Source organism: Squalius cephalus (assembly GCF_949319135.1).
Source record: "Squalius cephalus genome assembly, chromosome: 20".
Lineage (NCBI taxonomy): Eukaryota > Metazoa > Chordata > Actinopteri > Cypriniformes > Leuciscidae > Squalius > Squalius cephalus.
Genome location: NC_137141.1, coordinates 18,605,407 through 18,677,495, shown reverse-complemented (window position 1 = coordinate 18,677,495; position 72,089 = coordinate 18,605,407). Strand labels below are relative to the sequence as shown.

The 72,089-nt window shown below is 37.5% G+C and overlaps 1 protein-coding gene across 1 annotated transcript; it reads left to right on the top strand.

The window, feature by feature from the left end:
• The first annotated feature begins 40,074 nt into the window (after positions 1-40,074).
• gpr26 (G protein-coupled receptor 26) lies at positions 40,075-47,842 on the top strand. Its single transcript, XM_079853252.1, has 3 exons — positions 40,075-41,293; positions 44,434-44,547; positions 46,198-47,842. The coding sequence occupies exons 1-3, from the start codon at positions 40,623-40,625 to the stop codon at positions 46,460-46,462; spliced, it is 1,050 nt and encodes a 349-aa protein (XP_079709378.1). The 5' UTR covers positions 40,075-40,622; the 3' UTR covers positions 46,463-47,842.
• Positions 47,843-72,089: the final 24,247 nt, after the last annotated feature.

The window sequence follows — 72,089 nt, the reverse complement described above, 5'->3', positions numbered from 1 at the left end:
TATATATATATATATATATATATATATATATATATATATATATATATATATATATATATATATATATATATATATATATATATATAAAATGCAACGATGGAAGTAAAAGGGAACCATTTCTGGAAGATTTAATAGCAGAAACGTGAAGTGTAAAATGTTATAAAAGCACTTAAATTAAATATGTTAAAATATATATATATTTTTTAGATATAAAGCTGTTTAAATAATTGTTTTTAATAGTAATTTTAGGGTTTATGGCATTGCAAAATTGCTTATTTTGCAACTTTACCCTGAAAAGTAGGCATTTTTTTGCACACTACAATAGTGTCAACACACATATTGCTAACTTCTTGTGACTAAACTTTTGAAACACTTTCCTTGTAAGGGCCTCACCGCAACCCAGATTTTTGCTGGAGGAATAAGTCAAAATACATTTCTGTGGTAATCAAAATTAAACAAGTGCAGTCTATTGAGCTTAACGTACAGATTTTATTTAAATAAAAAATAAGTTATCTGAAATCTTCGATATAACTTCACTGTAAAAATGATTTTTCAGTTATAAATACCGGAGTACATTTTACAAGAAAGTACTATTTCAGTTTCGGTACATAAAAATGTAATTTAATTCCAAGTTGTTTCTTTGTAATTGTTAGTGAAATTTACTAGCACTTTCCAATTGTTTTTCAATGTACATGCAAGCCCTGTGAAGCATACATTACAAAACCACGAGACGCGCTACAGTTGCTTTATGTAAAACACGCAACCCAAGAGGGTGAACAACATCATAGCGACAGCGATCGCCAGGATTCAGTATTTTGACTGCATGTGATAACCAAGATGGAGTGCGACGGCTGTGCTTTGAGTGGGCCATCCTCCACCTCTGTCTTTCCACGAGGACTACGTCTGCAATAATAGGACAAACCCATTGAAGTTCTACAGGAGGCCATTTTGCAGATAGCACTCATTAGATCCGTTCATTCTCTGTGCCAAAGTGTTGATCCCACCAATCAGATCTCTCAAACTCTAGAAGCTTATATAACCTTGGTCACCATCCAGCTCTCTCTCCATCTGGCTGCATTAGACCGCTCCACTTTACAACGCACTCGTTTTCTCATAGAGTGCATTCGCTTTGTCTGTCACGGCAGCGCTAAGATCTCTCTAGTTCTCTCCCTCCCCCTTCCCACCTCCTCTCTTAACTCATTTTTTTAATCTCTGTGAAAATGCCGAGCTCCTGCTCGTTATTACTGGGGCGGGTGTGGGCCGACAGACAGCTGTGTTTGGGCCACTTGTTCCTCAGCTGTGGCTGATTGCAGGCCTCATGCTCAAGTGTGTGTGTGTAGAGGCCTGATCATGCGGCTGACTTGCTGCCACTCGCCCTTCTGATGTACGGTTCAAACACCGGCAAATTGACGTTAATCAAATAACGCGGAGGCCCAGAATCAAGCTTGTAAAGTCCCATTTTAGAGCCATGAGAGAGTGAGAGTGAGAGAGAGAGAGAGAGAGAGAGAGAGGGGGGGGGGGGGTCTTTTTATTTTGCCTGCTAGGGGTACAGATTTTGAGGCTTGATTTAATTTCCTTATGCGGGAGAGACCAGCACCCGCCGTTGTTCTGCACTTAGATTGAATAAGGCAGTTAGCCAGCACTAGAGTGAGAAGTACTACTCAACTCCATGGCAGGCCTGATTGCTTCGAGATACATCTATATCAAGCAAATACCTCAGAAGTACAGCAGTTTATTGACTAATGCAGCTCTCGGAGGACGAAATTAGGTGCTGTTCATTATGAATGAGTCCGTTTTCGAGCAATTGACATTCATGAACTCCTCAAGAAGATGCGCTATTACTGGCTCAGAGGATGATCTCTTTTTTAAAACTTGAATTATGATTGTGTATTCAAAAAAAAAAAGTTTGTAGGTACAGGGGCAAAATCCTTGTTGGGCTATTGTGAAAACTCTCTCAGCTGTGTCTGATTTTCTTGTTAGAATACCTTAAAACTAACCCTAACTAACTAATAATGCATTGGGGGAATATTTGTGGGTCCTGATAATGCCAAATGTCTCATGTTACAGTAAAAAGGGGCCCGCCTTATTTTAAATATACCTAGTCAGTGAAAGAGTGCAAGCATATTCATCTAAAATAATTCTGTTTTCAGCTTCAGAATCATGAATCTTTTTATTCTGGTGTCACTAATGTCCTGTGCATTGGGTTACTAGCACCAAGTCCAAGCCTATTCATTTCCGCACTCAATGTAATAATTAAGCATTTTAATCAACAGTTTATTTTTTGTTAACCTTTTACCATATGTCTTGGAGTATCGCAAAAATATCATATCGTGAGTTCAGTATCGTGACATGTATCGAATCGTGACATGAGGGTATCATTACACCCCTAAGTATACATATATATACACAAATCTTTTTCATTTTTTTGCAGTGCAGGGAGAATAAACAAACATAACTTAAGGTGTAGGTGTATTCAGACAGACATGAAGACACACAAACTTCTAAAATGCCAGCTATATAAAAAGCACTGAGTAGTTTTAGATGTACTGTGCGATTTCCATAGTGTCTGAATTCCTCAGAAAGCCACAAAAATCCCATCAAATAAACATGAAGTGCTCAGCAAACAATGCCCAATAGTCTTATTCCTCTTAAATAAAACTACTTCCACTGGCTGTACAGAGGCTTTAATATTGCCTTAAATATTAAACGAAAGAACTCTGGGCTCATCTATTTTTCATTTATTGGGTACAAATGTAAGACATCATCAATCTTACATAAATTACTGACATTTTCATCTCAAATAAAAAAGGGTACACTTTATTCTGAGGGAGAAAGAATTGGCCGCCGCCACCTTCAGGAGCATTATACGCGTCTAGGGTGTATGAGAAGGCAGCGGATTTTTATTTCAAAACAGCTCCCTGATTTTAACCATTTAAAGCTGAGCAACACTGGAAATGGCCTTTAGCATAATAACCTGCCACACTCTGACTTTATGATAAGCGTGGAAATTTCAGTAACCACATAAGAGTTTTGGGACAAGATGTTTTCGCGTCTGTATCGGAGAGTTAGAGGCTACGAGGTAAAAAAATCGAGACCTTTAAGAGGTAAACCCTCCCTTATTTCATATCGGCTTCTGAAGAATAAATTTTCAAAGAATTACGTCTGAAATATTTACAAATGATAGCTGCGGAGGGAACTTAGCAGCATGTGAATTCATTAGTCATTTAATACAGCCATAATTATATTGTGTTTGAATCGTATATTTCTGAAAGGTGAGATCGGTCAATGTAGGCCTGAGGGCAGGCGCGGTGTAATTACAACCTGATATACAAATGGGGCCCATAATGGGGGAACAGTCACAGCCGCCTAGCCTGTGGTGACCCCACCAGAGGATTACCATACAGAAGGGGTGAGCCTGTCTCTCAAAAAATGAAGGATAAAAAAAAATTGAGGTCTCTCAATCCAAGGGCCTGGGGTTCACACATCTACCCCCCCTACATCTACCCACTAGTGAACTTGGCGCGGGGCGGTGACATTAATCTGAACAGCGCGTTAATCCGTCATCGCACAGGTATACAGAATGTTGGGAAAACGGGTACAAAACCAGGCTGTGGGATTTATAACGAAAGCTGCGACGTGCTCAGTTAATTCACCTCGACGGTGCTGACAGGCTACTGCCATATGCATAATTCACACGCTAAAGATGGAGAGAGCAAGAGAAAGTGACACGCGCACACGCACGCACACACACACACACACACACACACACACACACACACACACACACACACACACACACACACTCTCACTCACTCACAAACCTGGCATTATAACCAGGCCCAAATCTCTGTCTAGCCTTCTTTCCTCTAATTTCCTCAGCAGGATGGATGAATATTTGTTTATCATTCTCTCTCCCTCTCTACGGCCCTCGCGACTCATTTGCATAGGTAGATTGAGATACAGTGTGAATAACGAGATGTGGGGTGAAAGGGAACATGGGGTTTGTGGTTGATGAATCATTCTCTCTGGCTGGAGCTGTACTTCTGTAAATGTTTGATTAGTTGTAAATGGATTACTGTTAGATTTTGAGGTTGGTAGGTTTTAATGTGGCTTTTGCATTCAGTGCCAGGCAACGGACTTCCCCAATGGGTACCAAACCTGTGTGTGTTTTCTCTCTAGATGTTACAAAATAAACAAATAAATAAGAAATAAAATCACGTAATCAGTATTTTATTTTGAATGTCAATAAAGGTTTTAAAGTATAAAAATCAAGAAAATTTGAAATGCAATAAACATTTTGAGAAGTAAAACTGCATTCAATATGAAGAGAATATAAAGAAAAACTGCATCTGATATGTATTTAGAGAATATATCTTTATATTATATATCAAGATCATCCATTACCATTTTTCTGTATATAAAACAAATCTAACAATATGTAGTGAGGTTAATGGTTAAATCAAAATGCAACTATTGCCAATTGAGTAAGACAAATAAACTTAATTCAAGATATATTTTTGAAAAATAATATTATATTACTCTTTTTTTTTTTTAAGGGGGAAAAAGCTGATTAAGAAAAATCCCCTAACGTGTCCTACAGTTCATAAATACATGAAAAATGTTACACTTTTTCCAACATTCCAAAATATTAGAACACAGAAATATCAGGAGTGCTGCAATGAGCCGTTCATCTGTCCAGGAATCTCATTTAATCTCTCACCTGCCGTTACCTCCTTGAGGAGACAAGTAATTAGAGGAGTTGAAAGATATTTTTCATTAACTGAAGTTTTGACACCTTTGACCGTTAATCTAATTTTTACACCTTTAATTTAATTTCTGCCACATTCATCTCATTTCTAACACACACTCTCTCTTCTTACCAGCCTTGTCAGATTGCACTTTTCCATCTATTCCTCTTAATTCTCTCTATGATACATTTCTCCTTTTCTGGGAAAATTATAATGCTGTTGTTGACCTAGTCAGCTTGAAAGGTTTATTCTAGAATAGCCAAAGAAATGTTTGTTCATGCACATACTGCACGTGTGTATGTGTGTTGGCACCAGGTCACAGACTCTTTGCACCCCCACTTCCCATGCCCCGCTATCCTGCTGTGTTTCCCCCAATCTGTTTGCCTTCCAGTGGTGACCTTTCTTCGAGTGAGATGTATTAGGCTGGTAGCTCATGCAGGAACAGTGCATTAGCCAGCCTCGGCCGCGGCCCGTTGACAGCCGCAGGAACTGTGGGCTAATGGCTACAGGCTTGTAGAAAGTTCCCTCATGAATCAGTACCGCTAGTTCTAATGCGGCGAGGTTGTTGACGCTGGGACATCAATGTCGTTCTATCCCCCCCCCCAGCTCACATTTTTAACTTCCCATCTCTTCATTACCTCATCCACTTCTTTTACTACCTTCTTCCAGTCACTCATTCCCACTTCAGTTGTCCGTTATCGGCAAGCTCCTCTTTTCTTTTTCCATTAACTTCTTGTCCTTTTCATTTCATTTTTACTAACCTCTTAACTCAATAGCCAATGCACTCCTCCCTCATTCTTGTCTTTTCGTGCTTTTCCTTTAGAGGGAGGGAATTAGATATGGAGGAAAAGGGAGAGAGAGTTAAGCAGCTCATTACTTTGCGCTCTGATTGGGTGGAGTGAGTGAGCTGGGCGATAATAAAGCCTGAATTTTTCAATACGGTTAAAAATGGGTTCGCGACAGCCGAGCTAGAGAGCAAAGGGCCGCCTTAGACAGCGCACAGAGGGCCACCGAATTAGCAATACCATACATCATAAAATCTAATTAAACCCGGCTGCACGGCCAAATGAGCTCCCTCACTCTCCCGCCATTCTATTAAACGAGCTGGAGAGGGCTGACTGAATTATTCACAGTGAAGGATTTTGCATTTATACAAAAATTGTGCACTTAATTGTCCATGCTATATTACAGATTTGGCCTTATGTTAACAATGAGCCTTAAGCACACTTAGTGGGCCGTATCCAGAGTGTGACAGAGCTTATGTGGCCGCCGTGGTTTAACCACGATGAGCACTACACTACGATTAGAGATGATGCTCAAGCATGGGAATGTTATCATAGGGCTAAACCAACCAATAAATCTACATATTTACAACATTTAATCAAAGGGATAGATCATGTAAAAATTACATTTCTGTCATGTCGTTCCAAACATGAGATATTGATAAAACTATATAACACAGTAATAAAGTACTTACAAATCATTTGCGAACTATTACTTTACAGTTAATTCATAGTTTATATATTGTAGTCTCTACATGTTTAATATATTAATAGGCTATGCAAATAGTGAGTTCTTAATTTATTGTCACTGTAATTAACAAAATTAATTTTGATTAATTGGTTAACATGTAAAGAGTTAGAAAAAAATTATGCTTTGTCAACAACTTACTGGATTAACCATGTGTGATATATGCATTATTAAACATATGTGATCATAAGTGATGAACAGTATTTTCAACCCGTGCTAAAGGAGTTGTTAATGATTTTTAGGAGTAAATAGTTTCACTTTAGATTAGGTCACTGAAAATCTGAAAACGTCATTAATTAATCAACCTTTATTGGACATTAATTGCATTCATTTTGTGTTCCTAAAATATTTACAAATACATTAAGCACACACACACGCGCACACATGCTGGGTTTCCATGTTTTAAGGGGACTTTCCTTAGAAATAATGATTTTATACTGTAAAAACTGTATATTCTATCCCCTAACCCTAACTGATGCATTTTAACATGATCTCATGAGCATTTGTACAGTTGTGGCCAGAATGATTGGCACCCCTGGTAAATATGATCAAAGATGGCTGTAAAAATAAATCTGCATTGTTTATCCATTTTATCCTTCATTCCAAAAATGTACAAATATCTAATTTTTCATTGAAGTAAAAGAATAGAAAGTGGGAGGAAAATTACATGATGTTTATAACTACATCATGTTTTTCTCCAAAACACGTCGGCCACAATTATTGGCACCCCTAGAATTTTTTATGAGTAAAATATCTCTAAAGCATATTGCGATAACACAATGCAGGTTTATTTTTTTACAGCAATCTTTGATCATATTTATTCTGAACACAACTGTATGCATTTTTTCTACCACACATACATTTGCATAGACACAAAAACATACAGTACTAACATATTGATAGCATTATGTTATTTATTTATTTAGTTATTTATTTATGTTAAAGTGGTTATGTTTAGCTTTGGGGATAAGGTTAAGAGGATTAAGAGATCATATATATTAACCTTATCCCCAAAACTAAACACTTCAAAAGGGAACCACTATTAGGCTATATACTGTATGCTCAGTGTATCTTAGTGTAAATATTTTAAGGAACACTTAATACCAATGCAATTAATGCCAAAGGTTAGTTTAAAGCACTTAAGGGTTTGCTTTAAAGCACTTAATGCAATTTTCCGATTTTCTGTGACCTAATCTAAACTACTTAAGGTGTTAATAGAAGGTTAATAAGGTGTTAAAGCATAAAAACATTATCTAACTCTTTACATATTTTGTTTATTACAGTGACAATGAATGAAGAACTCACTATTTGTATATAGCCTATTATATATTATCCATTAATAATGTAGAGACTACAGTATATAAACTATGAATTAATTAAAAGCTAATGCAAATGATTTGTAAGTACTTTATTGCTGTATACTTATTATAAAGTGTTACTGACATATTTTCTTATGTGGAACTCAAAAAGATATTTTAATAATGTTTTGACTGTATTTGTCCATATAATTTAAGTCTATGGGGTCCAAAACACCCAATCTTTTGTGTTCTGCAGAAGAAAGTCAGTCATACAGGTTTGGAATGACATGGGAGTGAGTAAACGAACCAGTTTTCCATTCTGGGTGAACTATGACATTAATAAAACTACACATGATATTGACAATAACCAATGTATAATTCAGCCAACAAATGTGACAAAAAACAGACGTGACAACAAAAGCCAATGATAATTATGATGCGGTGCGATAATCTGGTTGGTTTGAATTAGGACGGGTCCGAAACTGATAACTCAATACATGTGTACAGTTGTGAGTGAGAGGCAAAGTCATTTTCTGTATTATTGCTTGTGTATTTCAGGGCTGAGGCTAGGAATTAAAGACAGAAAGAGTCATCAATCACAACACTTTCACGTTTTTTTTTTTGTTGTTGTTTTTTTTCACCATAACATTTTTCAATCAATGAGCCATTTCACCATATTCCAGAGAAGGGACCTTTGTCATTATAGCTATTGCTTTTTTACCCCCTCTCAGGCTGTCTTTCTCCCTCGTTCCTGCCTTTCCCATCTTCCGAGCTTTCCAAAAACACAACTTTATTATAGTCGCTGTCAATACAGTAATAATAAAGAGTGTGTTGGTAGCTGAGGCCGCCGTAATACACTTTTAACAAGAGCGCCGCAGATGCGTGGCCAGTGAATATTGAGTTTTAAAACTCTTCAGCGCGTGATTTGTGGCCCTGTCAGGGTGAGTATTTGTCAGTGTCGGGGCGGTATGGGCTTGTGTTGACAGTTTGCTGGTAAGTTTGGAGTCTTGAAGGCTAAACTCGCTGATCAGCCATTACAGAGAGTCGGTCGCTGACAGTCAGGTGATGGATCTGTGTTTATCGTGGGCTGGGCTTTGCTGCCAGACATTATTATAAAATAAAAGGTAATTTTGTCAGGTTTCAATCAAGCCAGCCATCATTTGTCATACTATCGTGTTGGCAAGCACGTCCTCGCGGTGATGGATTGTTGTGGCGCGGTGTCTCGTGAAGCCGCCTGCTGTTGTTAAAGTCGGGAGGCGTTAGCTGTAAGAGCTGTTTGTTGTGTGTTATCTCTCTGCAACTGACCCCATGAGGTCTTAATCTCTTTTTAGCGATGGAGTGTAGTGCTTGCTTTAGATTGTATTCCTACATGCTGTGTGACATCTCCCCTCGCTCTGCTGGACGTATAAGCCTTTGTTTATCTGTTATACGCTCTTGCCCTTCTTGCCTATATTTCTATCTATATTTCTTTACAGAGTATTCCCTAGCTCAGTGGTTTGAATAATTCTCTCATTTATCTTTTCAAGACAAACACTCTTTTCAACAAAACTGTGGGGCATCTGATGAGCTTTAACAATCCTTGATCAAACTGATCAGGGCTAAATATAATGAAATCTCTAATTCTTCACAAATGAATTCTAACGGATGTACTAAATCTACTGACTTGTTCATGGGTGTAACCTTGGTTATTTATTTACAGGACGTAACTGTCACAGAAAATGTTTTCTCTCATTCAGAAGAAATCATAAATACAGTAAAATCAGTAATATTGTGAAATATTTTTCAATTTCAAATACATTTGGTGTTTATTCCTATAATAGCAAAGCTGAAACAGCCATTTATTTAGTCTTCAGTGTCATTTGGTCCTTCAGAAATCATTATTAATGTTGAAAACAGTTGTGCTGCTGAGAGAGAGAGAGAGAGAGAGAGAGAGAGAGAGAGAGAGAGAGAGAGAGAGAGAGAGAGAGAGAGAGAGAGAGAGAGAGAGAGAGAGAATACAAAATTATTTTATAATATATTTTGTTATAAAAGGCCCTTGCTGTCACTTTTATAAAAGTATTAATCCTTCAATAATAAAATAAAAATAACTGACCCCAATCTTTTGAATGTTGATGCGTCTCCTTCAAACTCCTGTTCTTTTTAAGTTTTATTATGCTTTAAAACAAGAACAGTCAATTTGACAAAAACTAATTAGACCTCTTACCTTGTTTTATCAATCTGATTTGGTATTTTACACCTGCATGTTTCAACATCACAACACAGCCTATAAAGACAAGATTTGATGAGATGCTGTTTTTTCTCAGGCTACAGCATATTCACCTCCTAATGATTGTGTTATTTATCTCTTGCCAGGTAAAGTTTCTGTCCTAAAGTCAAACTGAATAAACTCTCTGAACAGCAAACATACCATGCACATTAGCTTTAGCACATCATAGCCATTAGCACAACTAGGAACAATTTATGTACTATTTTAAACAAGACCATTTTCATAATGTGAGTCTATAAAACCTAGAGTTAAAGTCAGTATCGTATTCGCGTTTTCTGATTTGAAACATTTCAAACTGACCTTCAGAGTGGCTCAGTCCACAGACAGAGCAGTAGTTAGAGTTGTAATGGGCTTTTATCTGTGATTAGCCGCTAGCTGCTCTGTCACATTTAAGTCTGTAATGCTTTAAAAGTATTAACATTAATATTCATGCACACCTGCACAGGGAGCGCTGTGGTACCCCAGGACTTCAGGTTTGACTAAGAGCCACCATTACTGCCTGGCATTAAGTTCAGTCTGACGGCAGCGCTGCCCTCCGCTATGTCATGGTTCAAATTCTGCCTGAATTCACCATAGAGAAAAGAAAGCCTTTTAAATAAACAGCCATTTTCAGACATAGATTCTCTGTTCGAACACCATGCAAAATCATATAGAGATTTTACTGCAACAATTCCGGTTCTGTACGCTTCATGTTTTTCATTTATCGAAAACAAAAAGCATATTTCAATTGAAGTGGACATATCAGTAGAACCATCAACAACCTCAACCACAAGAAGCACATAAATGCTAAAAAGTAATAAACTAGAGAAATAATGATTGACAAATGTGTGAGTTTTGGTGTACTGTAACAGGTGTAGATATCATGGGTGTTTGTAAAATAATTATTTTATTAAAAATTATATGTTTTCTAATTATTTAAAATGTATCGTCTAGTAAATAATATTATATTAATTATTTATAAATGTATTTAATGTTATTCATTATTTACAAAAAAGAAATATTTATAGATTAAATAATAACAGTAATAATAAAAATTATAATATTAAAGGTATCAATTATAAAGGTTTCACATTCAGACAGGACTCTAAGCATGAAGGTTTGGTTAGTATGGTTGCTGTAGTATCACAACAGGCCAAGAATAAGCATAAAATCAATTAAATCAACCTCTAAATCTAGTGCTTGACTATTTTGCTAGTTCAAGACTTTCATTCAGCTGAAGCTAAGTCAGTCCCTTTGAACAGTCTTTGTACATGACCCATTTCCCATCAGAATAAATCTCAAATTATGCTGACTTTCCCCACTTACAGAAAAGTAATTTTACTGCGGCATTTATAGGTTAAAAACTACCCAATTTCATGTCAAATAAGCTCTCAGGCAGGAAGTGCTGCTAATATTATGTCTTCCATGATGGAGCGAGATGTATTCTTTTATCATCTGCTTCTGAAAAACTAGATTTGTATGACACCTCGCCATCAGGGCATCAGCTTCACGGTCAGGAGATAAAATGGCACTTAGGATAATGTGGTTGCCCTTAAGGTATATGGAGGTGAATTATATTCTGTGATTAATAATCTGGAAATTAAAGACTCACTCATTTTCTAATTTAATTCCATCTCCAATGGAAAAATGTTCACTCTGAGGTAAATTGGCGAATAATGTTGCTAATTCAAATGCAGATGAAATTTCAATTCGGGGTGGCATTGGGAAGTTTGATTGACGAGTCCCTGGTGGATCGTTACCGCCGCCATCCACCATTGCACCAATTCCCCGGCAGTTGTATTAATAACGGAAGCGTTGGACGAAATGAGAGGAGTAGCAGGCGTTCCCCTTGTCACCGACTCATTCACTCGGTCTCATCGCACAGTTCTCTAATCGTATTTCTGCCCTTCAACTCTCTCTCTCGCCACAAAAATAATGAACGACGCAGGGGAGGTCAGGAATCATGGGAAATTACAGTATTTGCTCTGCATTTCACAGCCCACTGTTTCTAATTATTAGCATGTATAATTACTGGCGTCTGTCTCAATGTGGAGAGTCAGGAAAAATAAAATGGCTGCTGTAGAGTTGATTTAATGAAGGGTAAATGTCAAGGTAATTACATGGTAGCACAGGTTAAAAGCAACGTTAAATTTCCCAGCAGTGAAGTGACATTCACCTGACAGAGAGTGTCTAGGAGAGAGAGAAAGAGTCAATATTCAGTATAAACGTTTTGAGCAATACATGTCCATTAATCTCATTTTGAACAATCTGCATGTATATACAATAATGGTCCATTCCAATGCAATTTTCTCTGTGTGACTTTTTCCTTTACTTTCCATCATACCTGTCTTAAAGATTTGTTAGACCTTTTACCCACAGGCTTCAGCAAAAAGAATGGCCCATTCTCATCCTGTTCAATTAAAACAATCAATGACAATGAAAGGCATTTGTTCCAACACATTTAACTCTGGAACCTCTAGTCTCATCACATTATAACCCCTACCACAGCAACACAAACACCATCTTGAACTCTCACACATGGTTGATGCCTGTCCTGTACTTTACAATTTACATTTAACTGCCTGTTTTTGTACAACCTTCATAGGCCTATTTGCATTTCCCCTACACACTGCATCTTCAAATGTAGAATTTGTTAAGACTGATTTATTCAGAGAAATTTTCCGTTTTTATATTATACCAAAAACAACCTCGCAGAAGCACAAAAATCAAGAAATTTTACACAAAATAAAGGCGTCTTTGGCACTGTTACAAACACCAATCACTTTTGGCATTTTCGAGAAAGCTGGCGAGTATGTAGCAGGTGTGGGCTGATGGCTTAGACTCTTTCACATTAGCCTGTGTTTAATGACAAACCCGTACGCTGACTGAAATCTACTGTATGCACCAATGGAGCGGTAAAAGTTTCGCCAGCTTTATATGGTTTAGTGAGTATTTAGTGATATGAGCAGAGGGTGTGAACTATGCAAAACTAGGCAAATGATTTAAGCTCTTTTTCATATCTGACTGAGCTTAACTAACCACATTGGTAAATTAATGAGACCTTGTGTTCTCCACTCTCTCTTTCAATGCATGAATTCCTCCACAAGAGCAGAGCAGGAGGAAATACATGCGAGCTGAGCTGCTGGCTATGTTCAGAATAGATTACAAACATAGTCTTTATTATTTCAACAGCAGTATACTGTGCAAAGTATGCAAATCGGTATTAATAAAGTTCCGCCAATCTAGCACTTTTGTACTATATGCAGTATACAACAGAGCATGCTATATCAATAGGCTATCCCACAAATCAATACAGTGTGCAAAACCATTTCAATCTTTAATTTATATTGTGTAAAGTGCAAACCCTTTTAAGTCTTTTTCTGGACTTATCAGAAAGTCAAAATTAAGACTTTTACACAAATCTGAATTAAAAATGCCAAATAACCATTTTTTTATTTCCAAGATGATGGTCATATGTGACTCAAATGCAATGTGATGGCATTATTGTGGAATAATGCCTGCTGTTTACTTACTATTTAAAGAAATAGAAAGAAGTACCCATACTAAGAATGCAAAACATATATTTGTTTTTGGCCAATATACTTTAAGATTAGTATGTGTCGAAATAGGTGGATATTGTTCATGATCACTTCACATTAGATTAACATTGCCATCATCTAATGCTCATTTAAATATAATTTTTATAACCAGTAATAATTTAATAACACCGCTAAATATAATAATTTTCAAATCTCTAAATAAATATCAATTTTCCATATGGTACATTATAATGTTAGGATGCCTAAATAAGACTGATTTTAGTTTTCAGCGTTTCAGTTTAAACAAAATAGTATTGAATTTTATAGTATACTATAATATAATTCTTATAATAATTTAAATATAATATTTATAATATTTTATTTTAAATTATTTAATGATTGGCCTAAATAATACATTACTAAAATACTGTATAAATTAAGTATGAAAATAATTAATAATAAAAACAATATCCATTTTTATATATGCCCATCCAGAGTGCATACTACACAACATTTAGTAAGTAGTAGCTATTCCATTTGGAACAATAAAACCTCTCTAGAAATCATCTAGGGATCATGACGGAAGGTGACATTCCAGACCTTTGCTCCCCGAGCCTCTCTTTCTCTCTCACCATGTAACAGGGTAGCACAATTCTCAAACATCCAATTCTGCCACAATGTCAGAGTCTATTCATTACATTTGGCATGGCAGGTTAGGTGTGCATGAATGAGTGAGGGTGTCAGAAGAGAGGACAGGAGGGGTCATACCTCCCCTAAAAATCTAATAATCCCTGTGGTCTAATGGTCCTCCACCTCCAGCTCTCTTCTTCACTCACACGGCCGGCACTTGAGCCAGCCTGGACTGAGAGGGAAATTTTCTCACCTTATTGTTCCTGTTCTTTTCTTTTCCTTTTCTTGCTCAGCTGAACCTCATAGATTGTGAGTGACAGAGTGCCACTAGAGCAGCAGCCGGTGCACAGAAAGATTAGGGCCATGCGAGGTTAAGCCAACAATATGTAGAAGCACTAAGGATTGTGTAGGTTTATACAGAGGTAGGCCTATATGACCGTGTATGTGTGTGTGTGTGTGTCTGTGCAGACGACAATTCCATCTTTGCAACGATCATTTAAAGCATGCCTTGCTGCAAAATCGGTTAGGATTGCATGGCAGATCTCTCTCTTTATTATGGCAGGGTGTGAAGTATTTCTCAATTAGAACTAAATTTGATAATCAGTCACGTAACTTCATAGCCTGCAATGGGTTGTAAACAATATTCTTATTTACAAAGAGAGCAGGTGTAAGATCGTGAACAAGACTCTCACGAAGCAATTCTCTCTTTTAAATACACGGAGAGAAAAAGAGAGAGGCACTTTGTTTTCAGCCTAACGACCCCATTTAGAACATGTCGGCAAAATTAATGCGGAACAAACTCGGCAGTAACCGGGCCGACTAATTTTTGCTCATTTCGCGTGAATTATTGATGACGGAGAAATATACCATATGCTCCCGCCAGAGTAACGCACATCCATTCTGCTGTGATATCAAGCCTGTTTGGTGAAAAGTAGAGGAAACTTATGGCAGTGCTTTGGCGCGAAAGGTAAGTTATAGCCGTGTGTTAATCATGCATAAATCAGGTGTGGTAATTAAACTCCCAGCTGCTGCCGGATGGGGGCGGACGATCTTTTTCTCTGATTCATTTTAATCCAGAGTTTTTCAACCAGAAGGCCAGAGTCGCGCCAAATCCTAACCCCATCAAAACTGTACCCAATTGGACCCCAAAGCCATTCCACTGGCTGACTGAACTTCTTTGAAATATACTACTAGGAGCCTGATTACAAAACCTAAAATAGCAATACATTAGTCAATGGAAACCAAAACTGTTTGGTCACCAAAATTCTTCTAAATAAAAAAAGTCATAGAGGTTTGGAATGGCAAGGGTGAGTAAATGACGACAAGGGCACCAAGGCCCACTAGGTGACCCTAGCAAAGGGAACTGTAAGATGCTGAAATAATATATAATCTTAATTGAATTAAAATGTTAAAAAAGGTAACACTTTACAATAAGTTTACATTTTTTTGTTAACATTAGTGTATGCATTAATGTAGTTCTAAAATGTAGTTCTCCAAGTTATCATTTACCAATACATTATTCAAATCAAAGACTGTATATTTCAATATTATTTAATAGACCTGAGCTGACATGAACTAACAATGAGCAGTTGTATTTTTTATTAACTAACATGAACAAAGATTAATGAATACTGTAACAAATACATTGCTTATTAGTTAATGTTTATAGATTAACATTAATGGCACCTTATTGTAAAGTGTTATAAAAAAATAAAAGATGAAAACCAGATGAAAAACATCTGCACAATATTCTGGTGGGTCCTGCTTCATTCACACAATCCTGCTTACTGCCAAGTCACTGCAAATAAATAAGAGCCGTTTTATATGTATTTTTCTTTTTCTTTTTTACATCACAATAAACATAGCAATAGTTTTACCTTCGTTATGTCTTTGAGTTTAAAGCAAATAAAGTGAATATAAAGCAGTCTGAAATGGTCTGATAAAGGTCCTAGGTTGATGCTACAAGAGTAGATTACTAATGCCTCATCAGCAGTCACTGCCAATAGACTACAGTACATAGGTGGAGTTCAGGCGGACGGTTACACAGGTCGTTCTTTGTTTGGCCTTAACGAGAAATTCATCTCATTAATGAATTCCCTTCTCTCACTTAAGACCCGTCTATCACGCAAGAATAGCTAAAGATCTAAAAGAAGAATTAGTAGATTGGTGCCATAACCGTCTGTGATATCATAATCTTATGACATACGATTGCACCGGAGGAGAAGGGGGGACACCTAGTGTTGGGTGTCTGGTATTTTCACAACCACTAGATGCACTAGTTTCCTTCACCGAACCTATCAGAAGTTTTAATGATGCCTTGACTTTCTTTTTTTTTTTTTTACATTTAAATAAAGTTGTAATAGAATATATTAAAAAGTGTCCTATAAATGTTCACTTTCTTTTATTGTGGATTACTGGATTATCAATTATTGTGGATTATTGTGCACAGAATTGTACAAAATTGAGTCGGATTCAATTCATGCAAAATGTATATCTCTCTCTCTTATTTCTTTAAAGGAAATATAAAAGGAACACGCTCTAGTTTGTTCCATACCTGAGTGACTTCAATAATAGTCAAATGGCTCTAAGGGGGAAATTTAGTCTAATTCAGTCTAAGTTTGAATCATTGTTAATTTCCTGGTGCAGGGAAAGGGGATTTTGTTTTGTATGTAGCACCAGTAACTTTGCATATATAAACTGCATTTGTATAGCAGGCCCCAGCAATGCAAAACTGCATCTAAAGCCGGACAATAACAACCAGCGGCTATTTAACTGAAACTTTATGTGATGTGAGCAGCCCTCTAACCCTTAATCCACAACTTTTACTGATATGCAAATGCAAGAACAAATTTGTTGGTATGATGATTTTTATCTTCTTTCTCTTGCTCTGATATGGTGACCATTGACAGCAAACGTGTCTGATAAGAGCGCTCTTCAGCTTGCCTCAGACTAGAGTGATGGCAGTTGCTGCAGAGTTCCAGGAATTGCCTGGATGACAGTACATGGATCAGTGTCGCAAGTCAAAGGCCAACAAAGATCGCAGTGAGCTGTTGGTCCTACACTTATAATCAAAGTACTGCATGTATGATGATACATAATATTTCACACTGCCAAGATATGGCTCCATTCAGTATGAAGTAATCATTTAAGATACACAATTTGCAAGATACACTAAACATTAAATACACTTTTTTTTTCTTGTAATAAAGGCATATTCTTAACTAATGTAGTAGGCCTACATAATATATACATGAACATATAATAAGATTTGAACAATCACTCATGGCACTGACACAAAACTTTCTTCAATATGGACATACCTGAAAATAATAATTTGCCGTTCAGTGGGTCAGACGTTGATTTAATAACTGTTCTGGCGGATTCAACTAGTTTTTTTGAAGTACTTAATTGGACAGGTTAATCTGTTGCAGAATCAGGCTAAACTGCTCAAGCTGTATGTTTTTGATTCACTAATAAGTATCAATTATTACTGGAATCTGATTACACTCGTCACATGGTAGATGCTGTTGATTCACTAAAAAGAACCAGCTGCTATTTGTTTAGTGCGTTTTTGATTCAATAAAAAGAACCGCCTAATCTGAGTAATTTCTTTGTGAATCGGGCTACACTGGCAGCATTATGTTTTTGATTCACTAAAAAGAACTGAATTTTGAATTCATTTCTTAGTGAACAAAATGGTCGTGTTCTATCCTTTTTTATGATTTTTCCTTTTATCGTAGTACACAGTATATTCATTGCATCATACTCGGTATAGAAAACAAACTTGCATTCATATGATTTATTTTGATGTGGTGCTGCAGTGAAGGAACGAGTGGATGAAACACTGTAATTCACCAAGAAAGCAGTTAGTAGCAGATTTGAGCGTTTCTCTCATTTTAATTTATGCATCAACTAATGGAAAGATACTCAATGTTTTTGTATGCGCACACACACAAACACGCAACATTTGAAACGGCTGAACTCCACGTTAATTGGAACATCAAACAAGTGGGTTTTAATTGGCAGGGAGGGAAGGGCGGTAATGACGGGATCTGTGGCAGTATCAGTGTCTTTGTGTACTTGAATAAAGAGGTCACAGCCCTTACTGTATCCCACCATTCATGGCTCCTTGCAGCAGAAAGCTCAGAGAGGAACACCTGCTGTTCCTAATCAGACCCTGTTAACCAAACGCTGGCAGCAGGGCGCTGCTCTCTGTTTATATTTTGTTTGAGGAGATTATTGAGAGGTTCAGGCGCTGCAAAGGAAAGGTCAGCGCATGCACACAAATGCATACAAAAGAGCATCTCTGGTGAAGACCACAGGCCGCCACATGGACAGAAGCATTTTAGGGTATAAAATTGTTTGTCCGTATCTACACATCACTCTGTGTTAATGCTAATTTATAATTGCAGAGTTGTGTCTAAACAAAGGCTGCATTCACACCCTCGGCTGGCCCGTCACAGCAGCAGAACCCAGCAGTCCTTAGTGGTGAAGATTTATGGAAAAAATGATAAAGTGGCTCAGATCTCTAAATAACATCTGCTTTTCAACAAGAGAGACGGAGCTGTCCTTTCTTTCTGCAAGAAGGAAGAGAAACGGCACTCGTATATCTGACGGTTGTTTTGTTGTACGGGCTGAGGATTTCTTTTATGTTGTTAAGGCTTTGCTTCTGTTTTATGTTCACCTTCTATTTAAATCACACAAATCAGATGGTATTTCTTTTGTTATTTTGGACCCAAGGCTTGGAGCAGTAAGTAATCACGGGCCGACGATGACACCTCATCCATCCCGAGCTCGCCGTTCTCAGACAGACTCCACATTTCCGCCCACTGTGGCCTTGTGCCGTTCACACAGCTGCTTTTAGTTATGGTGAGTGGTAATCACATTGCTAAAGTTTAATTGTTCAATTATTGGTGCGCTTTGTGAAGGGGAAACACAGACCTATCCCACACCCTCTTCTCCTCTCTGCTCTCTCTCTCTCTCCTCCTCTTCTCTCTCTCCACCAAATGGACCATATTTGTAATGGTTAGCAATTAGAGGAAGGGCCCTTTTGCTAAGTTGTGCCTGGTGCAGGCTGCTCAGCCCTAATGAAAAGCTTTTATTATAGAACCCGCTACTGCAGTTAGCAGCAAATTATGGGTCATTTCTGTCAGCCCAGGGCCCCGGCTGCCACGGCTACATTTAGATAAATGACTCGCATCAGGCAATGCCAAACAGCCAGCCGCGGGGACATCCGTCTTTTTTATTTAATACACAAACCCACAGACACTGGCTTTTATCTATCTATCATTGTTCTGGAGGATGGCGTGATGGAGGCAGGTAGACCAGATCAGATTTGTTTTTCCAGGGAGTGATTGAAGTCATTGGGGCCATAAAGCAACGCGCAGACGCACGGTGTCATTGTCATACACACCATTATGAGGGCTATGGGGGGCTTGTGTGTTTAAAACCTCCATCTAAGACCACTTTTTTTTTCTTAATGCTCTTTTGATTTGCATAAAATGGTAAGAAAAACTGTCATCCTACGTCATGAACACAGTTCTACAGTTAGTTTCTCCTAGGGCTGTCAATGTCTTTCACATCTAAACTGTTTACATTAGTTAGTGTGTCCTTTCCGGAAATATGCCAGAGATTAATTAATATTCTCAGACAATCGCATTATACTTGTGTTGCAAAACCAATTAGCCTACACCATGCTTAGCCTACCTTGCCATTAAGTCAACTGTCCAACAATATACATTTGCTTAAACCAGGGTAAAAAATAAATAAAAAATCTTAGCTGGTTTAAAAGGATCACAAAGCATGGCAAGCTTGTTTTCCAGCCTGACCAGCTGAGAAGTTCCCAAAACCTCTCTAAAACGAGCCAAGAGACCAACCTGACCATGAAAGGAGACCAGCAAAGTCAAAACAGTACAAGTCACACTCTTAAAAATAAAGCTTCCAAAAGAGTTTTTGCATCAAATGCCATGCAAGAAGCAAATAACTTGTGAACTATTTTTTCTAAGTGTGAAGAACCTATTTTTTATATGTAGGCTATGACTTTGTTCGATCGCACACCATCAGAAATGCCTGTAAATTCAGATTTACCTTTGATTATATATTAAAGAAATGAGTTTTGTTAGATTCTTATACATTTAAAGACACTTAAATTGTCAGTAATTATTCACAGAGCATTCCGACTCTAAGACACTCATTTGGTGGCTGGGGTCATTGAATCACTGCCCACTCTGTTCATCACCCAAATACATGTCTGTGTATTAATAATGGCCGAGTCTTTGGCGCCGCGCAAAAGAGACAGTTGCCGTGAAACCGCGCTCGCTATGCCGTCAACGTCACCTGCGTTGCCGGGTAAACATTACCGAATGATCCCCCTCTTCATTACACTCGCTCCCTGATCTCTCTCCAGCGCTAATGAAGAGGGGAGGACTGTCTTTCTCCAGCACTAGAGAACAATCGCTCTGCATTCTCTAGCTTTGTATCTGCCCGCGGTAATGAGTAACATATTCACGCAGACGCTCTTGAAGATGCCTCCGATCGCGCGCAGCACGGAAGCAGAATCCGACTCACAGCGCTCCTATTCAACACACACTGGCTGCTTCACGCAATTACTGCATTTCGCACATTTCTCCGCCTTTATGCGGGTGACTTTGTGACAAATTGTCCTTTTCCCCCTCTCTCATTCATTTTCTGCCTTCTCATGTCCCTTTATTTCTTCCACATGCCATTTCTTGTTTGACTTTATACTCTCACACACAGAATTGTGCTGTGTGTACCGTCATTTCCCTAATACTTATTGTGTGTCAGGTATCTTATCTGTTTACCAACTACTCTTTTATCGCAACATAAAACTAAAAGACATAAACCTTTACTGGGCTTGTGTATGTTTAGAGGAGTCTGTAACACCCATACAAATCAGGTAATTTACATGGTATCCATATCTTGCTTTATCTCTTCTCTATTTACATTTGTTTGTCTCATAAAAGTCATACTGAGAGGAAAGCATTTCTGAAAAAGAATTTAAAAAAATGAAATCTCCGAAATAAAATGCAAAATAAAAAGTAAATTTACACTCTACACATGTAATCCAACAGAATTGTAGTCCGATCAGAAGGTATAGTGAGGGCTTTTTAATCTCCCTATGGAGGCATTACACAGAAAATTAGGCACTGTCGCCATCTATAGGTGACATGGGGTACTGGTGGGTCACCTTCTACACATCATATTTTTGGTTCTGTATTTTGGTCTACACACTTTTTATGCAAGATTTATCATTATATTATGCATTACTATGTTCTAGTAAATTAACAATTCATGACATTTCTTGAATGAAGCAATTAATAATGCAGATGTAAAATCCAGGCATGCTTCCCCCTAAAACTACCGAGGCATATTGGTTTGGAAATGGGCTAATGAATAAACAGATAAAATGTAATAATGTTTAATATCCTCTTTCATTACGACCAGAGTGCAATACAACAGTCATTTGTATAACGGCAGCCAAGCTTATGGAGCATAAAATACTCATCAATAAAGCTGGCATTGTTTTTCAGAGGTTAGGCAAATCTCAGGCAAATCCTGGCTGTTTTTTCTTGACTATGATTCCTCATTTGAAGTTACCGTAATAGTCTCAAAATATGTTTTTTGCATGACTATCAGATTTTTTTGAAAAACAAGGTGTAAGAATTTAAATGATCTCATTACCATGCATTCTGTAAAGGCGCCGAACAGTTCTAAAGAACAGATGAATAACATTACAAACAACTCTAAACCAAAAGAGGACAAAAGAAAACATGTGATCTGTTTGCTCTGCAGGGCCTTATTTGCATTTAAAAAGTGAAGCACTAGAGGATCAGTTATTTGCCATGGCCTCTGCGATCGTGGACTATAACCGTCTCTCTGGAGCTTTTCTGTCCCCACATCTATGCAATACAAGGATATTTAAGGACACAACAGTCAAATCTAGCTGAGAACACAGTTATAGGCCACATCACATTGATTAAGGCACATCATATACTGTATATTATGGAAATGAAAAGCTGGCATTAATCTCAATTCATCAGCATTTACATGAAAACAAGGCCATGCTTATCGTGTGGAAATCCAGCATCTATATTAAAACCAAACAAAAATAGTCATCAATAGAAATTAGAAATTAAATAGAACGAGCACTGTTTACCTACTTGATAATGAATGTACATCTCTCATAAAGACATTACACAATCCCCTGGTTTCACGGACAAGGCTTAAGTTAGTCCCAGACTAAAATGCATGTTTGAGCTGTTTTAACTGAAAGCTACTTGCACTGGCATATCTTAAAATATGTCACAGTGTCATTGTATTGTCTTAAGATACACACCAGTAACATTTTTTTCTAGGCACATTTATAAAAGGTACTTAAATATCCTAATTGATTTAAGGCCTGTCCTGTCTTAATCTAAGGCCTGTCTGTGAAGCCAGGCCACCAAGTATGTATAACCCAGCAGTTTGAAGTTCACCAAAGCAATACTAGAGGCTAAATAATTGCTGCAAACTATAACTTAGAAGATCCAAGTTCAAATCCCAGAGGATCTTCCCTACTCTGACCACTAATGTTGTGTCCTTGAGTGAGGCACTTAACCCCTGACACTAGCCCAGAACAGTCCCACCCCCTCCACATTTACATCTTCCTTTGTATATATAAAATAAAATTGAATAAAATAAAAAAAATAATTCCACATATATTTTTTTTATTAAAATAATTCTAATAAATAAATAAAAAACAAATCCAATAAATAATTTTCCACTCCACCCCATATTTTGTTAATATTACTGTATTTTGGAAGGAAATTTAAAGTATCGCATGCATATGCACACACACACACACACACACACGCACACACGCACACACACACATACACACACACACAAACACACACACACACACACACACACTTTGCTGAACCTTGATCCATGTTGTTACCAAGAGACAGTGTTTCAGACAATAGAGATCTATGCAGGTCCCAGTGGGCCTTTTGAGCAGATATCTCTGTTAGCTGTCCATCGTGTGCCTGTCTCAAAGGCCCTGCTGACTCCAGGTCAGTGTGCTCATACACACATTTATCATGTAATTACCTTGTTTGGGCTGAGTCTCTGATCTTAGGACATCATTACCAGTAATTACAGAACATTTCACGCCTCTCCTCTCCCACAGATGGGGTTCCAGACTCCCCACACAAAAGGAGAGTGGAGAGAGGGTCATTTTTTTCATTCAATCTTTTTTCAACAACCCTTTTTTAATCCTTCATCCATCGCACCTCTTTAAAGGGGGCTCATTGGCAAATGAACTGAACCATGTGTGTTAATGTAGTGCCATAGAGTGGTAGATGGGGCAGGGGTTTCCAAAGATACATAATAGCATAATGATATAAACAATGTTTATATCAATATTGTTAATCATGTCATAGATATTTAATTAATGTTAATCTCAAGCCAAAAGTCAGATGTTTGTCTTAAGAATAGAAATCATTGTCTGTTGAACAGGGCAGGGGTTTCCTTTACAAATACTTGTAAGGAAATGCTGATGTGCTGTAAACAATTTATAATCAACATTGTTGATCAATAGATATCAACTAAAGTAAGGGCCAAATAAACACCAGTAAGGAGTTTGTCTAAAGTAACAACACAAATCATTGTCAGAAAAATCTATTTACATGCATTTCCATACAGGAAATATGTGCATGCAACCCAGACTGTGAAGAAAGGCTTCAAATAATATTTCTCACTTACATATTCTGAATTTTATTTTATTTTGCAATTTTTGGTTTATAATTATTTTTTAATTATATTACTTTTTATCTGTTGTGGTCATTCTTCACAATTCAACAGTCTTCTGTCACATTCTTGATCATATCTCTATGCAAATATGCAAAAGTCTTTTACACCTTCACCAAAGCTACAGACCATATTTCCGTGTTACCAGGTTCACACACACAGGTAAGAAATGGGGAATTCCATACATTTCAGCATAAATCAACATCACTGATCCATCCACATAAGGTTTTTGCCCTACATAGTCTGCATACACATTACTGTTCAAAAGTTTGAAGGCGGTATGATTTTTTTGTGAACCATTAAGGCCCATTCACACCAAGAACGATAACTATAAAGAAAACTATAATGATATCTATATTAGCACCCAAACCAGTGAACGATAACATTGTTTATTATATCCACGAGCTGCAGTTTTGATTCTGATTGGCTGTCAATGTTTTTATTGTGCATCAGCTGAAAAAATCATTCTGAAAGTAATTCCAACGATACAGTTTCTCTGTGCCATTATAGTTGTGGTGTGGACACTGACATTCTTTTATATTTAGAAAGATTTTTAGAACTATATATTTATCACTATAGCTATCGTACTTGCTGTAAAATGGGCCTTTATGCTCACTAGGGCTGCATTTATTTGATCAAAAACACAGTAAAAACAGTAATATTATTAGAATTAAAAATAATTATTTTATATATTTTAAAATGTAATTTATTCCTGTGATGGCAAAGCTGAATTTTACTTCAGCCTTCAGTGCCACATGATCCATCAGAAATCATTCTAATATGCTGATTTGAAGTTCAAGAAACATTTCTTATTATTATCAATGTTAAAAACAGCTGTGCTGCTTAATACAGTATTTGTGTGGAAACTGATAGATTTTTATCAGGATTTCAGGATATTTGTAACATTATAAATGTCTTTACTGTCACTTTTGACCAAAATAATGCATCCTTGTATTAATTTCTTAAAAAAGAAATTAAAAAAGCGTTTGCCATTAGATATTAAATAAATAACCATTCATTTATTTGGTGACGTCACAAGCTGTGCACTATATAGACTTGAATGAAATAACAACAGTGCGGTAAAAACAGATGCAAAGACGTCTATTTAAACCGTTATTAACTACTGCGCCTATCTGAACGCGCATTGAACTGTTCACCTCAGGCAAAATAACGGCAGATGTGGTCTGTGTTGAGACTGTGTAAGAGAGAGGGACAGAAAGAAAGGGAGAGGATGGGGGTCACATTAAGCTGTTGTGACCCTCACATGAACTGGGGGTAGACCGATCACCCACTTAGCAGGTGCAGTCTACAGAACTGCAAAACAGGGCTCTTCAGTACCATATTCAAGCTCTGTGTGTGTGTGTGTGTGTGTGTGTGTGTGTGTGTGTGTGTGTGTGTGTGTGTGTGTGTGTGTGTGTGTGTGTTGGTAGGAGCATCTATTCTGAATCCATTACCCCCAAGGTCTCCCCTCTACATTCTTACAATTACCTGTGCCGGTGAAACAGGTGCGTTCTCAGGTTTAAAAGGGAGGTCCGAGCCACTTAGTTGTCAAGGGAAAACCTCACGACTGACACTTTGGCCTGGCAGAAACAGAAAAAAAGTCAAAAAAACAAAAAAAAACAAGCTAAGACAGCAAGTGAGAAAAAACAAGATGAGAAACTGAACTGACAGTCCTGTTTAATAGGAAACAAATTGCTCTCCACTTTCCTGTGACACAGATAGCAGCCCATTTATGCCTGTCCGGCTTTGTTGGGAACAATTGGAAGGAAGTGGTGGGATCCCGAACAGGGATTGGTTTCAGGCCTCGCCGCCCCTCATACTGCTCTGAACAAGCCCCCCGTGGTAAAGCAGTTCAGGTGCGGCTACATTCAGGGAGAATGGAAGCGATGGTTACGGCCCAAGCTGGGATTGGAGGGGTTGGGGGGGGGGGGAGATTGCCGGGGGGAACTTGGTGGATGAATAACGGTGTTGTTTGGATTCACAGAGTGAAACAGTAAGAGAAAGAGCCTGTTCACAGTGGCATCTAAGCTTTATTTTTCTCACTCACACACAAACTTTCCCTTTCCTGTGCACACACTTGAATTTATCTGCACATAGCAACTGATATTTTCATATGAACCTGCTTATATACAAGACGGTATCATTTGTATCTGCATATGTGTGTGTGTGCGTGTGTGTGTGTCAAGAGTAGTTAGGGTTTCAAGAGTGAGGGCCATGTTTCACTAGGTTGATTCTCAAAGACATTTTTGAGTACAGGAAACACACAGTCCCCCCCTCGGTGAACCCGGTCCTGAGGGACACACACACTCACACTCCTATGTATGTAACCTAGGCTGTGTGTACACCTGTTTTACCAAGGCTGGGAACGTATTGACCTCACCTCTGACCGGCCACTATCTGCCTGATAACTGATCACATGCATCCACATCACAGAAGCCAAATGGCCAGTTCAGTAGCTGAGATTAAGATCGTTTCACTTTACATTTCCATCATTAAATTACCTAGCAAAGACAATTTTCTTCCAGCTTACAAACTGAATCGTTTTCTCGCACTGAAATACACTGACACTGTGGACTCCTGACGTGTATTTATTGTAATTGACTGCCTCCAACCATGAAAAGCACTAAATTTTGAAGAACTACAGCCTGCGGAGTGCAAAGCATCACTGAGCAGCCAACTAATGGGAGTTAATCTCATTTTCTGTCAGCAGGCTCCCAGGGGTCAGGGTTTAAGTGCCTAGGTCAGAGGTCCTTTGAAAAGAGAAAAAGATAAGCCATTTCAGAAAGGATAGTAAAGTTGGATACGAGTCCATTTTAGAATATAGTGTTTCGCGGTTTTCTACAGAGGTTGGTTTTAAATATTAGAATTCAGTGTCTTATTCAGTGTTTGTTTGCATATCCGGTTATGGTTCCTCAGCAAAATGCAAATAAATGGTAATTACAAAGTGTGGAGATGCTAAAAGAGTCTTTCTTATTTACACAACAGATACTGTGCATTGTCATGCTATGTTCGCGCACGGTAAATCCAGGACTTAATTGTTATCCTCTCTGCAGCTTAAAGAAAGTGATATCCCTGTGACCGGTGCGCCATCTGATTCCTGAACATGTACATTTGCACTCATTTTTCTAATTTTATCCTCTATCCTTTGCATCTGGTTCAGCCTCTAAACTCTTTAAACATTTGAATAGGACAGGATAACACAGAGCGAGGAATGAATAGATAGATTGATAAATTTACAAACCTCACACTGGGGTTTTGCACAGATAGATTGAATGGCTGATAATGAACCAACTTTCAAGGAAACAGAATTACAGCGGAATGCACGGTACTTTACGGAGGTAAACTGAGTACTGTGTGGAAATAACACACTGTACTGTTGTATATTTAAATGATCAAAAGTGTTTTGCATCAAAGCAAATGATAATATTTTAAGGAAATCTGTGAAATATTAATATGAATAATCTATGGTCAAAGCAATTTCAACAAGTGGGTGGTTTAATAAAATGCTTTCCCTTTTGGGGTCTTGTCAAGTCTCTAAAAATAGGATTAACTTAATTTAGTTTAAAAAACCTGCAACCCTTTAAAAAAAAATTAAATTAACTATTTACACAGGTGAGCATGAAACACTGCTGTGTATTCTTTCAAATGTGTTTTTGTTACCATGTTTTAATAAGCTAAATAGTCAAAAAACATGACAAAGTGTATAGCTACAGTGCCACCTACGTGTCATATGTGGAATAACAAAAGGAAATAGTTGCATTAACTTTGTTACAGATGTAACATTTTTAAATGTCTGGTAATTCAGATTTTCTGCCATTTTTGGTGCATAAAATATATAAATGAGATATTTTTCAAACAAAATGCATTTCTCAACACATATTTGTTGCACTAAATTCATTTCAAAACGTTGACAGAAAAGATTGATTTGACAAAGTTGGGAGGAACAAAGCAGATCTCTGTGTCTGGACCCAAATGGCCTCTTATAGCAGATTTTAGCTGATTCTAAATAGCTGAAATGACTGTACAATTGATCTAAGAGGCAACCCTCACTCTTTCACCATTCTCAAAGGCGGATTATATGGGGATGTGGTTCTTTCAAAATATTGCCTCCGTTTCTCTTTTAACAAGGCAATTACCCTGTCAGACACACAGCCGTATCCACCCACATGCACACACTGACACACACACACATGGTTTCTTTTGTCAATTAACCTCTGTTTCAGCCCAGCCAGGGGAAGAGAGCCCCTGTCAGTCTTTCAGTGCATGGACATTCTTCTAATAAACTTGGTTGACAGTATGATCAGATTGTGCTGCTTGCCAGGTCGCAGTGGTTGGCAGATTGAAATTTTTGGTGATAACTTTGCTCAGATTACTAATTGTCTGAGCATTTTTATTTTTATTTTAGTTCCAAAACCACAAAAAGCCTCTGTTTGCTCAAAGCAGGCAAAAACGCATTTGAAGAAATCTATAAAAATGGTTTACACATATTACAGTATCAAGATAATTTTTTAATAAGATCTGCTGCATCATGCCAGAAAAGCTCCTCTGTCTTCTTTGATCTGACTCCAGCTTTGATTCTGTCTCTGCATGTCCGAGACCGTAAATGGGTATTTTATGAACGCTCCCTAATTATATCCCTCATCAACTTCAGTCTGTTTGTGGTGAAGGGTCACTGTAAGCCTTTTGTACTTGTATCAGATCTTCCTGCTCTTCTCAGCCTGAAGAATGACAAATATTTACCTCCCTTATACTCATATAGGCCTACACACACACACACACACACACACACACAATGTATTATATGACACTGAGAGAACTAGCCGAAACTCTATCATGTGCTATGACTTAATTTTAAAAGCACAGCGAAACAATTTCATCAAAAACCTTGAATAATATCAAAATCTTAAGAGTGAGTACTAAAAATCTATTAACTTTCTCTCCTCTATCACATCAGTCAGTGCACAGTGAGTGTGCAAAAGGCAGCGTTGTACGCCTAAATAAGTGCCTGTTGAAATGAGCCTCAGAGGAGCACACTTTATCCCCTCCCTTTGCAGAAGAAACGCCTGCGGGGAAAGGTAATAGCATCCGGATGGCCTTAACTAAATATTCAGATTATCCTTACCTCTCATCATCACCCAATCAATCAACACTACCTGGAAACGTGTGTGTGTGCGCTCTGTGATAGCAGGCCAAACAGCTCAGGCATAGGGTATAAAGCCCTTCTTGGCCACACGGTCCTGTTTCCATGGTAACTGGCTTGCCATAGTAAAGAGCAGAAGGAAATTAAGATTATCTGATTAAAAGTTCAAAGTTGAAACCCATAGAAAACAAAATGGAGGGGTGAGTCATCGTCTGAATAATACGGCAGACCTCAAGCCAGTTTGAGTGGGCTTTTGACTTTAATGGCTTGATTTTCAGTCTAACAGTGTTGTTAAAGGGATAGTTCACCCAAAAAAAACTATTCAGTCATTATTTACTCACCCTCATGTCGATCCAAAGCGGAGTGATATTTTGCACTTGGATAGTGTGCGAGATGATATATGAAGAAAAAAATAATCTTTTTTTTTCCATGCAATGAAAGTCAATGGGGTAACAAAATAACATTGTGCCATTTAATAGTGAATTCTAAGTAAAATGTTTTTTTCCCCAACAAATAAATTTCATGAGTGTGTTTTAAAATATCTGCTTGCGAACTATCTAAGCTCAGAATATCTTCTTTTGTGTCATACATAAAGTCATACAGGTTTAAAATGACATGAGAGAGTAATGACAGAACTTAAATGTTCCCTTTTACAGCTCAATCTGAGACAAAACTTTCTTTTTTTTTTTTAAATACTTTCTTTTATGTACCACCGAAAAAAGAAAATCATAACAGGTTTAAAATGACATAGGGGTGAGTAAATATCAGCAGAATTTTGCTGTCTTTCCATATTTTTTTGCTCTGGATAAACTGGAAATTAAAACATGAAATATGGTGCAAGAGCACATCCTCGGTTATTTTATTCCCTAGATGACATGAATGATGTGTTAAGCAGTTTGTATAACACCCGACGGGCCTCTCGCACACGGTCCAAGTTCAATTTGCAACCGACACCTCGCATCTGGCCCTTTCCTCCACGTCTTGCCATGCCAATTCACTTTGCTGTCGGTCTTGTTTTACAAAAAGAGGCTTTAATGCAACTCAATTCACAATTTCCTTCTTGCGCCCTACTGTAGAGGATACGACCCCATCTCCCCGCTTCCTCCCCCTCCACCACACACAACAGTGCACTATTAAAGACGAGAAGAATTCAGATAAGCGTGGCATTAAACTCAATTTCAGATATCCTCAATCCCCAACCCCCTGCTCTAACTTCTAATCTTCCTTAACTGCACAATAATACTTTATTTATCTGGAAGGGGTGGGTGGAATTGTCCTTAAGCAAGATGTGGTAGCACTTTACAGTATGCATTTCACACAAGAGCTAATCCTCTGGGAGAGAGAGAGAAATGGTTTGCCTTTTTGGTGAAGGTAAGACTATCCTGACTCAGGAGTAGGAATGCTGAGCTTATCTGCCTGCGGTTTTAATGCGTTTTGAAATGCTATGACAGATTAGGTAAACAGTGCATTTGATGAATTGGAGAAGAAGTCAATTGGCCATACAACGTAGCGTTCAATCCTTGCACAACACAAAAAGCTCTTTCTTACTCTCTGCTCCTCTACTTTCCAGAGGCTTAGAGATGCTTCCTACCCAAATCTGATTTCCCTCACATTAACCTCCAGAAGGGCAGGTTACATTAAAGCTGTAGACACTTCCGCAGGTGGAGAGTTCAGGGAACAGTCATTTTTAGTTTGCCACACTGAATTGGTATCAGAATGAGTGATGAAAAATAGGTTTTACAAGAAATTATTTTTGACAGTTCAGTAGTGAATATTAATTAATGAAATTCATGAAATATTCTAAATGCAGCCAAACTAACCAGTTAACTAGAAGAAAACATCAGGGACTCAGTCCCAGTGTTGGCCCAGCCATGACCCTGAAGCTGCCATGAATGAGTTTATATCCTCAATTATCCACAATTGGTGTACACCTGGATCATTATATAAAGACCTTCATTATAGCACTCGTTCACAGTACGTGTTTTGCATTCCACTGCACTGTTTCTTAATAGAGAGCAACAATCAGGCTCCAGAAGCAGGGCCATAACCACCACTGGGGGACATTGAGCGGGACAAGTCCCCTTCATTAATTAGAAATGGCCAAATTGTACCCCCTAATATTTGATATTCTTGATACTGCTTTGATGCACTCCATTACGCACCGCTCTGTTTGTTGTTAGGATCACAAAAAGTAACATTTTTGGCTGGTTTGCCATACAGGTCTAACAGCACTCGCCAAAGTCAAAATTAGTGAGATGGCCAAACAAATCAAAGAAGGCAGGCCTTACTGTTCACAGAAGATGAGTGCAAATTTACGACCGCCAGTAATATCCAGTTAAAATAATGCTATTATTTGCATGATTCATGTAATTCATAACTGAATGTAATGTTTTGCGTTTTTTTTTTACAAATTAGACATACGAATAAGAGCGAATGTTTGCCTATTTTAAAATCAAATAGATTATTTGGAAATAGTTTAAATTGATTACTTTCTAACTATAATAGAGTTGGAACTTTTACAGCTCTTTTTTCTTTTTATCTTAAAAGACAAGTTCGGTATTTTACACTTAAAGCCCTGTTTTCAGATCGTTTCTGATGAAATAGAACGGTGAAAATTGAAATTTCGTTTTTCTGTGGTAGCACCCCCCCCCCCCCACCTCCACAATGGTTGCATAGGTGCACTGGAACAATCCTTCTTAAAACGCATTAAACTTTCGTTTACAAAGACGTGAAACTCACCGAGTGGTCAGGGGTGTTCACTGATATGCTCACACAAAAATCGCTGCAAAAGATGCTTTCCAACAGGTTTTATCGTAGTTTTTATCCAACTCCATTGACTTGTATTGGATGTGCTGTGAGGTACGGTATTACTCCGGCGCCGGAAACGGAAATGAGGTTGTTTGTATTCTTTCTGTAGTCTTATGCAGTTGCGGTATCGTAGGCTACGCTATCCAAACAATTAAGACAGCGATCTTCTGCTTCTTCTGCCAGTGGTTTGCTTGCAATTGGCAAAGGTGCATTATCGCCACCAACTGGGCTGGAGTGTCTATTATTCAAGCTCTCAAAGGAAGAATGTACGGGTGTGAGGCGTTTGGAAAAATAGGTCCACAGTTTTACAACGAATGGTAAAACACCTGTTGGAAAGCATCTTTTGCAGCGATTTTTATGTGAGCATATCAGTGAACACCCCTGACCACTCGGTGAGTTTCACGTCTTTGTAAACGAAAGTTTAATGCGTTTTAGGAAGGATTGTTCCAGTGCACCTATGCAGCCATTGTGGAGGTGGGGGGGTGCTACCACAGACATCGAAAATTCTCTGGCCAGCAGCATGTGTCCAAATTTCAATCTTAACCGTTCTATTTCATCAGAAACGATCTGAAAACAGGGCTTTAAGTGTAAAATACCGAACTTGTCCTTTAAATCCATTTTAATTCTATAATTTGCCCACAGTTTATCCATGTCAGTTTAAAGCAATTGCCAATCAGAGCAGCCTGGGGCGGTGCAAGTTTTACAATCTTGTGTTTACTGTTTACAGTAGCAACCGTGTATGATTTATTGCCGACATGTCAAAGGAGGCACTTATTCTGGATGAATCATTTACATTTGAAAAAAAAAACAACAAAAAAAAACACTGGACTATTCCTCAGTGCTGCAATGGTATTGTAACGGTCACCAGCTGGAGTGCCCTCTGGTAGCTCTCAAGGGCACTCCAGCTGGTGACCGTCCACATCAGACTATTGTCATTCCCTCACAAACTACATTTTCATAACTCACTGCCTGGACTCTTCATCCATTATCACATTCACCTGTGTCTCATTATCTTGTTTAGCTCATCCAATATAAGCCTGGTTTTCTCATTCATTATCTGCGCAGTCTTGTTTAGTGTCACACTGCAATTCCAAGCATTTTCCCTGGTTTCATGTCTCTTGGTTTTGGATTTCTTGCCTGTTCTGTGGATTACTCTTTTGCCCATGTTCCTTGTTGTTTCTTGCCTTTTTGTGTTTGTTTGTTTGTATGGACTGCCTGCCTGTGCTTGACCCTTTGCCAGTACATTGGATTACGTGTTTGGATTACCCTGTTCAATAAATACTGCATTTGGATCCTCAATCTTCGTGTCTTGGAGCAGTTCGTGACAGAAGACTTCGCCACTATGGATACAGCAGTTCAGATCATCCACCTACATCAAGGTAATCAACCACTCGAGGACCACATTCATGACTTCCTAGGTATTGCCAATTTCACTAACCTCCCAGACTATGCTCTCATTGACTTCTTTTGTTATGGACTCAACAACACTTTACAATCCACACTAATCCGTGATGGGGTGGGCACCATGCATCAAGCTCCGATGACCACCGAGCTTGGCCCACCAGTCGCCAGCATGCCCAGGTCTGATGATTGCTAGTCCTGTGTTTTATGTACCTCCCTGTCCTTTGGTTCCCACACCAGACACCAGAGCCTCTCCACGTCATGCCTGCCGAGCCTGAGCTTCTTCACGTCATGCCTGCCGAGCCTGAGCTTCTTCACGTCATGCCTGCCGAGCCTGAGCTTCTTCACGTCATGCCTGCCGAGCCTGAGCTTTTTCCGGTAAAGGTCGCCCTTCCAGAGTCCTCGAACAAGATGGCCGCTGAGCCTGAGTCAGCTCCGGATGATACAGCGCTGATCATCATGGCCATGGCTATTTTGTGTGGCTATTTTCACACTCCATACTGTGACCCCTCAGCCAAGATGGCAGCTGCCGTTCCAGAGCCCTCGGACAAGATGGCCCCTGTCGTTCCAGAGCCCTTGGAAAAGATGGCCACTGCCACGCCTGTGTCTTCGGACAAGATGGCCACAGCAACGCCTGTGTCTTCGGACAAGATGGCCGCCGCCACGCCTGTGTCTTCGGACAAGATGGCAGTATGCTATGTGTGGCTATGTATGTAACAGTCACCAGCTATAGTGCCCTTTAGAGCCACCAGAGGGCACTCCACATCAGACTATTGTCATTCCCTCACAAACTACATTTCCCATAACTCACTGCCTAGACTCTTCATCCATTATCACAGTCACCTGTGTCTCATTATCTTGTTTAGCTCACACCATATAAGCCTGGTTTTCTCATTCATTATCTGCGAAGTCTTTAGTGTCAAACTGCAATTCCAAGCATTTTCCCTGGTTTCATGTCTCTTGGTTTTGGATTTCTTTCCTGTTCCGTGGATTACTCTTTTACCCGTGTTCCCTGCCTTGTTGTGTTTGTTTGTATGGACTGCCTGCCTTTGTTTGACCCTTTGCCTGTACATTGGATTACGTGTTTGGATTACCCTGTTCAATAAATACTGCATTTGGATCCTGAACCTTCGTGTCTCGGAGCAGTTCGTGACAGGTATGAAGCCACAATTTTATTTTATTTTTTAAGATTTAGTACAACATCATTTAGTGCAACTAAAACAATGGGAACACATTAATAAAAGTGTTAATAAACTGAGGCAAACAGTAGATGTATCCCCCAACCTTTTGTTTTGAATTTCTTTGTGGGGGATTCAAGCTTCTATAGGGAGGCTCTGACCATGCAAAACCACCCCATAATTCACACCTTGACCTTAATTAATACTTTCAAGTATTTGGCAGAGTTGACTGCCCTCTCTCTGTCTGTCTGTCTGTCTCACTCGTATACGTCTGACAAATATAATCCCCCCCAAATATCCCTGAGCAGTGTGATCTCTTCTTTCGTCTTCTTCTTACCCAAACCTTCCTTCCCTCCTTTAACCATCCCCTTTATGCCATTCATTCATTCACAGGACCATGTCTACCCTTTTCCTCCTCTAATCCTCTTTTAGGACATTACCTGCTAATAAAGACACTAAGAGGGGAGAGAGAAAGAGGAGAAAATATCATCTTACACCCAGTGGCAGATTCACCAAACAGACTGTTTCACCCAAGCACAGATAAATAGAGATGGAGAAGGACACAGGGAGAAAGACATTTGGCAGGAGAAAAGATCCAAAATATCTATATCATGGAACTCTACTCCAAGTGGTGAAGTGTACTCATAAACAATTCAAGTCACAGAATATAGCAAACAGTACATTACTATGGCACGACAAATAGTTTTGGACATACTACTCAAAAGCTGGAGCAGTTATGATGCATGAGAGTTGCCAACTTTTCTATCTTTTCTTTTCCTCCTCAATAGTTAAATTACAGATTTCCGTTCATAGTTCCAACAAGCCCGGTTTTCACAAGGACGATCTCTTTCACATACCTGCCTGATCTGCTTACATTCCTCTGCAACACTTGAAAGGTCATCAGAGGGATCTCATTGTGTTTAGCTAAGAGGCCTTACTTCCCCTTGCAAGCTGCTCACACTGTAACAAGAAGTTCATTGATGTTATTATAATGTTTTAAAACGAACACTGCCAGCACTTATTTAACAATAATTTGTAACAATAATAATTTGACAAATTCTTTAAAACCTTATGTTTTTTCTTTCTTTGCTGTTTCCTGTCTGAGTGAAGTAACTTCGCTCTGAGATGGTGTAGCATAATATTTAAAGATCTCATCCAGAATCTGAAATGTTAAAAAACCCACAAAGAGCAACTATCACCACTGTGCCCTTGAGCAAGACATTTACGCTCTGGTTGGTCAAGGACTGTAATAAATGTACTTTAATATGTATATCTAAATTCAGCAAATTAGCCAAAAACTGTTTAAAAGCAGCCCATAATTATTTAACAGCTGATAAATGACTAATTATTAGTTGCCCTGTACACACCTTCATACAATGAGAGAGCCTTGGAAAATAATTTACTGGCAGTGGATCACGAAAACATGAACTGGCCCTTACCATTTTAAAATATATTTTGGAGGATGTCTCAGCTGTTTTTGGCCATATTATGAAGTTTTGACCAATTATAAATTGTGGGTTAATTGAATGTCCTTTGTGAAGATTGAAAGCTCAACTGACTTTCATAATATATAAAAAACCAGCTAAGACATTCTTCAAAATATCTTCTATTGTGTTCTGCAGAAAAATAAAAAATCTTACAAGCATGGAACTACACTTAAAAAAAAAAAAATACTTTCATGATTTGTTATCACAACTTTTTATCTTTTGTCTAATCAACTGAGTTTCTATTTATTAAACCAATCTCCTTCATTGTATCACCTAAAATTCTCAATTTCAATGAACAAAAAATTAAGGCGACCAGGTAACTTCCTTTTTTAAGTTAAACCAACAATAATTTTCTTTTACAGTGTACATGGGGGTGTAGTAAATATTGACTATTTATTTATTTAAAAAAAAATGTTGATGAATTCTCATTAAACTTAGTTGGAAAACAATAGTGCCCTCACAGTCTTGCTAAACATGACAGATTAACCCTGACTGTGACCTCTGAGGACAGACCAAACAGCACTTATACTCTGCCCCCTGGGTCTGTGCCCAGACAACGCACATGGACATTATGGGATGCTGATGATGTGTTTATTAGGTTTGTTGAGAAGTGATGACAGACTTGTGGGACAAGAATTGTCTCAGTGAAGGTCAAGCCCTCCCTCTAGTGGTGAAAACAATGAGCTCGCATTTAAACATCTAGAAAAGTAAGCAATTATTTAAATGAAAGCCGATACCATTGGTAAGTAGGACCGAGCTTAGCAATATGTAGAAGTCAATGAAGCAAATTTGCCCAACCATTTCATACAAAAATAGCAGTAGAGAACACCATAGTGCAAGCTGGATATTGGGATGAAGTTGGGGGAAATCCCAGGTAAAAATGCTGATTTGAGGAGGGCCCCATTCCTGTGAGGGCCCACAAATAAGTAAATCCCCATCTAATCACATAACAACTATGGTCAAAACAACATATTTTCATCAGGAAACATTATGATTGTGAGATGAGGACAAGGCTTTGATCAGTCGGGGCTCCGTAACTGACTAATCAGTTAGATCAACACAGAAAAGAAATGAGCTATTTCTAAATAAAAATGAAATGCCTCAGAGATATTTAACCAGTTGAACCACCAGATGGAGCCACAACCACACAAAAGCACATGACATAGAAAACTAGAAAAATTATACATTTAAATGAAATCTAGTAGTCATAATAGAGAACTTTACCTACATTCTCATTGCACAGATCAATGTAGTACAGCATTTACAGCCTTTTCTTTTTTAATAGAACAGAAAACCTGGACTCAAACCAGAATTTACATAAGACTAGAATATATTACAACCCAAATGAGCTGAATTAATCAGAACATGAATCTTAATGTTTGAAATACAGCATTTGTCTAGATTGTGCAAACCAGATTGTGAATGCAAACCACAACACATGCAACCAGCAGCACAACAATGAATCTAGCAGAATCAGCCAGCAGTGGATCCAGAATGCCATGCATCTAGTCCACAGGGTAGCATTTCATGGTTTTTGCCATGCAGATCATGTGTACATCACTCACGTTTCTAGGGTTTGGGGAAATTACAGCACACACAAATCTCAGGCTGTGTATTCTGGGCTATAGAAACAATAGCATTATCTAATTAGACATAATTAGTATAATCCAGTGGAGCACAAAATGAAATATGTACATTCAAAATGAATGATTTTGACATCCTCCTTGCCCTGGGCTCAGTCAACGTGTGGTTCTCAGTATTTTTAATGCATGCCTAAATGGATGGATTGTTAAGTTTGAGAAAAATACATAAGCAAATTAATATAAAAGATCAACAAGGCACTTCCCAGTATTCAATGAAAGAAAACCAGCGAGATGGAAATGATGAGGGTCCCTTTGCAAAGCTATACAGCTATTGTGCCATGTAGAAACATGAATTCAGTGGACCAAAAGTACATGATGTCCTGTGGCAAGAATGATACCAGTAGTCCAACATCAACATAGGATAATCAACGTATTTCAACCAATGTGCTTCCCACAAGCTCAAAAGGTCAGTCTACTGATATTAGACTCCTTTAACTGTGGACTAATATAATATAATATAATACAATATAATATAATATAATATAATATAATATAATATAATATAATATAATATAATATAATATAATAAAGAATAATATTTTTAAATAATATAATTATTATTATTATTATTATTATTATAACAAATGAGACAAAATAATGGCAAGTATTTAGCAAAGTCAAAGCAAGCTTTGGCAGGAATACTTCACTTAAAGATGGTTTGTTCCTGACTAAACAATCTTTGCTAATATTTTGAAACAATATCTTTTTTTTGAAAAATGTTAAAAAATTTATTGAATTATGCAGAAAAAGAGATGGAGATAAAAGCCTATGTTTCACATCAAGACAAGCTGTCCGTATCGCCCACTCAAGAAGAATAACAAGATCTGTGCAGTTGCTCCACTGATTGGTCAGAATCGTTCATGCTGTCACAAAAGATCATGGGATGGACCACCACACACCCACTGCACAGACAGCGTGGGCGTTTCCGTGGTAACAGAGGACAGCGGCGATCTTTACGCGGCCTCAGTGAGCCACTAATGAGTACGAGTATGAGTGAGTGAGTGTGAGTGTGTGTTTCATGCTGCAGTGCAAACGGGGGTTTGTGTTGTAAGAATAGAGACACTGCGGTGAAATAGAAATGCATCTAACACAAGAACCGGGGCTCTGTGTGTGTCTGTGTAAACTGATCTTCTGCCTCTGGTAAAAGTAAATGTCAAGGTTGCTTTCTAATTAGGAGGACGCAAACTGAAAGTAATTCCCCAGCAAAATATCTCGTAAAAGGAAAAAAACATCAAATGTCATTTTCGTGCCAGTCAAAAAGTGCAATCATTATGAATAGGCCTACTGTTAAAGCATGAAACTGAAGTCTTGCGATAGACTTTTCTTCCCTATTGTGACATATATCCAAGTAAAACAGCATCTGGAACAAGAAAAAATGTAGGGCAGGACTTGATTTTGTCCACTGGGAATTGATTGGATGGTCGTGGTTTGCTATTGCTGTGATCTCATATGAGTGGCAGGTTGTCCCGCTCTTGTGCCAGTAAACACGTCATCAGAGAAGAGATGGGAAGTCATTTTTAATATATAATGCAATATTCCATAAAAAACAAGAATTGTCCATTTTGAGTTGATGGTGAGACACTAAAGTGGTGCCCTACATGTCAACATGCAACTATACACGCGTGCACTCACACAGACACGTGCACATGCACAAATTCAAATACAAATTCATGTACACAAAGTGACAGGAAATTCTTCTGACATATCCCGCAGCCAAGCAAGCAAGAGCCAAATGCATCAAGCATGGCTCTTGCCTCTAACTCTATATTCATATTCAAAAGTGGAGCCAAGTCACAGCATAGGCAGTGATTCATTATTATTGGGAGATGACATTTAAAAACATGCTAAAATGTGCAGTGTGTGATGTGTTTTGAACTCAATATAACCTTCAAGTATAAACGTGTGTTGGTAAAAACATTATAACAATCTCAAAACATTGTAACCTTTCATAGAATTCAACAGAAACATGATCCTCTGTTCAATAAAGAGCACACAAAACAGAAACGATTTGGCTTGAACAATAAATACATCCTATTTCTCTCCAAGGTAGCTTAAATCAATACTTTACCAAAGCTTTGATTAGAAGTTGCAAGGTGCTAGACCTCAAATCTCTCCTTCACTCTCTATTTCTCTTTGTGTCTGCTTCTAGCCATTCCATTTGCAGTTGAAAAGAGCTGCTCTCACTTAATCCGATTTTTTTTTTTTACTGTCTAGAAATGTTTTGACAATCAAATGTTTGATCAATATCAGAGATTACAATAAAAAATTTCAGAAAATCTTTCAGACAATCTACAGCGTGTCTCTCAGCAAGCATGTTAAATGGTGAGGACAAAAACTCAGGCAGAATATTAACATGTGCCTGATATTCATATCTTAATGAGAGCATATATGTACTTCATTACCAAAATAAATTCTCGCCCATCATGTTTTGTGTACTTGACACTAATTTATATGGTTTAGGAATTTCTAAACTTCTTTTATTCATAGTATAGGAAATGTTATATCAAAGTTTGAGACATATTTCTACAAACCACCAAGTTTCAAACATTGAAATTAAACAAGCTACAAATCTCTTCTAGATCTTTTAGGATGAGCGTCATAAGTATGAAGCTGTGTGTGTGAGGCTGCCAGCGAATCTAAAATTGGACCACAGACTGGGGCTTTTGCCTCATCGTGACGTGAAAGAGTTCCCTTCGACAAATATAAACCCTTTCTAAATTTAGTCCCCTCACAATATCAATTCCGTGAAGATTTCTTTGACGCTAGTCACGTGTGAGCATTTCGTGAGTGTGTGTATATGTATGGGGGGGATTGGGGGGGTGACATTTTGACATATAAAGCTGCTTCAAGGGCGAATTCTGCATTAGAAGCGAGCGCAAAACCGAACTGCGCAATTGCGCGAGGCATTCATCTAGGGTTGCGAGGGATTGAGCCATTACATGTCCAGTCTACAGATTTCGCGATCCAACTGCTCGGATGGATAATGCCAACACTTCGAGGAATAAACGGAGGTCAGAGTCATGGAGAGCCGTGCATCGACCACCCGTGCACCGCTGGATATCACGTCCGGGGATCTACAAGTTGAACTGATACAATTTTGTTCCCCGTCATGAACTGTCCTAGAGTTGCGGTTCAAAGTTGGAGGGTTTAAGAGCGGGGAACACCATGCACACCGCAGAGCTCGCGCTCTCTTTCCTTCTCGTCGTGATCATCGTAGTGTCGCTGCTGTCCAACGTGCTGGTGCTGATCTGCTTTCTGTACAATGCCGAAATTCGCAAGCAGGTTCCTGGGTTGTTTATACTCAACCTGACGTTCTGCGACCTGCTTCTGTCCGCCTCCAGCATGCCGCTGACACTTTTCGGGGTTTTGAGTAATGCACATCCCGGAGGACACGTTTTCTGTCAGGTGGTCGGGTTTCTGGACACTTTCCTGACCACCAACTCCATGCTGAGTATGGCTGCGCTCAGCATCGATCGGTGGGTTGCTGTGGTGTTCCCTCTGAGTTATCATTCCAGGATCCGACACCGGGACGCTGTGCTCGCTCTGGCTTACACGTGGGTGCACTCCTTGTCCTTCTCTGTGGTTGCCGCGTGCCTCTCCTGGGTGGGCTACCATCAGCTGTACGCTTCCTGCACGCTCTGTAACGGCAGGGCGCTCCATGCCAAGACGCAGTTCGCGATTTACACGCTGGTGCTTCACACGCTCACGTTCCTGCTGGTGTCAGTGGTTCTCTGCGTCACGTACCTGAAAGTGCTCAAAGTAGCGCGCTTTCACTGCAAGCGCATAGACGTGATCACCATGCAAACGCTCTTATTGCTAGTGGACATTCACCCGAGGTAAGAATGAGGTCGAATATTCAGATTTGTACAGTTAAGAGATTTATAAATAAATAAACTGGCAGGAGTAGTGATGGCCCATTTTACAGGTACTAAAAGTGTCCAATGCAAAAAATTCAGTCAGTAATAAGCATTGTGTTAAGCATTATACACTAAACAAATAACATAAAACGCAACAAAACCCAAACATGTACATAACCAATTACAAAAAAAAGCTTTTTTTGTGTGTGTGATATACTTTAAATCTATCAATTTAATTTTTCATTTTTAAATTTCGATTTGCACAAATAGATATTAAATCAGATATTCAGTAATCAAGTTTAAATAGAACCCAGAGAAACTCTTTAGAGTTTCAGCACCACCGCTTTGGTCCACCGGAATTTAACCTGCTGAATCCTATAATTGTTCTCAACTAAGTGACCACATGTATTTTACTTTTAGGATATGCCACTGGATCAAACAACATACATAAACATATATATATATATATATATATATATATATATATATATATATATAAAATGAAAAAATAAATAAAAGAGTAAAAATAATTTAATTCAAAACATTGAACATTGGTCAACATTGTAATTGCTGGGAAACTACAGGTAGAAAACTGTCACAAATCTGAAAACTGGCACTTTATACGTGCAATTTATTTGCGATTGGATTAATCTTTGAAAAAGGCATCATATTATAATTGATTAAAATGGAATTAAACAGCTCAGGTCATGTGACTATTCACAGTAGACTCTTACTGGACCCCTCAAACTAAATTCTGTCACAAATGTAACTGGTGCAATGACATAATGCATAAAAAGTGATCATAAATATCTTCTTTTAAATCAATCAAAGAGTAATTTTAAATAATACAATGTGGTAGGGGTGTAACGATATTCAAACCGAACCGAAAAACCGCGATACACCCATAGGATACACCACCCACCGTACATATCGCGTACTGAACGCGCCCCGCCCCCACCTGCCACGCCCAGCCCAAACCCATTGTTTAGGCTGACCTCACTTTACCTTATGTGACAAAACAAATTTTTCTTCCTTGACATTTGATTAAATAATATTAGGTGTGTAACGGTACACGTATTCATCCCGCAAATTTTCGTGTCTTATGTGTAGGCTACAAGACCAATGCAGCGTTGTAGCCTCACCGCCATAAACCAACACCATTAACTACCAATAATAGCAATAAGCTCCGCATTTTGTTACTATAAATACAACCTGATTTCACGGGAAAACGTACAAATTCTACGAGGTGGCTAATTCGTACGAATTCATACGACCTCACTCGTACGAATTAGTGGATTTTTGCAAAATCGTACATATTTTACGAATTGCCCAATTCGTATGAATTCATATGAATGACCTAACCCTGACCCCGCCCCTAAACCTACCCATCACGTGGGTTTAGACAAATCGTACAAATTCGTACGAGTGAGGTCGTACGAATTCGGACGAATTAGCCACCTTTTTATCATTCGTATGAATTGGTCGTGAGATAGTGTAAGAAACAAAGTGTCATTTTTCAAATGATGTCCATTTTATCAAGAAATTCAAACAATAAATGCCGTTTTTTGACGCTCCTGTGGGGTGACAGATCACTATATGCCTCAGTTCAAGCAGCAGCGTGAGAGAACGTGATCATCTCTTCCTAATAAACATGAATGAACATCTGAAGGTATGTTGAAAGATACAGTACAACTTACTGAAAGGTATTATATCTCATGTAATCGCTCAATCAATGAAGAATCAGTGTTTCAACGGTGAAAAGACATCAGTAAAACAGCTTGTAAACAATTCCCACGTAGCATTACATTTACCTCAGGAAAGACATTCAGTGTCCACAGCTTGTTAGTCAGCTAGAGAAATGAACTCTTTCGCTAAATATATGCAGTGTCTGTATTAGCCTATATATTCATAATATTTAACTTAACCTGTTAGTGATATCTTGATTATTTAATGTATGTTTAAAATATGACAGCCAGTTTGTAATGATTATATTTCAACAATGAATTGGAGTAAAAACATATAATTAAATGTAGAAGTTAATGCAAAAAAATGCATTATGTGCAGTTTATATGTTTGCATACAATTTGTTATTTGAGTGTTGATTATTATATCTAAAAATAAATAGCAACTGAATATAGGCAAATAGTTTTGGCTCGGTTGTTAACTTAAATATTATAGTAATGTGCAAGTAAGTGCTGCCTATATAGTTTATAGCATTAGCAAGGATTATTTTTTATATCCTTAAGAAACTTTTAATTATAACTAACTTCATTTAAAGACAGAAACTCAATTTGTTCAGTAAACCACTGTTTAATAAAAAATTTTAAAAAAGCAATTTTATGTTTAGTTTCCTCTCGCCCTGCTGTACCGAACTGTGCCGTTACACCCCTACAAGGCACATCTACCAAATAATGAGGCTGAAAAAAGTTAGTGGCTGACGTAAACGCACCTCTCTCCTGTGCCAAGAAATATCAAGAGACATTTGTGCTTGTCAGAGAGTGCAGATCATCATCTCATTGCCCAGAGCACCGGATGACTTTCAATGGCAATGTGTCGACCACAATAACTTATTAACCAACAATGACAAATTACAATAGTCCTACACAACACATGTAATGAGCACATCTAGAGTTCAAGCAGGGGATGTATCAGATTCAGAGCACTCCACACATGCAAATTGAAAGGAAAATGACTGCCAGCTGTTGGCTCTTTTGGGATTCATGTAAAAAAAAAAAAAAAAAAAAAAATTCTAGCTTTTTATAGACTGGTATAGCAATCAACAAAACACCGCACTTCTGTGTAACAAAACTGACCATGTGAGCATGTGTTAAATCCATTGCAGGTGTGACAAAGTCAATCTGACATTTCAATGATTCACTGAAACAGCTTGGGCAAACATCTTCTCTCTATGGGAACTCCTGTCTCTTTAATGTTTTGACAGAAGGTTCCTGATGTTGTCAGTGGTGACGTATGTATGTTCATCCGGTCCATAAATACAGTTTTAAATAACATCTATTTGAAGCTGTATAAAAGTCAGTCTAATGTGCTCATCTCACATGCAAAAAAAGCATAATACAGAGAGAGAAATCTTCTAACTGGAGGTCATATCTTTTGTCCAGTGTTCGTCAACGCTGTCTGGAGGAGCAAAAAAGGAGGAGACAGAGAGCCACACGCAAAATTAGTACATTCATCGGAACCTTCGTCGTCTGTTTCACCCCTTATGTCATCACTAGGTGAGCCACCTGCTTTTCTTCCCTGGGCTCCTAGAGACTCAGCATCTGTGCAGTCATGCTCTTATAGTTTGAATGTGTTGGCCAGATTGAGATCTTTGAATGTAATTAACTGCATTCTTGATTTAATACTCAAAAGCTGGAGGACACTGTGTATTGTTTAAGGTTGACCGTGGAATTTGTAAAAAAAAAACTAATTTGTTTTTACAGTTTGTTACTGGACATTCCTTAATATTTTTAACCTTTGTGATAATAATTCTTGTAGGTATGAGGAACAATGTGTATTTAAAACAAAAGTGAAAAAGTCAGTTAAATCAAAAGCAGTAAAATAATAATTTAAACATGTTGCATCACAATATAAATGAAACATATAAAAGAATCGAATATCTATATATATATATATATATATATATATATATATATATATATATATATATATTTTTTTTTTTTTTTTTTTTTGTGCTGTCAATCGATTAAAAAAATTAACTAATTAATCGCATATTTTATGAAAGCTATACATTTTAACATTTATTAGGCTTTAAAAAATATAACTTTTAATTTAAGTGAACTTAAAACAATTTTCACATAAACCCATTATAATAAATGTCACATTTACCTGCCCTTCAATATATCAGGGCTCAGTTTTTTCTATTGGCCCAGTCAGACCAGTTCAGATTTTTACTTGCCGTGTCAAAATGCACAAAAAGTTTTTGTTTTCATTGTTTTTGACCCATGTAACCTTGTAAACAGTGCTTTAAGATTTCCGGGTAGGTCTAACAGGTAGGATGTATACAGAAATTGAATAAAGTTATTGAACACTTCACAGCCTTCACTGCATAAATTATAAATGAAATACAGATTAATCCTTATTAAAACTACCAAAGTTATTCAGTCAAGAGCAGCGAGTGATTTTCTTTAATATATTTGTTCTTTGGTTATCCTAAATGACAGACAGCAGAGGGTTTATTAGGCTGCTGTCACTTTAAGACCTGCCGCAAATGACACGGATTCCATTTTATCGCAACTCTTTACGTTCATTTAAGATTACATTTAACTCCTTTAAGACTTGTCTTGTTTTAATGGTTTAAAAGCATTTTCATGAATAAGAGCGTGATCATATAATGTAACGCTAGCAAAAGAATGACGGGAAAAAAACGGATGCTGCGTTAATTGTGGTAAATATTTTGAAAAAATTTGTCAAAAACATTAATGCATTAATTTTGACAGCCCTAATAAATATATATAAAAGGGTCTCCCCCACAACATAGTACTAGTACTAATGTCACTGGTCATGTATGTCCACCTGATTTAATGAAGAAGGGCCTCCTGTCTTGGCATGTTACATAACCTTGGTGAGCTCAGAGAAGATGAAAGGATGAACTGTATTGTGTATCCCCGACTCTTGCTGCAGGTTTTCATCCTCAAAGCCCCTGTCAAAAGCTATTTTTAAGAGCAACCGTTAGTGTCCTTCAGGTCACAAATTATCCCTCACATAAACTGCCAACAGAAATTGTTCTACATTCACTACCTCTTCAAAACAAATGTATAACCTTCTATAGGCGAAGAAAATACTGAAAATGTGGTACAGTAACTGGTATATCAGGTCTTTGGACTTTGCACCATATCTTGCTCATATCTGTCTCATGTCTTTAGGATTGTGGAGCTGTTTATGACCGAGCCATTTAATCCATATTGGGGCGTGCTGTGTAAAAGTCTGGCTTACAGCAAAGCTGCATGCGACCCTTTCGTCTACTCTCTTCTGCGACACCAGTACCGGAAGACCTGCAGTGACATAATCAATCGACTCATGAAGCGCAGTTCCCCGAACAACTCCAGGCATCAGCAGGAAAATGGAAAGATTGGGAGAGCTAAGGAAATCGTAAAGGATGGGGAAGTCGAAGCCAGACCTACAGACTGAGGTCTCCTGTTGCTATAGAGATGAACAATCACAAAGGTAGAGCTTCGACTCTGGAAGGAGAGAGAAGAATGAAAGTAGAAAAGACAGCGGGATACCAGGCTCTGCATTTCTCAACTCAAAAAGAATTCAAGATGTAACTGTAGCAAAAGAGATTCAAGTAGCAAAAGAGATTCTTTTGAAAAATATTTTTTCTCTCTTTCTCTTTCTTTCTCTTTCATTCTCCGATCCATTTTGAAGTCAAACTACTGTAAAGCTGCAATCCACGAGAGCTGCTAGTTAGCCAACATTCAAAGAGAATCCGTTGGACTTGTTACCTATCGTGGTCTGATTTGTCTCTTATGGTTTAGTGATAAAGTGCTGTTTAGACTTATGAATAGGTGACTGCTTTGACTGACTTCAACTAAGTAACATGGTCAAATGTGAGAAAACAGAAGATCACTTCTAACATTGTGAGTTTTTCAAAAGACAGAATAAGAAACAGTATTTTCTAGATGATGTTTTAGTGGAACTCAATGGCATGTGGCTTTGATTTTTTTGTAGCATGTATTGTATCTTCAGGGTTTAGATATGAAGTCCCAAAGCAATTGGCAGACCTGTTCTTACGGTGCCTTTATTTATTTTATTTTATTATTTATTTAAAATGAAACCTCTATAGACTGAATTTTATATGAATTTATCTGAAATTAAGAAGCTAATTTCAGAAATTCAGCAGAGAATTGTAGAGAAATGATGAGTAAACCAAAGGGTACAAACAAAGGAGATAAATTAAATATTTGAGTGTGAAATCCTGAAGGACTTAACAAAATGTTAGATTAAATTGTGACAGCATAAACAGTCTCTTTTTCTAACTTGCCTCTCAAAATTATGTGTGAAAATATTGTGCAAGTGCCTGCATTGCTGTCATGTGAATTTAATTAACGTTCTCTGTGTGGCCACAAGATACAGGAACAAGATACAGGGAAAAAAATACTTGCAAAAGAACGAAAAGGTTTTCTTTCCCTATTTTCCTTTTGAGTTTTACAATGCTGTTCTTTGTCAATGTATATATACATACACATTTTTTGTATTTTTAAAGGAGTAAATAATTTCTACAGAGTAATTTATATCTGAATGTCACTCTATAGTAAATTTGTATCGTTTTATTTATTGTAGCGTGCACGTATGAGTATGTGTGCGACTGTGATATTTGAAAGTGGGAGTATTATTACACTTTGAGGGTGTTTCTGTATAAAAATACATGTTTAAATGTTTTTTCTTTTGTGCAAATGTAAAGCCTTAGGAAAGAAACATGTCTATTTTTGTTAAACAGAAAAAATTGTAGTTTTAAATTTTGCTACATAAATATCTTTGTGACTTTGATGACAATAAACAGTGGATTTGAAAAGAGATTTTTGTTGTTTGACAGATTTATGCAGAGCAGAAAACACAAAAGAAATGAATAAGCAAGTCTGATTTGTGCTCTGCATAACTGGTTTATTTGGTCTTCGACAGAGTCCTCGCCTTCCAAGTTTCCCTCAGTCTGCGAATGGAAGAGAAATGCATGGAAAGTTCAATCCTAAAGTACAGTAGGAGAAAGAAAGAGAGAGAACGATAGGAACGCGGGAGAGACAATTACTTTCTGAAACTGTTTAAAACAGATTTCAGAAAACCTCCTCTGTTCAGCTGAAACGAAGACAGCTTTGCGCTTTGCACTCATGCTCCGGCTCAGAAAGCTCACAATAGAGAGAGAAAGAGTCAAGAAGTCTCTGTAATTGCACGTTCAGAAGAAAAAGAAAAGAGGGAAGATAAAACGAAAAGTAGAGAGTGTGAAGGCAGACATTAAAGAACAGCAAGAAATGAGACCACTAAAGAATTCTTGGTAATTATCACCACCCCCACTTGCAATGCAAACAAGAACAAAAGAAAGATTCATCAGAATCCAGCCTCGACCGCCCCCAGATTATATCCTTACTCAGGTCTTCTCTTTCTCTACTGCGTTTGTTTAATTTTATGGATTTATTTTTCACTGCTGAGTATGTCATCCCCATTTCTCGGTGATCCATAAATACTGCTCCACAAAGGCATGTAAGGAATAATTGACAAAAGGCCACTGAATTATTAGAAAAATAATTATAATGCACACCCGCGGTGGTAATATGGCCACGACGCGAAGCGGAAAGAGAGAGAATTACCCGAGTACTGTGCGTCTCTCAGTCTCAACAGTGTTCGGCATCTAGCGTCTCTAATAATAGCGAAACTGTTTATCTTTAAGTTTATCTGTTAAGTTTATCTTCTCCAAAAACAACGCCGTTATTACCTCGCTAGTGAGAAATGTCATGTGGCTTTTAGGTTGTTAAACTATTTTACTGAAAAAAATCTTCAGAGCAGCACTGACTACACGTTTCTGTGTGAGTGGGTGTCCGTACTGTATGTCTGTGTGCACGTTTGTTTGGGAGAAAGAGTATGTGCTTCCTGTACATAAAAACATAATTTTGTGGTAAAGAACATGGAAATAATTTGTTGTTTTTATCCTATTGTTTACTATATTTATTTGCTAGGTCAGTGTAGTTGTGAGTGTTGGTTCTTTTGTTGTTGTAGTCTGTAAGGACCTTTGAAATAACTCAAATCGTTTGGCGGAGTGATATAGAATTGTAATGTGGTCAAGATCTGCCTGGAACTACTTTAACCGTGCGTTTACTTGAACCTCAAATGTTTCGTGAGCCCCAAATCATTTGTGTGTGTGTGTGCTTGTTTTATTAAATTACATTTTCCATTCAATCAGCTACTGATATTATGGTTTAATGGAAAACCACCACTATATCACAATTTTTTTCAAACTCTTTATATTACACATTAGTCCAATCATATTAGACATTAAAGCTGCAGTACGTCACTTTTTTTGTGTTTAAAATTTACTAAATTTATATAATAATCGAGTACATCATGAATCCATTTTCCAAACCGTGTTTTTGTCTTACTCTGAATCTCTACGGTACACCTAATTTAAGTGTTTATATTCTGACTATTTTAGACTGGTTCGGGTCATACCACTGCGGAGTAGCCCAGTACCTGCGTGATTTGTCAGACATAAACAGAAGTAGCTCTGGCTACAATGTTCTTCCGCAAGATGCATGGAGTTCTGTTTATTAGAGCGCCAAAAGTTGCAGCTTTAATACAAAAAAATAGGCTAGCTGTATTAGCTCAAATAAACCTTTAGCGGGTCGCACACCGGACGCGCAGCTCAGCGCCGCGCCGCGCCACGCCACGTTTTTTAAATTCGAACACATTATTCTCTATGAGAGTACACACACCGGCGGCGCCTTTCGGCGTCTGTCCGCGGCGCCCAGCAACGGCTCAGGACCGTGTTCAAAATCCTGCCGCGCCACAGAGCGCCATTTAAATAGTTTTATATTAAATTTACATTTATGTGTCTCAAATCGTAGTTAATGTATATATGGACTTAACCCTGTGCTGTAATATACATTTAGTTTTAGATTTATTTACAGAAATCAGAAAATTGCTGATGTTATCGGATTTTCAGGTGACAGTTGTCCTAGACGTGGCACGGCACTGAGCTGCGCGTCCGGTGTGCGACCCGCTTTTGACTCTGTTCATTTATAAGACTAGGTTTATACTCGCTGCGTGCGAGCAGCAAAAATGGCGTCATTGCGGTGTGGGTGGTCGTGCGCGTTGGGTGCGCAAGACACCATTTCGCTTGGCGGTGTGCACCGCTTTTTTTGTAACAGCGCACGCGGCTCCGCACCCGAAGATGCACGACTTGAGACGAATCTGGCCGAGCATGTACATCTCACCGCACTGGCACCCAGTTTGTGCATCTTAAATTAGTTGCTTACATTTACAAAATGAGCCTAGAGCAGACATAAAAATAAAGGTCCATGTTTTATAAAATGTCCATGAAACTGAAATTAGAAAATATAGAGATTGTTAATTTAGTTGTATAGCCTACATACATGCTTTTATATCCACATATTTTGTTCTAATGTCACAAGTAATAATCTCAGGGTTTACTGGATTTTACACGATTCTTTTTGAAGTGTGGCATTGGTGGTGATGTACTAAAATAAACATTGTCACATGTGGACCTTTCTCCTTCTTACCGCTGATTACTGATGGTTAAGACGAGGACAATTACTTGAGTCGCCCCCTGTCGTTTCACAGAATAGTACAACGGCGAACGCGTCGAGTATAAACGCTTCGTCCGTTTGGGGAGGTGCGCACGCAGGCAGCAGAGACTCACGCTGCGGAGCCAGGCGAAAGTATAAACAAGGCTCCAAATTTGCCCCTTGGCCTCTATCCATCATGGCCTCCTAATCATCCCCATATACTGATTGGCTTCATCACTCTGTCTCCTCTCCACCAGTAAGCTGGTGTGTGGAGGGCGTTCTGGCGCAATATGGCTGCCGTCGCATCATCCAGGTGGATGCTGCACACTGGTTGTGATTGAGGAGATTCCCCCTTCCATGTAAAGCGATTTGAGTACCCAGAAAAGCACTATATAAATGTAACAAATTATTATAACTATTATTATAGCTCACAGCAATCGTTCTCAATCTATCATCAGTGTGTGTGTGTGTGTGTGTGTGTGTGTGTGTGTGTGTGTGTGTGTGTGTGTGTGTGTGTGTGTTTGTGTCTGTACTGATCACTTTTAAATCATGTGGATACATGGTTTCAAAGCCTTAAAGGACGTATCAAGTTATCTCATGTTCAGGTCCCCATTACATTTTACCAATTACAGCAAAGATTGTTTGTATGAGGAGAACAAAGCATCACTGCATTATCTTCTGGAAGCACCAGACAGGGATTTGAAGTAGTCAGTGAGTGAAAACAACTCTTCTTATATTTCATAAATAATTTCTAAAAGACCTTGTTAACCCCAAAGAAATCAGTCTTTAAAATGATTCCTTTTTGTTTTGTGAGGAATGCTTATTGTGGTGTCAGAGGGGAAGCATTTCATTTCAGCTTGACCCTAAACAGTTGCATTTAGTGCAGAATTGTCTTTGAAGTCTCTGAAGAGTTTCTCTCTCATGAGTTGCACTGTTGTACTGCTATGAAGCTGTGCCGTACATGAGCGGAAATCAGAGAACAGACAGCGCTCTCTGTTTTCCTTTTCTTTTCTACCCCCCTCTCTCTCTTTCTGTCTATCCGCTTGCTCGGTTTTTAATTGGGCTCACTGCGTGCGTCCCTGGAGCTCTCAGTGCTGTGTTTGTGTGGGTGAGTCTTGGAGTGAATCATAGTAATTTAGGAATTTAGGCTTGTGTGTGTGATTTTGTGTGTAAAAGAGGTTAAATGTTTGTACAAGTATGTCCTTAAATGACTATGTTTAAGAGTGTTTGTCTGTTGACTGTATGTGTAGAATATATTATGTAGAGCTTATTTCATCAAGACTGTAATCCACATCCTGTTCAACAAAAGTTAATGGTAGCATCGGGGCTAATTTAGTATCTAATAGGGCTGCACGATTTGGGGAAAAAGTCATATTGCGATTATTGAGGTCAATATTGCGATATAATAAACAAATATAGTTTCATGAGTCAACTTGCTTGGTTCTCAAGGAAAATGCACACACAGGTGCTGAAATGTGTATTTCTCAAACTAACAACAACTAAATGATTGATAACACCTATAATTCCTGTCTAACAGGTAGGACATATAAATAAATTGAATAAAGTTATCAAACTATATAATTTTAAATTATATATAGACTAATCCTTTTTAAAGCTACAAAATTTCTTAAGTCAAGAGCAGTGAGTGTTTTTCTCTGTTCCCTTTGTTCTTTGATTAACTTTAACGACAGAGATAATTAGTGGCTACTGTGTACATGGCCGTGGGAACTAGGGGTGCTGAGGGTGCTGCAGCACCCCCTGATGACAGCTGTTTCACTACATTGGAATTTAAGATGACATGACTTTATATAACTTTTTGTTTTTCAACATGTTTTTTGAGAACACCTTCTACCTTTATAAAATTACCCACGGCTATGACTGTGTACTGTCCCTTTAAGACCAGCCTCTACTGACGGAGATGCGGATCTCACATGCGCCTCATTCTCTCACGAGTCAGAACTCTTTACGTTCATCATAAGACTGCTCTTATGTTATGAAGATACTCGACAAAAAGACATTTTGGCATAATTGTCTGTTATTGTTTGTTCAAGTGTGAAAGAGAACTGTATTCTGGCGTGCTGTCTTGTGCGCACGCACGATACTAGCACAAGTCTTTCTGTGTGTCACAATCAGGACATTCACAGACAGCGCGTTTTTTTTTTACTTTTCACGCATGAAAGGTTTAAAGCAACACTATGTAACATTTTTTACCTTAAAATAATGCATCCAAAATCGTTTCAGTGGTTCATCAAGTCGTAACGGTGAAAGGCACTTATGCCTCCGCTTTGCGGTCCTTTATCTGCTATAACCACACTATGTAAGATTGCCAGATCGGGTCGCGTTTCTGAAGTTCTAATGAGACATAAGAAAACTACAAATTTGACTTGCTTTACGGCAAGCGTTACAATAGTCATTATTTTGTTTTTCTTTGTTTCTGATGTCGCAATACATCATACTTTCATAAAATCATGCATTATACTCTACCTTGTCTGTGGACATCGTTCATTCCAAAGCCGGTGCTGGATAAACAGTGGGTGGGCGTGCGTGCAACATAGGCTGCGGTTGGTTAAATGATTTACGACAGCGGTAATGGACAATTCCACTTCCAACCTGTAGGGGGACCACAGAGGAAAAGTTCCAGTGTTGCTTTAAAAGCATTTGCATGAATAAGAGCGGGATCACTAGCCAAAGGATGACAGGATGACTTCCTGTTTTCAGTCGAAGTCCACAGTAGTCGATTGTCGAGTTCACGTGCATAGGTTTAGTTACCTATGATCACGCGCGTGAACTCGACAATCGACTACTGTGGACTTCGACCGAAAACAGGAAGAAAGGAATGTGCGCTGGCTGAATTAACATCACTTTTATTAATATCTTTCACATCTACTGCAGTCAGATTCACCCGTGTTCACTCTGAAGGAATCACTCACATGGCTGGGCACTTGTAATGACACATCAAGGATGTTAAGAGGCTAAAAGCAGGTTTAAAACTTGTCCCATTGAAGTCAACAGGGTGCAAATTTTAAAAAGAGGATAACAACGTGTAGGCAACACCGATTTTTGTCGTTGTTCTCTGTACTGACAGCACTCCAAATTTACCAAAAATTGAGCGGAGTTCTCCTTTAAGCCAGGAGTAGGCCTTAGTTAGCTTTAACGTGCCTTAGAAAATACATTACTGGTGCGCATCTTGAGACAAAACAATGACACTGACTTAAGATATGTCAGTTCAAGTTACTTTCAGTTAAGACAGCTCAAACATGCATTTTAGTCTGGGACTATGCTCACATTCTCATGATAATTTGTGGATCAAACTTTCAACCAAACTGAGATTAAACAGATTCTTTTTTTTCTTTTTAAAGCACAGTAAACTGTTACTGAAGACGACAGATTAGCAATTTTGCTTTTGTGTTCCTGGTATCAATACTAGAGTATTGTCAATCTATAACTAGAGCTAAATCTGCTATTACTATTACCTAACATTATTACATAGCTCTCTGGATTACTGCGGTTAAATATTTTTCTGTTTTGACCTCAAAACTGTGTAATTGACAGTTGTCACAGGCCACTTAACTGGTATAGCTTATGAAAATGATTATTACTTAAAGAACTAGGCTAAATCCACAGTGGAGAAATAACCACTGTGAAGAGTCTGAAAGAGATACTCGGAGAGACAGTGGGAAAAATGAAAGGAAAATCTGAATCGGGGCAATAACTTGAACAATGGCACTTCTTTCTCTGCTTAAACTATTCCAATAAAATGTATTGCTAGGTTGAACTGGCATGATTTATACTAAGTTTTTTTTTTTTAAATTAAGGGATTCACTGGCTAAAGCATATAAGTTCGGTACTTATTTTCATTTATATGGTTGAATTCTATAATATTTAGTCTAAACAAATTAAAAATAAAATATTAGGCTACTAAAGTTAATTTATTACATTATATACGTACAGTATATAATAGAACATTAAAATGTGCAGTATGCTGTATGAACAGATATACATGTTTAATATTTGCTAAAGATTACATTAAACAAATTTAAGATTACATATTAGTGTTTTAAAATAATAATTTAAATGTTAGATGATGCTCTAAATGTAAAATAAGGGTAAGTGAGAAATTTTGAACAATTTAATCTAATATCGACCAATATTTATGTAATTTCGGCCGATACCAATAAAAAATACAAATGAAAAACATAAACAGTCAGTTACCAATGAGACACTGATATATCATTCAGCCTTAACTTTTTTTTAATTGAAGTTAAGTGTTTTTGTTAAAAAAAATGTCATGTGAATGACAATAGATGACAGGAAAATTAAACTTTAAATTTGCATACATGTCATACTGTAGTTTAGAGCTGCACTAATTCTGTATAAATTAAGAATCACATTATTTATTTATTTTTTTCAAATAGAGATCACGATTCTCCCACAATTCTGAACAGACAACTAAACAAAACAAAACAACATGTAATTTACTAGAGGTTCTGACAAAATGTTAATTGCTGCAGTCTATTTAAAATATTTAATGAATTTGAATTCATTGTTTAAAAAAATATGTTTGAATGAATAATTCGATAACTCACTCATAAAGACTTCACTTGTTTCATTACTGGATGAATAAGCGTTTTTCAATAAATTAACACTGTGAATAAATGAATAAACGAATAAATGAAACGTGAATAAATGAATAAACAAATCTTTTGAATGAATGATTCAATGACAAATACATTTTTAAAAGTACTGTCTATGGCGTAACTTCACTTAGTAAAGCGCCAAGTAACTTTCAAAAGGTGATTTGCTCTATTTTGATCGCTTTCGTACACATCAAGCGTAACGTCAGTTCTGGCAGGTCACGTTAGTCAAACTTGCATCTGCTGACTGACAGCTGATCCACGCCTACCTATAGGAATACGACGCCTATCACTGTATACATATATAAGCTCCTTCAGTATTATCAGCAGCTATCGCGTTTCTCAGGAGCTAATTACCCTCCTCCATCCCCAGCTCTTCCTCTCGTCAGTCCTGAGAGAAATCAGTGCTTATATCTGAACAATAAACTTTTATCTCAGTACTTCTGTGATAATTTGAATATTTGTACCAGAAATAAGGATACTGTATGGTTGAAAAGACTGCTTGTGAAGCTGTTACCTACATGACAACTACTCTCTTCTGGGTCAGTGGCAGTGCAAACGCAGATTTGAATGTTCCGGTGTGATTTTGTCATAGACGCAGGCAAATCGTTGTCATTTAGGAATGAGAATGCGTGGGTTTTTGAATGGAGATCACAATCTTTTAACGTTTAATCGTGCAGCTCTACTGTAGTTTATTTTAGTAGTGTCTGCTGCACAGACAATTCAACCTCTCTCTATTCACCCCAAGGACAACAAAGTCCCAGACAGAAGGAAAGAGACTAAGAATACTAATTCCTCACAGTGAGAAAACAATTACAATTGGGCTGTAAAACAGAGAGAAGTTGCAGCATCTGTTTGTGTGTGTTCATAACAGCTATGTACAGTTTTGCTGTTTGTTTTATTAGGTTCTCATCCCACTTAGTTTGCAAGCCTGTACAACATTTGATTGGATTAAGGAAGTTTTCATAGCAATAGTCTGTATTATTAATAGTCAATAATATAGTATTTATAGAATATAGTATGGAAACTAACACATGGGTCTCATCCCTCTGTAGAAGGAACTTGTTTTGTTATCTCAAGCAAGTAATTCCCTCACTTCAGTACATTTAAAGTTGCTATCAGATGCACTATACAAATGAACAAAATTTATCTCCTTCCAGCATTACTCAACTGCGCTTTTAGCTTAAAATAAGCCTTGGCAAGTGGTGTCAAATTGCCAGGAGTTTAGCGCTCACAAACACACACACACACACACACACCCCACGCACAAACTTGATAGGTTGTTCAAAAGATATCCTCAGCATCCAAGCAATTAGTGCTCATTGTTTCCATAGCAACCCAAAAGACCAGTGGGAAGGAGTCAAAACTTGGACCTTAATTGCGATTTTCCCCTTCCTCCCCTGTACATTCCCTCACTACTATGCATTAGGGATTAAATCTTGCTCATTTTTACAAGGAGTGATTTGCAAGTCGCCAATAGCTTCCCACTGAGTTGTTCAAGCGAAACCATGATTAGCCATTTTAGATGTATTTTATTGATTGAAAAAGGACAAAAACCATATTAAGTCTAATAGTCCAGGGATAAGACTGAGCTTTATAGTAGTGGCTTGCATCTATGAATGCTATATAGACCTTATTACCACAAGGTCAATCACATAATTGAGATTTAATCATTGCCTATAGTAAGTCACTCACAGCTAACTCGCAATTATAGTTAATTAACTGGCATTAAATGTAATTATGTGTACTGTAAAAAAGTATGTAATGCTTAAGGAAAGACATACAAGAAATAAGTACAATTGTGCATCTAAAACTTCAAATTACAACTCTGTGGTCTTTGTGAATTCAAGGATCAAATCTTAGCAAGTCAACAAACACATCTGATCATGCATATTTTAATCATCCTTTCAAATGGGTCATTATAGAAACATCTGTTATTCACATTGCATTTAATAAACACAAAGACAGGAATAGCATTATAATTAACTCACCAAATGGTCAGAATCAGTGAGGCGGATGCAAGCTTTATCAGGCCAGATCCAGAGGGGAAAAAATTGCATATGAATGCAGAGAAATTGTGGCGATGCTGTTTGCATGATTGTGCTTGATTGCCATTTTTGATAAGGGTTCAGAAAATATGATCCAAATCTCTATAATACTAGCACCTAAAGCCTGGAAGTTAGCTTGAGGGAAGAATCAAAATTCACTCACACACAAAACCCACTTGGTTTATCAACCTTGGAGTGGCACACACACACAGAAAAACACATTAACCTGTTTTCATTATCTGCAGACACACAAACACACACATAACCATTATATCCCTGTCAGTCCCGTGGGAGGTGAAATTTGATATGATGGAGGTTAAGCAGTGAGTTAAGGCCTGGTCACTCTTGTCCTTTTTAGATTCCTATGACTGTCTGACTGGGTCAAGTCCATGGCCGTCACCAAGGAGACATAGCCTCTGAGGATCTTCCTATAGAGATTTTATTCAGCTTCAGTATTCACCATGGTTCTGTTAATGAATTCAGAATGTAAAACCCATGAAATAAGAATCCACAAGCCTTTGTGCTTGGTTACATTATTATTAGGGCTGGACTGACAACATCCATTAATCGTTTTTAATCAATCATCTTATTTTTTTTCTACCGTTTTCATTACTCGTAGCGTACCTGCCATCTAATAATCACAATATGTTTTGTGCTTTGTTACTTTTGATAAGAAAAGTCCTAGCTTTCAAAATATGTAAATTTTATCATGAAATTCAATTGGCACTCTTTAATGTGATGTGACAAATCACTGTAGTGCCTCAGTTCAAGTGGAGAGGCACCGTGGAAAGCACATGAACTTATCATCACTTCCTCTTTACTACTAGATATTCTACAAAATAGACGTGAATGAACATAAGAAGGTATGTTAAAAGAAACAGTAAAACTTAGTGAAATATATCATGTTTCATGTAATAGCCTCAAGCTGTGTTTGGGCAATTCCAGCCTTATGGATGTGACATTTGCAGTCAAAACTTGAAATATAAATTCTCAGAAAATGCATTTAATACCAATATATTGAAATGTCTGTTTATATATCCATACTCCCTTAATAAAGGAGTCCAGACATTAGAAAAATATCAGTTTACACATGCGTTTTATATTTAATATGAGGGAAATACACATGCGTTACGGACGTGACACAAAAAATCTTTAACTTTTTAGGTGGCAAAATATTTTTTTGTAATTCTATAAATTACTTTTGCAAAAAGTAATACTACCCACTGGATGAAGAAGGGCTGGCTCTTCACAGAACTTAAAATATTTATTTTATTTTATTTTTCGTGTTCGCATTTATGAGGAAAAAACGGGCGTGGACGTGACGTGACTGCTCTGAAAGCGGTACTAAAAGACTGCTTTAAAACTTTCACAGAGACCTCGAACAGGCATTTAAAACACCAAATATTAAGGATTGACATTTCAAGAAAAATAATATTCGATGATTGTTCGAAAATCATAACTCTCCCCCACATGCTTCAAGCATGGAAAAACATCAATAGAACAGTGTGTGAACAACGTGTCCAGTAAGGTTGCAATTATCTCAGGTAGGCAATGCAATGGGTTGGAGCAAAACTGCAGGAAAGTTGAGAGAGATTTTATTTTATTTTATAGAGATTTTTACCTTAATAAAAATTGACTTACTGTGGCTGATCCAAAAGGATCCAAATCAAGATATGCTAAAATCAAGATCTGTCTTAATGCCCAGGCCTACCTGTCATGGTTTTGAGATTTTGAACTTAGTAAAACAGATTAAAAGAAGTGTGTCATTTTATCACCCCTAGGGTCACAAAAATGATATACCAATTCCCTTTCGTATACTCTGTTCTAAAACTAGGCAGGTATAAATACCAATAAATTATAAAATGTTTGCATTTTTGTATTCTGTAGGATAAACACAATTTGTGCACTATTAAGTGTTACATTTTTGTTTTACATATTTAATTGAGCCTACATAAACATATGTAATATTACCCAAAAAAACATGCTCTGATTTACCCTTAAAAAATCCACCAGAAATAGCAGACCATCCTAGTGACTTTGAGATTCTTATTTCTTATACTTATACATATTATGCTTTAGGACACACTTCATTTAATTCCAGATAGTATTAAGGGTAGATATTTGGGATGAAGGGATTGTTTTCAAACAGGTCTCCTGAACAACTGGTCGGTAAACAGATATAGTCCAGCGCCAGCCCCAAATACCAGTCATTTGTTGAGCCAACGTTGAGTGGTTATCATGGCCCTGTTAGCCCCATCTGGCTGTAACTACACCATCTGGCTTCAGGAAGCATGTTTCTTCCTTGGCAAGTATTGATTTCAGAGAGTGCAGAAAATTTTTTGAATGTTGCAAACAACATTTAAAATGAAAAATATTTAATTAATGTAGATATTTTACCATTGCCCAATTCTATTTATAGGCTTCTTAAAGTGTATTTTATAAGCATTAACCCTTTTCGGGGAAATCAACTTAAAAGTGACTTACAGTTTAGCTGTCTAATATTACGCAAGGACAGGAGATTATAACCAGAGGTGTAAAGTCCAGGGGTCAGAAAGTAAAAGTCCTGCCATATGTTTATTCCACCCATGAACTCGGCCAGTTGATTTCACTAATTAGTTCTATCTCCTGGCTGAAAAACTGTGCTAATTAGCAAATCCAGGTGACTGGAACAAAATACTGAGGAGGACTTTTACTTTCTGAACCTGGACGTTACACCTCTGATTATAACATCCAAAAAAATTACACATTTCACCTCCAAGTCATGTATTAGACTCAATGGAGAAAGAGGATTTTAGATTATTTAGTCTGTGGAAAAGTCCAAGCCAGGAAAGCTGCAATGAAAATATGCTGTAAAAAAAGCTGACGACTGCAGTGAATTTCAGCAACAAGTAGTTGAAAACTCTGACTGAAGTGTGAATCACCACTGAGGTATAGTGAAAATGTACTGGAAGAAACCCCCAGTATATACACTTACTAAATAGTATGTAGGCTATAGTTTAAAGGTGTCATGAAATGACAAATAAAATTTTCCTTTTGACATATAAGAGGTCATCCTATACTTTAAGTTTAAGAACTGAAAACTTGACAATGTTTCTCTTTGTAGGATGAAAATAATCATTTTACACAATTATTTAAACTGTGATTAAATTATATAGAAAGCCATCAAAGAATGCTCCCATTAGAATCTCTGGAGCTGTCAATCAAACAGCGCAAGTTTATCAGTGACTGAGTTCTGGACTTTCGCAAAAACTCCCGTTATTATCAACAAATCTCTTATTTTGCACTGTTAGTTATGATGCAAGCATTCGTGAGAGTGCCGAAATTGAGTTGCAATGACGAGATCATTGCATTCATGCGCTAAACATCTGTGATTGGCAACAATGCTCATCACTAATTATAATAATTCGTTACATTTATATAGCGCTTTTCTGGGTACTCAAATCGCTTTACATGGAAGGGGGAATCTCCTCAACCACCACCAGTGTGCAGCATCCACCTGGATGATGGCGACGGCAGCCATATTGCGCCAGAACGCCCTCCACACACCAGCTTACTGGTGGAGAGGAGACAGAGTGATGAAGCCAATCAGTATATGGGGATGATTAGGAGGCCATGATGCACAGAGGCCAAGGGGCAAATTTGGCCAGGATGCCGGGGTTAAACCCCTACTCTTTTTCCGAAGGACATCCTGGGATTTTTAATGACCACAGAGAGTCATGACCTCGGTTTTAATGTCTCATCCGAAGGACGATCCTCTTTGACAGTATAGTGTCCCCGTCACTACACTGGGGTGTTAGGACCCACACAGACCACAGGGTGATCACCCTGGGTATCACTGCAACCTTTCATGCCACAATCTAAATATAATGCTATAATCAACACTTTCACGATTGGTTAACATTGAGAGCTGTAATAGTAAAAAAACATGCTAATAGTTTTCGAGAGAGTTCCACATGTAATACAAAGCTATTTCATATACAATGATGTTAGCCAATCACAGCAGTGGGCATTTACACTGAAGTCTCACAGCAGACACGCCCCTTCAAACAGAGCTTTGAAATCAGAAGGCTAAAATCAGGGTAGGAAAAATGTAATTTATTTCTAAATTATGACCATATTTGATGTAAAAATTATACTGATACACTTTCCATATCAGCTTGTATTGATGAAATAAATGCTTGGATGGCCAGTAATTTTCTCAAACTCAACACAGACAAAACAGATTTACTTCTCATTGGTTCACATCAAACTACATCCCGGGTCTGTGTTGACAATTTCAATATTGCTGGAGTTCCGGTTCAACCTTCCACCACTGTCAAAAACCTGGGTATAATCTTTGATTCCTCTCTTTCCTTTCTTCCTCACATCTCTTCTCTCACTAAATCTGCCTTCTTCCACCTTCGCAATATTGCACGCTTACGTCCATTTCTTACCATCAGTGATGCTGAGACCCTAGTTCATGCTTTCATCAGTTCACGGCTTGACTACTGCAATTCTCTTTTCTATGGCCTACCAAACTCATCATTAAATAAAATTCAATATATCCAGAACTCTGCTGCCAGAGTCCTCACTTACACTAAGAAATCTTCCCACATTACTCCCATCTTACGCAGTCTACATTGGTTACCCATCCGCTATCGCATTCAGTACAAGATACTCCTTATTACATTCAAAGCACTGGTCTTGCCCCAAACTATATCTCTGACCTCATCCATACATACACACCTGTCCGCACACTTAGATCATCTGATACCGGTCTGTTGACAATCCCACGGCACAAACTATCATCATTTGGTGGAAGGGATTTTTGCACCGCTGCGCCAACTCTTTGGAATTCAATTCCACAACAAATCCGCAATCCCGCAATCTCTCATCACTACAAGACTTCAAAACCCACATTAAAACACATCTTTTTGTCACTTGTTTCCCTGACCCCTGATTGTTCTGATTCTATAAGTACTAGCCTATACCTCTACTAAGTTATCCTTCACAGTTTATATGTATCGTCTCTATGTCATGTTTCTATGTTATGTGTATTTGTAATTATTGTAAAGCGACCTTGAGTCCTCAGAAAGGTGCTATATAAAATAAACATATTATTATTATTATTATTATTACTAACATTATAAGTGAACCCCAGGAAACATTATTAAATAATAAAATAATGCAGTTCATGACCCCTTTAATATTTTCCCCACTATAGCTTTCATAAGGATCGAGGAGTTCACTCAAAACATTAAGTATGCTAAAATATCTGAAAATATTTGAAGATTATACTTACACTACCGTTAAAAAAATTGAGGTCAAAATGATTTTTGTTGTAACTGTTCATTTTGTTGATGAATAATTTTCATCATAGTTTTCTTCAATGATATTTTTTCACTGACAAAAACAAGACAATAACTAAAAAACTTGTCTTTTAATTACAAAAACTATAATGAACCTTTTCACTAATGAATGAGAACGAGATTAAAATGTTAGGGAGGGATGATTTGGGAAGAGATTTAGGCAAGTTTATTTATATAGCACATTTCATACACTATGGCGATTCAAAGTGCTTTACATAGAAAGGAATAAAAAATAATCACAAAATAAAAGCAAGGAAAAGAGAGAGAGAGAGAGAGAGAGAGAGAGAGAGAGAGAGAGAGAGAGAGAGAGAGAGAGAGAGAGAGAGAGAGAGAGAGAGAGAGAGAGAGAGAGAGAGAAATTCAAAAGCAGTAGCCATTAGACTGGCTCCTGAAGGATGCATAATTACTAAAACCACTGTGTATATTTTGTGTGCGTGGGAAAAGTGTAGGCGGATGTGTGCGAGTGCATGTTAATTAACACACACTTTAATCACTTAATCAAACAGGAAAATTAAAATCCCAATTTGCAAATAATTGCATCTGCTACAGCATGTCAGCAATGACGTTTCAAGTAATGACATGCACTCGCTGATTCTCATGACAGTAGCTGAAGCCACTACATATGAATCATGTGCACCCGCTGATGTGGCTGCTAAAATGACTGTCACTCAAAGCACAGAGTGTTTATTCATGGTTTTGAATAATATAACATCATCAGAAAATATCATCTGAATATGACCACTGACTCATATTCAGATATTCAGTCAGAAAAAGCCATTTAGGGTCTGCAGTGATGGAAATTTAGGCATAAATTACTTGATTAACCCTATAAAGCCTACTGTATCATATTTGATTCACAAATTTATAAGGCCTCTAAATTATCACCATGATTAAAACTTTGCTGCACAACCTTGTACACAATCTACTACATGCCATCTATTGTCTGATTGATAGTTATTATATTTTTTAACTTTTAGTATAATTCTAAAATGGTCTCCCTTCAGGTACTGTATAGGCTATGCGTCTTTTTGCTGTAAAATGTAACTTTATTTGCCATACAAATATCAGCAATGGCACCAAAATGCTCAGTTTGCAATGCTCTGTTTCTTAATCCTTAAGATTGCGTAAGAACGCATATTTAGAAATGGGCATCATAATGGGGAAGAAAGGGGTTCTGTTTATTTCAGAAACTTTATTTCAGAGGTCAGAGGAGAATAGCCAGACTGGTTCAAGCTGAAAAAAGCCAGCAATATCTCAAATAACCACTCGTTTCAACCAAGGTGTGCAGAAGAGCTGAAATTTGAAGCAGATGGGTTACAGCAGCTGATCACACCGGGTGCCACTCCAGTCAGCCAAGAACAGGAAATTGAGGCTACAATTAGCACAGGCTCCCCAAAATTGCACAATAGAACATTGGAAAAACTGTTGCCTGGTCTTACGAGTATTGATTTCTGCTGCGAAATTCAGATGGTTGGGTCAGAATTTAGCATAACACAAAAAGATCCATCCTGCCATGCATCAACAGTTCAGGCTGGTGGTGGTGGTGTAATGATCTGGGAGATATATTCTTGCCACACTTTGGGCCACTTAGTAGCCACTAGCAATTGAGCATTGTTTAAACACCATGTCCATCCCTTTTTGACCACAGAGTTTACCCATCCTCTGATGACTACTTCCAGCAGGATAATGTGCCATGTCACAAAGCTCAAATCATCTCAAACTGGTGTCTTGAACATGACAATGAGTTCAGTATGCTCAGATGGCCTCCATAGTCACCTGGGGTCTCATTTATAAAACTGTGCATATGAATCGTTACTAAAAGTGCCCCCGAAAACCAAAAATGGCGTACGGCAAAAAATATTCTGATTTATAAAACAGTGCGTACGCCAGAACCTGCACAAAATTCCCTTTATATAACTCAGTCAGTGGAAGATTGTGCGTACATGCGTCTCCTCCCCGAAATAACCATTTATGGAGCTTACAATGCCTTGTTTTACTATGCATATCCTGATCTGCATATCATTCGCATATGCATAGGCCTAATCATCCACGTGATACCATGTTTAATGGTACAAGACATTAGGAAAATATGAGATACGAATGTGCCGTCACATTACATTGCTAAAAATCATTTAGTAGCCTATCCTTGCCTCGTTTTTGAATAAATAAATAAAAATAGTATAAAACACTTCAGAAAATGTTTTTCTCAAAGGTTTCCACTGGCCAAATTGTATTTTTAATTAGATTATATTTTTGTTTTGGAAACATATAGGCCTTATTGTGCATTATTGATCATTATTTGCACGAAAATATTTTTATTTTGTTCTGCTATTATTATGTCATGAGCTAAGCAATCTTCGCTGTAGTTAAAACACCACCACACAGCATGGCACAGGAAAAGTGTTTAAAAGCATCGCATCCACTACAAATATTTATATTTATTAGAATATAAAAAAAAGTTGTTACTTCTCGGTATTGATTTCATGTAATTTAAGTGCTTAACATATTAAATCTAAATGTATTAGATGTAAAACATATATTTATTTATATTTATTTATAAATAATATTTATTTAAACTGTTATTGTTAACATGCACTGTATTTATGAATAGGACTCATAACAAGGATTTAAAGTGCTCAGTTCCCACGCAAAGGTTGTGAATGATCTTTTAAAAAACAAACTTAACGGGAGAATGTGCGCACCTGTAAGTAAACTCTAAGCCATGCGTACGCACATTTTGGAGACAAAGCAGTTTGGCGACACCGATGGTGAGCTGAGGGAATGATGGCAGATGAAGGAAATGAGACACGTTTATAATGAGACCCCAGATTTCAATCCAAAGCTTCTCAATCCAAACCTTCGGGTGGAACGGGAGATTTACATCATGGATGTGCAGACGACAAATCTGCAGCAACTACGTGATGCTATGTCAATATGGACCAAAATCTCTGATGAATGTTTCCATCACCTTGTTGAATCTATGATATGAAGAATTAAGGCAAATCTGAAGGCAAAAGGTGGTCCAACCCAGTACTAGCAAGTTGCAGTGGCTCTGTGTGTATATATACACAACTCCAACAGGTTTGTTTTTACGACAGAATTGTGACTTTACTTCTTGAAATACTGACCATTTCCTATTTAAACTATATCTAATAATTGCCCTTTCTATCATTTTCTATCAGAAAGAAACAGGCTTCCATAGACTGTTGAAGGATGTTTTGCCACTCACTATGAGTTACTTCATCAGTGATGAAATCCTAAATTCTACTAATCAAGACCATACCATGAGAATAAAACAGTTATTTCCCAGACCATTACAATGTCATTACCTTTTATCCACCTTTTCCCTATGCACCATTATGCTCTGTGTGAATGGGATTATTCCTTTCCATTATAAATTAGTGCATTATTAATAGATATTGTAAATTAAATCGGGAGAGCAGACCACAAATGTGCAGTATATTTTTTATACTGTTAAAGCGAAATACAAATGAAAAGATAAAATAATCAGGAGGAAAAGAATGCAGCGACTATTAGTCTCTCGTCATTGATGTTCTTGTGATCCCATGTCACATTAAAATACCAAGCGATACGTTATTCTCTTGAAGTTGGTACATTAAAATACCAAAATACATAAATATTCTCTTGAATATTCTCTAGCACAACCATATAACTTGGAATTATTCGTGGAAAAAAAAAGTTCCCCAAAGCGGAAGGGCCTCCCATAATTCAAAACGCAGTATGCTCGTCAGGAAAAAGGTGGATAAGATCTATTTTGTTGTTTGGCACGATCTTATTCAGATCTATATGGCGAGTTCGAACAAAAGGTCTGAATCACTCTTTCACTTCATGTTGAAATTCACAACCCTTAAATGTCAGAGCCGAAGAGAAGCCAGGAATTATCTAGCCGCCCACTAAAATCAATTAACCCCAGTCCCCTCACAATGCCCAGATGCAATTCCCATCATTCTCAGATTAATGCTTGCCCATCAATTAAAAGACACATCACTTATCGTGGGCAGCACAGGAACGTCAGAGCAGTACAACAATTTAAGAAGACCTGTTGCATTGCTGAAGATAAAAGGTGTTCAATCTGCTTCCTGAATAACAGTTGGATGCTCTTTCTTATAAATATCACCAGGCCCCCATGGGACATCGGGACTTGTGTTTATGTGTTTGTGACCTTCAGCATGAAAATGATCGAGACAGTTCTTCAGATAAAGCAAGAATGTGCTGTGTCAAATGTTGGAAACATCAAAACCATTCAGACAGTCATTGTTTCTCAGGGTCTGTAAAAGAATATTTGCATTTGTGAAAAATCTCAAGCATTCAGGCAGCATATCAAGGAAATATTACCCCACAATAGGTGTACATTGGATAAAGAGTGTGCTAACTGACAAAAAAAAAAAAAAAAAAAAAAGAGGACAGATGGATATAGACAAGACAAGTTCTCTGTTTAAATAAAAAATAATCTATGGTTCAATACAGTAAAAAAATAAAAAAAATAAAAAATAACCTTGATTGAATCATGGTTGCTCCAGGAGAGTAATTTTCCTGCAGAGTTTAGTTCCAACTAATTAAACTCACTTGAACCAATTAACTAAGTTTTTGGGTTTACTTTTTTTTCCCCCACAGCACGGTTGGACCTGAACTCCGCATGGAAGATGTAGGAATGAGTAAAACCTTAATTAAATCATTATGACTCAGAACAACAGACTGACTCTTGCAGTTTGCAAGGTCACCAATGACAAGGTGAAAAATATCTTTAAGTTACAAAGGGAAAAACACAATGTCCTTTTCTTAATTTCCTTTGTCCAACATTTCTTTAAACGCTTCCACTTGGCCTTGGAAAGATAACAGCCAACCCCTTTTTTGTATGACTCATGGTACTATTACTCAGAACTGAAAACATAGCAGTAAATTGAATAATGGTCAATTAGACGGGTGCTTCTAAACACTGGAAACAGAAAAAAAAATGAAAAAAATTAAAATGAACAGCAGATGGGCCTTTTTGAGATGAAATGCTCTCTTTGGTGTTCAGATTGTTAAGAAATATGAATTGTTATGTGGTTTTGGTAAATAAATTATTTGGGGGAAAATTAAAATGAATCAGCGATTACATCTCGTGACTGAAAAACCAATCATCAGGTTTAGTCAGTGGGTTAGTCAGTTGCTGTTAAAAGTTTAAAGCTTAGTGAGAAATTGAGAGGTACAGAACGGAGGGGGAGGTAGGTATGTACGGACAGTTGCTAAGGTAACACAATATTTAAAACAAACTTTTCATAGTTATTTTATTTTTCTTTAATATACAGACTTAGCTTTTTTTTTTAAGGAAGAGTTACTTATTTCTTTATTTTGAAAATCCAATGTGAAATTTGCATATTGCTTAATATGCTTAATATTAATTTTATTAAAATAAACATGGGAAGTATTACCTATAAAACATTTGTCATTACCATACTATTGTAAAAATTCAGGTTATGAATGGTATAAAGTCTCCATGGCCTGCTTAGTAAACAAATGCTTAATTACATTGATTAGTTCATTAATATATGCACAGTCTCTTATTTCCAGAGAGGTTCATTTTAATTTTGTAAAGCCTCTCAGAAAATGAGAATGTAACAGGTTAATTAAACTGATGCTCTGGGCTTGAACTCAGAAATGAAGTCGTACCTCAGCTCAACCACAGCAGACTGCACATTTGCTCAAACTCAGATGAAGGTTAGTTATTGAGTCCTCAATTCTTTCTTTAGCCTGCTGTCTCACACTCCTTTAACTAAATGGAAAAAAGGTCTAGTCTACATTGGCTACATTTACATGCAACCCAATAATCTGACTGTAATCGGATGGACGACTCAATCGGACTGAAAAGCCTTCATGAAAACACATTAAATTGAGGTCAATCCAAATTACATTTTGATCGGATTGGAAGGGGTGGTTCATTCCTTTTCTAATCCGATTGAGAAGACATGAAAACACTAGATCAGATTGAAAACCGAAACTTTAAAGGACTGCAGAGCTGCCAACTCTCACGCATTCACAGTGAGACTCATGCAATTGACACTTTTCACAGGCTCTCACGCCACACAACCATTTTCTCACGCACAGAAAAAAATCGCTAAGCAAAGAGGACACGGAGACCGACAGACTAGACAGAGCAAGTTACTTATGATATAAAAAGAAAAATCTCAGCTCTCAGATTCTGTCAATTTTATTACGAAATTCAAACGATAAATACCGTTTTGGCATTTGTAAATGTGGCGTGACAGATCCCTAGCGGCACGTGACCCGATCATCTCTACTAGCTAATAGTAAATAAACACGAATGAACAATGTTGAAAGATACAGTACAACTTACAGAAATGTATATTCCTCATACATAATATCGATCAATCAGTGTTTTTCAACTGCGGAAAGGGGTCAATAAAACAGCTGGAGAACAATTATGTCACATAACATTTACCTCAGGAAAGCCAATTATAGCACGTTAGTTGGCTAGAAAAAAAAAAGAGCTATATAGAGTATTTTGCTAAATATGTGTACAATATTACATATTTATTATATTTTTACTTATATCATTAAATAAAGTTGTTATTATAATAAAAAAAACGCATTATATTTATTTTGAGTTATTTTTAACCTACATAATACTACCAGCTGATAGGGCTCTCTGTATGTGTACAGCATTAGGTGAGGTTTTTTTTTCCTTGAGCGCCTGAAAATGAACGCCTATCTTGTGTACCTAATATTTATGCAAATGAGTCAATATTAAATCAAATCACAAGAATTTAATTGAATTGAAATCGTGAAATTTGTGTCAAGCAATAATAAAAAAACGTAGCTTACCAGAAATTGTACCATGTAAACATTGTAACATGTTGTCACTAAACCTAATAAAAAACCCTTCCAAAATTCTCACTCCAAGCTACACTCAAAAGTTGGCAGCTATGGACTGCGCATGTGCAGCGACATAGAAATGGTGTACGACGTGTACGACGTGCAGAACGAGCTGCAGTTGTTGTTAAATAAAATGTTATAAATGACTGTCGTGTCAAAATTTCCCTACCTCTCATCGTCTGTGAAGTGGAGCACTTCAGTCTTCACTTCATACTCTCATCCACAGACACTTACTTTGGGGCGCGGGAATGGATTATTTTACTGATCGATAAATAAGCAGCAGAGCACCATGGTTCATATGCTCATCGTCTCCTAATCAGGAAAAATATTCCGTCTCCTCTTTAAAACAAGGGAAACAAGCAATGTATGAGTAGTGCCAATAGTATGTGCCAATTCTTGTTAGAAGCTTCTGTCATATAAACGCGCACATCAACCATATCACTTTATTTAGCGTTTATGTAAACACTACTATCGGATTCATCAGTCGGAATGAATTCATTTTCGATTCTCGTTTTGGAGATCAGTAGCTATTGAACTCTGCAAGTTGGCGACTTCTGCGCACTGTGCGCCTCAGCATGCACTGACCACGCTCTGTGATTTTACGTGGCCTACCACATCGTGGCTGAGTTGCTGTTGTTCCCAATCGCTTACACTTTGTTATAATACAGTTGACTGTGGAATATTTAGTAGTGAGGAAATTTCACAAATGGTGACAATTTCAGGTGGCAAAATCGAGTACTCAACTTTAATCGAGGAATCGTTACTTAAATTCACGAAGCTCGACCCATTCTTTCACAAATTGTAGAAGCAGTCTGCATGCCTAGGTGCTTGATTTTATACACCTGCGGCCATGGAAGTGATTGGAACACCTGGATTCAATGATTTGGAGGGGTGTCCCAATACTTTTGGCAATATTGTGTATCTGTCTTAGCGAACTCGTATTCACGTAAACATTGTCGGTTATATCTTAAGTGAGCGTAAACTGCTGGGGCTAAAAATCTGATGCATAACATTATATTAGATTTGTGAATTAGGTCTTTATATAATAAACCTGCTGCTGTCTGTCAGTAATGTTAATTGAGCAACAAATAAAAAAAGGGAATCACTCACTGCTCTTGACTAAACAAATTTTGTAGCTTTAATAATAATCAATTTATTTGTAATATACTCAGTGTTTCCCTTAGCATTGTTTTGCAACCCCCGCCCCCATGAAAGAATGACAAAAATATATTCCCAAAAAATTTTGAAAAATGGATGCACGAGCTCCATGTAATAACTTTAGCGGGTATGATTTTTGCGATGCAGAAATCATATAAAGCGGAATTTCACGGAATTTGAAAAAAATTTGATGAATAAATAAAAAGCAGTTCAGTACACTTGAAATCTACTCACAATATATACTAGTGTGTGTATATATAAACCACAAAAAGGCTATTTAAATACGAATCCTGGCTGCACGTTCAATTAATAAACGAATTGAAGGAAAATATGCATCGTGATCACTGATCTATATAATGACTTTATTCTAATCATTCTATATAGATCAGTTATCGTGATCCATCGAGAACTGAACAAAAGTACAGACTATTTAAAAATACGCAGGTATGGATATTTAGATAATTTGCAGCTAAGAGCCTTTAACTAAACTTGAAATATTTTACAAAGATTGTATACAAAAATAAAATTGCATAAAGCCAAACAAGCCCTTATAATGGCTTTTTTATTAGTATGAGGTGTTCTCAAGTATTAAATAAATATTACTAAAAGAAGATGTTCTCAGAAGTGTATCAGGTTTGATAAAGCCTTATTGTGTAATTTTCAATTGCTGTCTGATTTATCTTATGGACGATAATGACAAGAACTGTCTGCAACAGTCTAATACCAAGAAGTTAAAATATGTTGTCATGCTCTCAGATGCAGTCAGCCTGAAGAGGAAATTCAGGGGTTATGGCAAAGATTAAATTCCAAGAAGACGGTGATGAATGACTAATAGTTTATCACAGGCTACATGTGTAGGCAGACATGCTAACGCCCAAGCATCATTACAAGTGTGTGTGCAAGAATCAGAAATATATTCCTAGACTTTCTCTCTCTCACACTCTTCCTGTGCGCATATGTGGGCGTTTGTTGAGTGAGCGGTGTGGTCTTTTGTGCCCGCCGTGTCTTTAAAAAGATTACTCTCTCCACACTCTCCCCCACCCACCCCTTTTTTTTTTCTTTTGGTTTAAAGTTTTATTTTGTTGTAATATTAGCTAAGAAACTTATTCCTTAATTGGGCATCAAAACTAGTGCAAATGCTCTAGATTCACTCATTGGGCAGGTATTTTTTCATATAGGTCTAACATTAGTTTTCAGGTACAGAATTTGAATAATCAAATATAAAATAACATAGCATATTTGACTGTATAAACTAAAGATTAAAGTTACAAAAGCTATTGAGTGATTTCCTTGTCTTTTGATGTTTGATTAACATTAAAATCACAGACAGAAATATTAGGCTGCTGTCACTTTAAAGACATAATGCATGGATCCAGTACACTGATACTGATACACATGCAATGTCTTTCTCGACTGTTTACGTTCACTTAAGACATAAC

Excerpts from the sequence above, each read along its gene's own strand:
- gpr26 (XM_079853252.1), top strand. The coding sequence starts at position 40,623 with ATGCACACCGCAGAGCTCGCGCTCTCTTTCCTTCTCGTCGTGATCATC. Across the intron at positions 41,294-44,433 it reads CTAGTGGACATTCACCCGAG|TGTTCGTCAACGCTGTCTGG; the intron begins GTAAGAATGAGG and ends TCTTTTGTCCAG. Across the intron at positions 44,548-46,197 it reads ACCCCTTATGTCATCACTAG|GATTGTGGAGCTGTTTATGA; the intron begins GTGAGCCACCTG and ends TCATGTCTTTAG.